This window comes from Odocoileus virginianus, chromosome 17, assembly GCF_023699985.2.
Source record: "Odocoileus virginianus isolate 20LAN1187 ecotype Illinois chromosome 17, Ovbor_1.2, whole genome shotgun sequence".
Classification (NCBI taxonomy): Eukaryota; Metazoa; Chordata; class Mammalia; order Artiodactyla; family Cervidae; genus Odocoileus; species Odocoileus virginianus.
The window spans coordinates 39,352,547-39,424,176 of NC_069690.1; the positions used below are offsets into that span (position 1 = coordinate 39,352,547).

Below are 71,630 nucleotides of genomic sequence, written 5' to 3' on the forward strand. Positions count from 1 at the left end.
ACTAAATAAATAATTAAAAAAAAATAAAGTTACTCTGCCCCCTGTTTTTCTTGTTCCGTGGTAGTTAGATGTAATGACTTTGTTAGATTCAAGTTTGGCATTTTGGCATGAATAATACTTCATAGGGAGTGTTACATATTTCTATCACTCCTAACGAAATGTCTTATAATGACCTTACTTGACCTTGGGTGTTTAAGCTCTTGAAGCGTCTGTATCCATGCGGAAGATTTCCCAACTGAAAAACAAGACAATGCTTCATTTTAAGCTGAGAGTTTTAACTCGGAACTCAGTGGATAGACTTCAGGAAGTTAGTAAGATCTCTAAAGTGATATGCAAGATTTTTTCCACATGTTCTTATGCTTACAGTTTTAAGGGGAGATTATAACTTCCATGAACTTTTCCAAGGAGTACATAAATAGAAAAAGTTAGGATCCAATGATGTAAAACTTTAAAAGCTCCTACTTTCTGTTGGCCTCTAGTTACCAATAAAATGTTTAGGATTTTCATGTTCTATAGTAACATACTATTAGACTTCGAAATGAGCCCTATTTATCATCTGCCTCATGCCCATCATTTTACAGACAGGAAACTAAAGAAGGGAAGTACCTCTGGTGAGAGCCCATGGCTAGTTAATAAGAGCAAGGACTGGCAGCAGTATTCCATTATATTCTTTTAGATTTCCTTATTCTTTATGGCTTATTATTTACAAGTGGCTAGCAGCAGCAGCAGCTATGTTTAAGTGTTACTATTCAGTTCAGTTCAGTCACTCTCTTGTGTCCAACTCTGCGACCCCGTGAACCGCAGCACGCCAGGCCTCCCTGTCCATCACCAACTCCCGGAGTTTACTCTAACTCAAGTTCATTGAGTCGGTGATGCCATCCAACCATCTCATCCTCTGTCGTCCCCTTCTCCTCCCACCTTCAATCTTTCCCAGCATCAGCTTCTTCTCCAGTGTATCAGTTCTTTGCATCAAGAGTCCAAAGTATTGGAGTTTCAGCTTCAGCATCAGTCCTTCCAATGAATATTCAGGATTGATTTCTTTTAGTATTGACTGGTTTGATCTCCTTGCGGTCCAAGGGCCTCTCAAGGGTCTTCCTCAACACCACAGTTCAAAAGCATCAATTCTTCGGCACTCAGCTTTCTTTATAGTCCAACTCTCACATCCATACACGACTACTGGAAAAACCATAGCTTTGACTAGACGGACTTTTGTCAGCAGGGTAATGTCTCTGCTTTTTAATATGCTATTACTAAGCCTTTTAATTTAATTCACTTATTTACTTATTTAAAATTTTTTAATTTATTTTTTTTTTGTAATTGCTTTACAATGTTGCATTGGTTTCTGCAGTACAACCACATAAACCGGTCATAATTATATATACACCCCTCCCTCTTGAGCGTCCCCCCTCCTCCCATCCCATCCCTCTAGGGTCATCACAGAGTGCCAGGCTGGGCTCCTGTAATCACCTAATTATTTCATTGAAAATTTACTTTATTGAAGCACTCTTTGTTATTGATTTGACTGTGTTGGGCCGTCCTTGCCACATGTGAGATACTTCGTCTATTTGCTGCAGCACTCAGGCCCTCTAGGTGCAGCTGTGGGCTCAGTAGTCTCGAGCTCGGGTTCAGTTGCCCTGCGGTATTTGGGACATGGCCCCATCACTTCATGGCAAATAGTTGAGGAAAGAATGGAAACAATGACAGATTTATTTTCCTGGGCTCCAAAATCACTGTGGACAGTGACTGGAATCACGAAGTTAAAAGATGCTCGCTCCTTGTAAGAAAAGCTGTGACAAACGTAGAAAACAGACTTAAGTGCCGAGACATCACTTTGCCAACAGAAGTCTGTACAGTCAAAGCTGATTTTTCCAGTGGTCATGGATGGATGTGAGAGTTGCACCATGAAGAAGGGTGAGAGCTGAAGAATTGAAGCTTTGGAACTGTGTGGCTGGAGAAGGAAATCCTGAAAGTTGACTTTAGAACTTCTCTGATTCTGAGACTAAGACACAGTCCCTGCCTTCAAGGATCCTTCAGCCTATGGATGTGGGTTTTGTTTTGTTTTTCACAAATTCAGTTCCTCTGCCAAATGGCACAACCTGTTCCGTGAGGGTCTGTTCTGGGTGCTTAGGAGCAGCTACTGATCTTTTTCTATTTGTACCTTGGACTCAGTTTTAGTTTTCAGGAAGAAAATTTAGCATTATCACCAGCAGAGAAAGCCTCATCTTCCTGTTTGTCAGGATTTTCCCCCTTTTATTGATGAAGTTATTATCATTGAAGTGACATGTTTGTCGTTAAGGACCTTAGTGTGAAGGCTGGGACAAATCAGTCAGCTTCTCCCAGGATGCTGGGAGTTGAATCTCATTTATCACCATCAATTGCAAAAAAGGAGGCCCATCTCTGCCCCTTTATTAGCTTCCTTTTCCAGCTGACATCAAACCTATCAGAGAAGGTAAATGATGTGTCAGCCAGATAACTTCTTTGAAGGAAGTGCTGGGACAATCTGGTTTAAACATGACTTTAGAAAGATCCTTCAGTCCTTTTGAACTCCCTTTGGCATGTCACCAGGCCTGTTGGGTGATTTTGTGTGTTTAAGGCTACAGTAGAAAAACAGATCCTCACTGGTGGGTGGGGAGTGATAGCACAAGACTAAAATGATTTCACTCTCTTTGTTTTCTCCTTATTATCATCTTAATCCAAAGAATAGGATAGATAATCAAATAAATCCCTTGTACAGTGGCTGTTCTCACTGATAATCCTTGAATTAAACCACACATTAGCTTTGGTGCCACTTAGGTATGATTTTCTTTTGCCATTTAAGGAGGCATTTTGAGTAACTGTGGTGTTGGTTTGCTGAGACATCATCTCATGCAATTTGCTGAAATCTTTTTTTTTTCAAATTGAGGTGTAGCTGACTTATAATATGTTATTAGTTTCAGGTGTACAACACAGTGATTGGATATTTTTATAGATTTTGCACCGCACGAAGTTATTACAACATTGACTATATTGCCTGTGCTCTACACTACATCTCCATGACTTGTTTATGACTGGTAGTTTGTGTCTCTTATTCCCTTTCAGATATTTTGCCCATTCTCTGATTCCCCACCCCTCTGGTAACCACTAGTTTGTTCTCTGTATCTATGAGTTTGTTTCTGTTTGTTATGCTTGTTTTTTAAGATTCTGCATAGAAGTGAAATATAGAGCATTTATCTTTCTCTAACTTCCCTCACTTTGCATAATATTCTCTGGGTCCATCCTTGCTGTGGCAAATAGCAATGTTTCATTTTTTATGGCTGAGTAATCCAACCAGTCCATCCTAAAGGAGATCAGTCCTGGGTGTTCATTGGAAGGACTGATGCTGAAGCTGAAGCTGAAGCTCCAATACTTTGGCCTCATGCGAAGAGTTGACTCATTGGAAAAGGCCCTGATGCTGGGAGGGATTGGGGGCAGGAGGAGAAGGGGACGACAGAGGATGAGATGGCTGGATGGCGTTACCGACTCGATGGACATGAGTTTGAGTAAACTCTGGGAGTTGGTGATGGACAGGGAGGCCTGGTGTGCTGCAATTCATGGGGTCGCAAAGAGTCGGACACGACTGAGTGACTGAACTGAACTGAACTGAACTGAACTGAATGTTCCATTGTATATTGGGTTGGCCAAAAAGTTTGTTTGAATTTTTCTGTACTATCTTTTGGAAAAACTCAAATGAACTTTTTGGCCAACCCAGTATATACTATATGGCACATCTTATCCACTCTCCTGTGGTGGGCACTTCAGTTTCTTCTATATCTTGGCTATTATAAATAATTCTACAATAAATATTAGGGTTCATATATCTTTTCAAATTAGTGTTTTCATTTTCTTTGGGTAAATACCCAGGAGAAGAATTGCTAGATCATATGGTGACTCAATTTTTAACTTTTTGGGGAAACTCCATACACTTTTACTAGTGGCTGAACCAATTCACATTTCCACAAACAGTGCGTGAGGATGCCCTTTTCTCTACATCCTCTCCAACACTTGTTATTTCTTGTCCTTTTCATAATAGCCATCTGAAAGGTCTGAGGTGATATTTCTCTGTGGTTTTGATTTGTGTTTCTTTGATGATTAGTGATGTTGAACATCTTTTCATGTATCCGTTGGTCATCTGTATTGTCTTCTTTGGAGAAATGTCTATTCAGGTTCTCTGCTCATTTAATTGGATTCTTTGTTTTCTGATATTGAGTGGCATGAGTTCTTTACCTATTTTGGATATTAACCCCTTATCAGACATATCATTTGCAAATATCTTCTCCCATTCAGTGAGTCGACTTTTTGTTTTGTTGATTGTTTCCTTCACTGTGCAAAAGCTTATAGTTTAATGTAGTCTCTTTCTATATTTCTGCTTTTGTTGCTCTTACCCAAGGAGACAGATCCAAAAAAATTACTTCTTAGACCAATGTTAAAGTGAGTACTGCATATGTTTTCTTCCAAGCGTTTTCAGGTCTTACATTTAAGTCTTTAGTACATTTTGAGTTTATTTTTGTATGGGGTGTGAGAAAATGTTCTAGTTTCATTGTTTTACATGTAACTGTCCAGTTTTCCCAATATCACTTATTGAAGAGATTTCCCCTCCCCCCAAGGCATATTCTTGGCTCCTTTGTTGTAGAATAACTAATCAGAAGTGCATGGGTTTATTTCTGGGTTCTCTATCCTGGATCTATGTGTCTGTTTTTGTGCCAGAACCATGCTGTTTTGTTAATTGTAGCTTTGTAGTAATAGTTTGAAGTCAAGGAGTATGATACCTCCTGCTTTGTTCTTTCTCAAGATTACTTTGGCTGTTTGGGGTCTTTTGTGTTTCCATACAAATTTTGGGATTATTTATTAGAATCTTGTTTGGGTAGCTTTTGCTTTTAGTTCAGTGTGGTTCATGTTGTAACAGAAGCAGTGTATGGAAGACTATGGGAGAGTCCTTAGACGCCAGGATTCTTCCCCATTTGGCGGTTGTCAGTGCCTGAAATTCAACCATTTATTGTGTTTGGTTCACCAAAATATTGTTTCTTATTAAAAAAAAACTTAATGTGTTGTTTGCTTTTTTATTCGCTCACCCACTCATTGAACAAATATTTATTGAATCTAAATGACCGGAGCACAAAAAGCAAGGGAGAAAGTAGAATGAGATGAGCTGGCAGTACTTACGGGTGCTGGGTTGTTCTGGGATTTCTCAACTCTGCTATTTTGATCTTCAGCATGAGCGTCATGGAAAATGACAGGAAAATTTTAATCAGGGAAGTGCCATGTAATGGTCATATTTGTGTTTTAAAAAGATAACCCCTTCCTTGTAGAGAATGAATGAGAACAAAAGTAAATTATGGGGATCAGCTGGTAGGTTATTACAATTGTGCAGAAGAGAGAAAATGATAGGTTATTATTTATTTTTTGTGGAAGAATGATTTAGAGAAATGTACAGAGATATTAGAACAGTAGCATAGCATTTATTAGTTTTCTACCCCGAAGAGGATATTGCAATAAAATTCAGATTATTACAGACTCTTATGGCTTCTATTGTATGTGTAGGCTGCATTCATCTATTCTATAGGATTATATAATAAACAATATTTATTATGCTATCTTAAACTCTACATGCTCAATAATATTCTAATCAGTATGCTTTTATTTTATTGTTTTTTAAGTTTGGTTTTATTTTTTTTTTCATTTGTTTTTATTAGTTGGAGGCTAATTACTTTACAATATTGTAGTGGTTTTTGTCATACATTGACATGAATCAGCCATGGAGTTACATGTATTGCCCATCCCGATCCCCCCTCCCACCTCCCTCTCCACCCAATCCCAGATAGGAAGTAGTCATACATCCAAAGAGCTGACGCATTGGAAAAGGCACTGATGCTGGAAAAGATTGAAGGCAAAAGGAGAAGAGGGTGACAGAGGATGAGATGGCTAGGTAGAATCACCGACTCAATGGATATGAACTTGAGCAAACTCTGGGAGATAGTGGAGGACAGGGAAGCCTGGAATGCTTCAGTCCATGGGGTCCAGAGTCGGACACGACTTAGCAACTTAACAGCAACAATCACAGTCATGTATTTTGGTGAAGTGTTTTTTGTTCAAGGCTCTTGTTTCATGGACAGATTACTATGATGGACTGAATGAAAAAATCAAAGCAGTGAAAGGAGAAAGACCTGCCTAAAGTTGTCCCGTGAGTCTGTGGTAGAGGTGCCGTGGAGCCCAACGCCCCACATAACCACTGGCTTCATACTTCAGCTGTGTGTTTACAGCCACTTCTTGTGCATTTATAATCTTTGCAGATTTACTTCTATGTAGCTCCTTTCTACATTTGTGGATGATGTTCTCATTACCTGTTTTCCTGCCTATTAATACGTTCCATGATTTGACTTTTGACAAAATTAAACTTATTCTTTCCCCTTCCTCTCCTTTTTTTTCTTTTGGTTACAGAGGATTGCTTTTTCTACGCTTCTAGTTTCAAAGATCTCTCCATGGCCTTTAAAAAGTCTTGATGATACTGTACCTCTTCTATATCTCTGTTACAGTGTGGATTAGTGGAAAAGGCTTTGGGCTTGGGGTTAAGTCTCTGCTCTACTATTAGGTTAAAAGCTCTGGGTGATCTTAACTTCTCTACTCCCAGCTTTTTCTTATCATTAAAATGGGACTAATAATTTCCCTTGTAATTAATAGGGCTGTTATAAGGAGTGAACGTATATGAGGTCTGTGATAGATGTATAAGGTATACACGTGAGCCTTGTAATCTGTAAACTGCAGTGTGCAGATGAGGGCAGAAGATGGTGATAATTGTAAAATCTTTTGTCTGGCCTGCAGCCTTGACCCCACAGATCTGGGAAGAGGGGTGAATAAAGTTGCCAGGTGGTACAAGAGCTAGATAAAAACTCCAATATGAAAGGTGTGGCTAAATCACTTTGATGTAGAGCAGAAGCTAACACAGCATTGTAAAGTGACTAGACTCTGATTTATACAAGGCATACTTCTGTCCCCAGGTGAATTAAAAGTTAAATGTCAGTTGCAAGAGTTTATATTTTATCAATAAAGTTCATGTAAAGGTCAGCCTAAGTTTATGCTGATGAATGTTCTGGTTACCAGCTTTAAGTTTAAATTCTGATTTTGCTATTTGCTGCCCAACCCCTTCAGACCTCAACATCCACAAATGTGAACTTAGATTAATACTCACCTCTGATTGATGAGGTTATTGTGGAAATTAAATTAGATAATCCATGCATATAAAAATGCTTAGTGGTCCTGTTTTGTTATATTTGCTCATTTGTTTTGTTTTTTAGATTCCACATATAAGTGGAAACACAGAGTATGAGTCCTTCTTTGACTTATCTCATTAAGTGGGATGCCTTCCAGGTCTATCCATGTTGTGGCAAATGGCAAGATTTCATTCTTTTTTATGGCTAAGTAATATTCCATGATATACCACATCTTCTTTAGCCATTCATCAGTTTGTGGGCACTAAGAGATGCAAATGACCAGTTATAAAATGAATAAATTGCATGGATGTACAGCACAAAGAATATAATCAATAACTTTGTATAGAGTATACTCTATAAAGTATTGAATTACTATGTTGTATACCTGAAACTAATACAATATTGTAAGTCAACTATTCTTAAATTTAAAAAAAAGAAAGAAAAGAAAAATATGGAGAGAGGAAAAAAGGCTCCATGGTTCTATTATTAAAGCACATTTGTAGCGCATGTGTGTGTATGTGTGTGTGTAATAACATACTCTATTTTGCACCACTCAACAACATAAAAACAAACATCCTGATTAAAAAGAAAGGAGAGGAACTGAAAGTTTTCCAAAGAAGACATACAGATGGCCAACAAACCCATGAAAAGATGCTCAGGTTTACTAATTATCAGGGAAATGTGAATCAAAATCACACTGAGACTATCACCTCCCCCCTGTTAGAATGGCAATTATCAAAAAGATAAGAAATAACAAGTGTTGAAGAGTATGTGGAGAAAGAGAAGCCTCATACATTGTGGGTGGGGATGTAAACTGATGCAGCCACTATAGAAAATTGAATGGAGATTCCTCAAAAAGCTAAGACTACTGCTGCCATGTCCTCAGTTGCTCAGCTGTGGCCGACTCTTTGAGACCCCATCGATTGTAGTTCTCCAGGATCCTCTGTCGATTGAATTTTCCAGGAAAGAATACTGGAGTGGGTCACCATTTCCTTCTCCAGGGGACAACTTCCATATGATCCAGCTATTCCACTTCTGGGTATTTCTCCAAAGAAAATGATAACACTGATTTGAAAAAGATATACAAACCCCAATATTCATTCATTACAGTATTGTTTACAACAGTCAAGATGTGGAAACAACTTGTGTCTATCAATGGATGGATTAATAAAAATGATATGATACACACACACTCACACACACAAACAGTAGAATACTGCTCAGCAGCATAAAAAAAGAATTCTTGACACATGTGACAAGATCGATGGACCTTGAGGGTATTATGCTAATTGAAATAAGTCAGGTGGAGAAAGACAAATATTGTATGATTTCACTTATTTGTGAAATCTAAAAAACAAAATGAACAAATGAAACGGAAACAAACTCATAGAGAATAGATTCATAGTTACTGGGAGAAAGCAAGTTGCAGGGAGGATGAAATGGGTGAAGAGAACCAGTTGCATGATGATGAATGGTAAATAGACTTGTGGTGCTAATCACTTTGTAGTGCATACAAACATCCAATTTAGTTATGACATTGTACACATGAAATTTATATAATATTATGTGTCAATTTTGCCTCCATAGAATATTAAACTACCACGTACCAATTTTATCCAAATTTTAGATGTGGTTTTGACAAGCATGAATTTGAAGCATAAAAGTAATAATTTCACAACTTGAAGGCAATTTGGAGACTATTGAAGATATTGATCACTATTTACCAAAATCCAATATTTCTTCAGCCATAGAAATGGAATTTTGGCGAAGCCCATGCCTATCCAACCATCCTAGTTTTCTTCAGTTCAGTTCAGTTATTCAGTCATGTCCGACTCTTTGCGACCCCATGAATCACAGCACTTCAGGCCTCCCTGTCCATCACCAATTCCCAGAGTTCACCCAAACTCACGTGCATCGAGTCTGTGATACCACCCAGCCATCTCATCCTCTGTCGCCCCCTTCTCCTCCTGCCCCCAATCCCTCCCAGCATCAGGGTCTTTTCCAATGAGTCAACTCTTCGCATCAGGTGGCCAAAGTATTGGAGTTTCAGCTTCAGCATCAGTCCTTCCAAGGAACACCCAGGACTGATCTCCTTTAGGATGGACTGGTTGGATCTCCTTGCAGTCCAAGGGACTCTCAAGAGTCTTCTCCAACACCACAGTTCAAAAGCATCAATTCTTTGGCGCTCAGCTTTCTTTATAGTCCAACTCTCACATCCACACATGACCAGTGGAAAAACCATAGCCTTGACCAGATGGACCTTTGTTGGCAAAGTAATGTCTCTGCTTTTTAATATGCTATCCAGGTTGGTCATGACTTTCCTTCCAAGGAGTAAGCGACTTTTAATTCCATGGCTGGTTTGTTTAAATTTAGCCCTGGCGGCATATCTAAGTTCTTTCCAGTGGAGTACAGTCAGAAGGATGGGCGCCAACTTACAGGCTGTGGCTTTGTTCCTTAGAGTGTGCCTCCTCCATGTTCTCTTTCTTCTTCCCACCAGCTGGAATCCAAGAGAACATCTGTGATTTATGCAGACTACATCAGTGCCTAGGGCTGGAGTTATGATACAGAAGGATAAACGTGGGTCCTTCAGTCAACAAATGTAGAGCAGATGTGTCTGCCAACCTGGAATGCTCACCTTGGACTATTACAAAGGGAACAATAAACTTCTGTGATTTTGTCTCTTAAAAAGAGAATACTCTATTTTGGTCAGGTAAAATGAGTCTAAATCACACTGTGTTCTGGCTTTGGATCCAGTTTGCTGGGATGTTATATTTTTTTAAATAGAATGCTCTAAATTTATGGACTTTACTTCAATATTCTGGTGCCTTTATTTTTGGCTGCACCTTGCACCATGCAGGATCTTAGTTCCCCAACCAGAGACCAAACCCGTGCTTCCTGCAGTGGAAGCACAAAATCTTAACCACTGGACCAGCAGGGAAGTCCCAGTCTGAGTGAATTTTAAAGTCCTTTTTTTTTTTTTTTTTTTTACATAGATTATATCCTAAATATAATTCCCGGTTTCTTTATTTGGTATATTTTATTCTTACTCCTACTGTGTTATCAGTTTAAAGTTATTTATACTTTAGGATGGATGTTATTTCCATTCTCATGTTTCCAGAGCATTCCATATGTTACAATGTGTTATAATAACTGGGGTTTAAAAGGTAGGGTGGAGCAGTGTGCCAGTCTTTGCTAGGGAGGCATTGCCTATGTCCTATTTCTTTGGAGCAGGTGAAAGTCATCCCCAAATGCCTCTTGTGATATCCCACTCCCATTCTTCCCTACCCTCTCTCTGTCTTCCTCATTTCTTGCATGAACTATGACTTTTTCTCTCCTGCTTTTTCTTTCATTTCTCTCCTAGAATTAGAGGAGAGATCAGGGGAGAGTGGTCAGGTTGGCCAGAGGGACAGAATCTTTCCAGTTAGTTGTCCTTTTTCTTTAATATTGAGATCATACCAAGTCGGGCTTCCCTGGAAGCTCAGCTGGTAAACAATCTGCCTGCAATGCGGGAGACCCCGGTTTGATTTCTGGGTTGGGAAGATCCGCTGGAGAAGGGATAGGCTACTGACTCCAACACTCTCCTGGTGGCTCAACTGGTAAAGAATCTGCTTTCAACGTGGGGACCTGGGTTCGATCCCTGGGTTGGGAAGATTCCCTGGAAAGGGGAAAGGCTACCCACTTCAGTACATGGGGTTGCAAAGAGTCAGACATGACTGAGCGACTTTCACTTTCTTTTCACAACAAGTCGATTAGGGAATAAATTCTTGCGAAGTGTATATTGCTTTAGAAAGGAAGAGTTGGTTTTGCATGATGGTTTAAAGTGCAGGATCTGGAATCATGCAGTCCTGGGTTTGAATCCCAGCTCTGATGCTAGCTATGCATGTGACCCTGCTAAATTTTGAATGATTCATGCCCCAGGCTCCTCATTTGTGAAGTGAGCAGTGTAGTAAAAGCACCTGGAGAACACTAAACACTTTGTCTCGCACATAGGAAGTACTCAGTAAATGTTACTTGTTATTATTGTTGCTATAAAAAGATGACCCATAGAAGGTTATGGAGCATGTTTACATCTTCAAATTATTAGTTAAGGTAGAAATCTAAATATATACTATCATTACATCAATTGTGTTCCCTGAGGCTCAAGTACAACAGGGAAACATGATTTCATGTTGAAATGATTTAAACATTCATGACTTTATATGCACCAATCTCCAGTTTTGGCTTTGGTGTTCTATGGAGATAATACATGAGACTCCCGTCTCCAGGTTTACCTTTGATTCAGTTGTTAGATAAGTGTAGCAGACAGTAATGCCCCTCTAAAGATGTCCATTAATACTTAGAAGCTGTGAACATGTATACTACATGGCAAAGTGGAGTTAAGGATGCAGACGGAATTAAGGATGCAGACAGAATTAAGGTTGCAAACAAGACGGCCTTAAAATAGGGAGGTTTTCTAGAATTATTCAGTTGGACTTGATGTAGTCTCATGTGTCTGTAGAAATGGGAGAGGGAGGTAGAAGAGTGAGTCAGAGAAGGGTTCAGAGTGATGAGATAGCTGACTTTGGAGATGGAAGGGGCGCACAAGTCAAGGAATGTGGGAAACTGGAAAAGGCAAGGGAACAGATTCTGCTCTGGGACTTCCAGGAAGGAAACTGGTCCTGCCAACACCTTTTTTTTAGCCCAGTGAGATCCATGTCAGACATCAGACTTCTGAAATAGAGAACTGTGAGACAAGTTTATGTTGTTTTGAGCCACTAGGTTTGTGCTAATTTGTTACAGAGGCAATAGAAAATTAATACAGCATGTGTGTATGTGTATATGACACTACAAACAGGTATTCTAGCAATTGATTTTGGCTGAAGATTAAATTAAGACCGATAGACTATTTTTCCAAGTCATTTATAAAACATATATATATATAATATGGATTTTAAAATTATTACCATGGTGGCAAAGATGATCGCAGTGACTGCTTCATAAACTCTACATTATTCAAATTATAGGCAAAATTTTAAATTTACTAATTAATTTATGTGCTATACCTCACAGAATTAGGATTTAAATCACATTAATTAATGAACATTTTACAAGTGAGTTTATTGAAAAGTATTAACTTGATAAAAATCAAGGTTTTTCTTGAAGATGTGAGGTATACCTGGGTACCATGATTAGGGTGGATGCAAATATTTTTTTCTTTACACCCAAGTCCATCTCCCTCCTGATCGCATTCTCTGTCCACAGTTTTATAATTCCTCTGTGGACTTTGCTCTCAGACAAACCTGAACTGTGGGTTTCTTGGTCACTAATTACTGTTTACTGCATAAGCTTCATATCATTAGTATGAAGAGAGGGTTCACTAACTGGGGCAGTGGACTTAATACCTGCATTCTACTCCCATTGAATATTCAGTTCTGTTTGGGTGTGCTCCAAATGATCTCTTGGATTATCTCACTCCGTGGCCACCAGACCATACATTTTTCTTCCTTCTTATTTTTTTCTGTTTCTCCCGATTTCTCCCCTGAAGTCACAAACAGCATCTTCTACTTTTACTGTCTGAACCTAATATTACACTTGATTTCTTTTCTGATAACTAATGCCCCCAAATTTGTAGCCTTCATTAAATGTGATTCTGGGGATGGATTTTTGATATCTTATCCTATCTCTCCTTTCCCTGTTAATCTCAGAATGGATCAGAACCAGAAAGCCCCCTAGAGCTTCAGCGGCCCCTGATTGCTGATGAAGCCACAGTCATCTGTTGGAAACATGAGTATCTTGTAGCCATTGTTTCAACCCTGTGTTTGTCATGAATATGAAAAGGATTAGAATGAGATTTAGTTTTGATATGTACTTCTCTAATAATTAGTGATGTTGAGCATCTTTTCATGTGCCTCTTGGCCATCTGTCTACTTTGGAGAAATGTCTATTTAGATCTTTAGATCTTTGTTTTTTTTTTTTTTTTCTTGATATTGGGTTGCATGAGCTGTTTGTATGTTTTGAGATTAATCCCTCATTCGTTGCAAATATTTTTCTCCTATTCTGAGGGTTGTCTTTTCATCTTGTTTATGGTTGTCTTTGCTGTGCAAAAGCTTTTAAGTTTAATTAGGTCCCATTTGTTTATTTTTGTTTCTATTTTCATTACTCTAGCAGGTGAGTCAAAAAAGATCTTGCAGCTTGGTGCTCTGTGGTCCCCTAGATGGGTGGGATGGAGGAAGGTGGAGGGGGGTCCAAGAGGGAGGAAATATATGTATAATACAAATAGCTGATTCACTTTATTGTACAGCCAAAACCAGAACAACATTGTAAAGCAACTATACCCCAATTAAAAAAAAAAGAAATGAGATTTTCCTGATATTTCTCCATTCAAGACCTCTTGGTTTATGTCTGGTGGGATTGAACCACTGCATGCCAATCTTCAAACAATAAACTTTACATGAACCCAGCAAACATAACTGCTGTGATTAGAATGAGATGAGATGAAGATGCTGTTTAGAAAGGCTGTCTGATTACCAAGGCAAAGCATTTCCATGGAGACACTCCTCTGAGCAGTCACAGTGGCCCATCTCTGTTCTTAAGCTGGTGGGTCCAGAAGCATCATTATTATTAGTGTACCAGAACCAGAGGGATGCTCAAGAGCTGATTCGTAGTAACCTAAGTGACAGTTGAATGAGCTAGAATGCAAATGTAATTAATTTACCATTGAAAGATGATCCATTCTACAGCCAGAAAATTCCCATCTACACCTCTTTATTGTATCTGAGTATTGGAGAAACCAAATTGTGGTATTGAGGTTGTTCAGCAAAATGGACCCAGATGAGAGATGTTGGGTTTTCATAATGAAGCCTCAGGAGCCCCCCCCCACCCCCGACTCTCCATGTGCTGTGATTGTGTTCAGTGTTGGTCTTTCATGGATTGGGCTGGTTGTGAACACCATTGATTTGCTTTTAGGGGTCCCCTTCTTCAGACCTCTATGACATACACACATTATTTCTTTAAACATTTATGCCTTTGATTGGGCCACAGATACTGTATTGTCAAACTTGAGTGATTAAGCTCAGGTCTTTTGGCGTATATTAATAAAAGACTTGAATTTATTCCAATTTTAACTTGAGTGATTATAACCATATGACACTGAGCATGTTGACTTCCGTAAGCCTTGGTTCACTTATCAGTAAGGTGAGAATGATAATAATGATAATAGTATTACAGGTTTGTTTTGAGATTGAGAGACAAAATTCATGTAAAGCTCTTAGCACAGTTATGCTAGGAAAATGGTCACCAGTCCTATCTGAACTGCTCTGTCATATCCATTTTCCACAACAGTAATCCTATTTACAGGGCTGGCTTCAAACTATTTTCCATCTTCCTCCTGGGCCATCTTCCTCCTATTGACTGCCAAAGACTGCGAAGTTTGACATATTAAGGAGAGGTCCTTTCCATCTGAGTTCCATAACATTCTGGAAAATAGAAGAGTTAGACCTATATGTGGCAATCATTCACTATGTGTGTGTAATACGTAAAAACAACTTAAATGTATGTAATGTTCATTAAAAATAATAAAAATTTCATCTTAAATCTAGAGCTTTCATTAGTTATCAGGATGGATTTCCATGTCTGTACCATTGTCAGATTGACTGAAATACTTCATTAGCTCAAATGTGGGTATTTTGCCCATTGAATGTACACTTCTCAAAGCAACGCAGTGAAGTCATACTCACAGTGTTACCAGGTACTAGGCATGCTTTCAGAGCTTTGCATGCATTAATTAGTTTCATCATCTCAACCCTATGACGTCGAAGCTATTAATAGGCAGTGGAGATAGAGAAGTTAGGTAAGTTGCCCAAGATCTCATGGTAGGTGGCAGGGCAGGGCTGGGAATCAGACCTAGCTAGTCTAACTTCAAGTATCTGTTCTTAATCGGCATGTGACTCTGCTTCTTAGTAGAGATGGCCAGTGATCTCTTCTGGCTTTTTCTGATGCTTTGGTAGGGGTCATGGGTTCTGAATTTTCATTCTAGTCTCTTTTTCTCGATCAAGTTACAGAGTCTTCCTGAATGCTGTAATTTTTATTTGCCTTCTACTGTGAGACTTTACTCTGCACCCACAAAGCTATGCTGAGGGATGGGGAGGGGTGGTCTCTTGGACTGTGGTGGTGAAGGAGGAAGGCATAGTTAGTTTTTTCAGATGGGTCAGTAGAAAATAAGTTGACAAACATTTATTCTCCACCGAGATGCAGAGAGAAGACCTTTCTATTGTTACACACAAGTTAGGGACAGGAGGTTCTCTATAACCAAATACATGGCTTTGGAGAAATTCAGTCCCAAGTGGGTCTTCTGGGCCTGGAGAGTTAAGTTGCTTCTCCAAGGGATACATGTGTCAAGTTAGTAGGTATAATCCTCTCCAGAGTAACTCACAAGCACTGCTAGGTCCACTGGGCCACCACGAGGAGGTATAATACCAGAGATCTTTGCTCCTGGCTTAGAATAAAGGCCTTCTTATTTTTTTCAGGGTACCAGTGGTATGTCCAAGTTGATTGTTAGCATTGTTCTAGACAGAGAGAGAGAGAGAAAAAGAGGAAGAAGTGGAAAGGAGAGAAGGAGGAGAAGACAGGTGGAGAGGAAGAGAAGGGGCAAGAGAAGAAGGAAGAGGTGGAGGAGCAGGAGGAGGAGGAGAATATGAAGAAGAGGACAGTGGGAGGGCCAAGAAAACACGTTCAGAAACTTGGCTATTGGTGACATCACCGTAATTAGAATATTTAGGAACATTGGCATATTACGTATTTTCTTATGTGCATGTAAATGGTGGTCTGTCTTAAATGCATCACCAAAGAAAGAACTGCATATGTAATGTTCAGCCTAAAATGATAATGCAATTAAATAAACCTTTTCAATGTTGTCAAATAAGGTTGTTCCCATTTGAACTGGGTGCGTGGGTTGTTCCCATGAAGCTTGTGAATCATGCGTGAACACACTGGCCAGGTATTTCTAGCCAGCCAAATAGCCAAAGGATTCGTTTCCTACAAAGTCATTTGATCACAGTGTCGAAACAATGTATCCCAGACTTGCTTGACTGATACTAACCCATGGCACTGTCTCATGGATGCTGGCTGCCTTAGCCTAGGAACTCTTCCTAGCATGGATGGCGTACCCCCTTTCTCTTCTGGGACACTTACCTTTTCTCCTGAATTGTAATCTCTTTCTCCCTTCCTCTCATTTGGAAAGGGCATTTGCTTTTAAAATACCATTTATTATCAAAACTTGAATTTAATTTTTTCTTTATTTTATTTTTGTTTTTTAAGCTGTTTATTTTGTATTCAGTTATAGCCGATTAACAATATTGTGATAGTTTTATGAGAACGGAGAAAGGACTTAGCCGTACATATACATGTATCCATTCTCCCCCAAACTCCCCTCCCATCCAGGCTGCCACATAACATGGACCAGAGTTTCATGTGCCAAACAGTAGGTCCTTGTTGATTATCCATTTTAAATATAGCAGTGTGTACATGTCCATCCCAAATTCCCTAACTACCCTTTCCCCTTATCGTTCCCCTGGGCAACCATAAGTTTGTTCTTTGAAAACTTCAATTTTAAATCAAAACAAACAGAATTAGAATAAACCTAGCTCAAGCAATGAGTAAGATATTTTCCTCCATTGTTTGAGAGATGGAAATTAAGGGAATTAATAATAATAACAACATACAATTATTAGCTTATAAAGAAATTAAAGAGCTTATTGTTAGCATCAAATTGCTTTTAAAAGAAACCAGAGAGAGGAGTTGGAGGACGTTTTTTCAAGTGTTGTTTCCTATGTACGTATGCAGAGGACTAGACACGATGAGTGACATCAGGAATTGTAAGGGAAATTGAAGATGTTAGATCAAGAAGACTCCTGGTGAGGATCCAGAGCACAGGGAAGTCAAATGATGCTCCTAACGATTAGACCTGAATAGCACTGTCTCGTGGCCCAGGGTGGTTTCCATCAGAACCAATTTCACCTCTGTCTACTACAGATGCGACAGAGAGTGAGGACAAGAGCGAGTACTGGATTCTCCTAACGACTGCATAGTGATGGGCCAGTCACCTTTCTCTCTGAGTTGTAGTTTCTCCATCTCTGATATGAAAAAGAAATTATTAGATGCCATAGAAATACTTTCCTAATTTTCAAAGGGATATGAGCACTCTCATGTTAATTGTAGCACTATTTTCAATAGCCAAGAGAAAGAAACAACCATCTCTGTTCATTGATGGATAAATGTGGATGAATGTAAAAAAAAAAATCACACACACAAACACTCACACTGAGCCTTAAAAAAGGAAATCCTTCAATATGTGGCAACATGCCTGAACATTACACTAAATGAAATAAGCCAAGCACAGAAGGATTACTAATGAATGATTCTATTTATATGAACCATTTAAAATAAAGTCATCGAAACAAAGGATAGAAGTTGCCAGAGGCTTGGATGAGGGGAAAGGGGGAAGTTACTAAGCAACAAGTATAAAATTTCAGCTATACAAGATAAATACGTTCTAGAAATCTACTGTACAGTATTGTGTCTAACAAAACTGTATTGTTCACTTAAAAAATCTGTTAAGAGGGTCGATCTCATGTTAAGTGTTCTTACCGCAGTAAAGTAAAATTTAAAATAAACACACTTAATCTATGAATTTTTGGACAAAGAGAACTATCAGTGTTAATGACATAAAGACTCCTGGAATGGTTTCTCACTAGAAGCAATGACAAGAAAGCTGGAGAAAGGTGCTTTGAATGGTTGAAAAATAATCTCTTGCTGCTGTGAATCGTTTCTATTCTTGGATACTAATTATATAAAGTATCAGGTGCCGTATTGACTTTCCTAAGGAAAGTACTTAAAATTCAGTCTTATTATTGTGTGCTGGCATTGAGTGAGTCACTTAACTTCTCTATCTGTTGGTTTCTTTATTTTTTTGTATTTTATTTTTTATTTTCTATACAAGATTGAAAGATTATTTTCCTATTGACAGTTATTACAAAATGCTGGTTTCTTTATCTTTTACATGGGAATATTAATAGTAAGTGCTTTATGGTAGTGTTTTGATGATTAAATTAGTTAATAACACTTATTAACAGATTTATTATTGATGAACCCCATTGTATAAAAAGGTGGATGGATATGTGGAGAAGGAGCTGTCTGCAAGTATGGTCATCTAGCAAGCTCATATCAGAACCTAAAAGAAAGCCCCTGCCAAAGGTATCACGTCATTCAGAACTTTAAACCAAAACGCACTTGTCAGATAGAAAGCAGAGGCTTTTAGTTCAGCGTACATGCTTCAGCTGAGGATATTTGTTTAAATTTGCATTTTTGGGTCCCACACCTGGAGATGCTAATTCAGGAGGTCTGGGATAGGGCCCCCAAATTTGAATTTTACAAGCTCTCCCGGGGATCTAGACGTAGATATTTTCTAGGTCAACTAGAGAATTCCTGGTGGAAAGTAATGCAAGAGGTTATCACTATCCCAGTTCTTGGGGAAATTATTTTAGGCTGCTTCTTCTAATTAGAAATTTCTGTTAGTAATGGCAGTGTTGATAATAATACCAACTAACATTTACTGAATACATGCTATTCATCAGCTACTCCTCTAAGCACTTTACATGCTCTAGTTCATTTAATGCTCAGAATGATCTGGTGGTATGTACTGCTAATACCCCCATTTCACAGATAGGGAAAGTGAGGTACAGGGTCAATAAACAGTCTGAGGTCTCCCAGTGAGGAATCAGAGGTGGGATTTGAACTCAGACTCCAGAGAACATGCTGTTTCCTGATTTATGATTGACTTTTGAGCTGTGCTAAAGTTAAACTTTAAAAATTTTTTATTTTGTTGAAGGATAGTTGGTTCAAAATGTTGTGTCAGTTTCAGGTGTGCAGCAAAGTGATTCATTTATGCATAGATATGGATTTATTTTTTTCAGATTATTTTTCCTTATAGGTTGTTACAAAATACTGACTGTAGCTCCCTGTGCTATACAGTAGGTCCTTGCTGGTTATTCTATATATAGTAGTATGTATCTATTAATTAAAAACTCCTAGTTTATTTCTCCTCCCTTCTCCTCCTTTGGTAGCCACAAGTTTTTTTTTTTTTTTTAATTGAATCCCTCCTTTTCCTCTCCTTTAGACCCTTATATACGGTACTCCTGGCCTACACCTAATAAAAAACCCTTTAACTCCCTCCTGTGGCTGTATAGGATATTAATTTAGCTTCTTGGGAAAAGTCCAGACCCGCTTATCACCTTTAAAAGGTTTGGCCACTCATATCCAAAGTCCAGTAGATAGTTTTGTCTTCCCTTATATAGAGAAACTCTTAAGAAATCCATTATTTGTTGAGTGGTCAAACCCCCTCTTCACCACGCAGTTTATAATAATTTACTTCGATCATGGAAGGCATGTGGGAGACTTTGCTCTGAGCAGAAGGAAGATGTCCTATTTCTGGGAAAAGTTGACAAGGGCATTGCTGTAGCAGCCCAAGGTTTCTCTGAATCCAGCAAGGCTCCTAAACTCTGAGTCTTGTTGGAATTAAACCTCAAAGCAGACCGTGCAGCTCTGATCTTTCCTTAGTTGGTTTCCCAGTTAGTGTTGATAGTGTGTACAGGGTTCACTGGGGACTATCTCTGAACCAGACACAGAGGAAGAAGGTATGGAAGGAAATGACATATGCCTAGATTTCAGTATAAGGAATAAAAACTCCCTTCTGCACAGCGTTTTACAGCTTACAAGATCCTTTCACCATCATTATCTCCTTTTAAAAAAATTTATGGCACATTTTATTGAATATCAATGTTGCCACTATTTGCATAAGACATAAGTCCCCATCACCATGGAGTATTTAGTGAGGTCAGAGAGGAGGGAGCTTCCCCTGGAATCTTATAAGATTTCAATTTTAATGAATTTTGGAAAAATCACTGATTATAAGGGTCATAGACCACTTGCATGGACTAAAGTTATGTTGATCACAAGATTGTTAAGGTGATTTTCATTAAAAGGTGATTTTCATCATTATCTCCATTAATCTTCCCAGCTGTGCAACAGACGGGGCCCAAGTTATTATGTCCTTTTTGTTCAAGGGCACACACACACACACACACACACACACACACACACACACAAGCTGATTTAAAACTCTGTCCTGGAGTTTCTGAGTCTAAACTGTATGCTCTTCTCATTTCCATCCTTAAGTCTGAGATAGAATGCAAGGAAGTGATGATCAGGGGTAATTTGAGCATTCAGAGTTAAAAGAGTTTATTGATAGAAAAGAGATCCCTCTGGGAGTTCTGCAATCCATTTGCTTAGTGTAATTTGCTACTTGTTTGGAGGAAGTGTAGGGCTAAACTGTGAGCTAAACAATGCTTTCATCTTTGATGTGGCCACAGCCATCAACTGATACCTGATACGTGGGCTAAGACTTCAAAAATGTTTTATTGAGTAGAACTGTGGGCATGATCACAGGAGATCTTATTTTATTCTTTTTATCCTTCAAAGCCAAACACTCAAAATTAAAACTTCAAAATCATGACTGGAGAACTAAATTCATGGAGAAAGAATTTTAACATGAGAAAAGAATGATAAATTAGTTCTAGGGCTTATATAAAAATAACACTTGTATAGTACTTATCAGCATACAGAGCAGCATCGCATAGAAACTTCATCTGATCACCACAACACACTGTGAAGTAGGCATGAATCTCATTTAACAAACAAGGAAATTAAATTTGATGGCGGCTTAAGATTTGCCAGGCTCATGGTTAGGAAGTGGCAAGTACAGGACTTCAGGACTTTTGACTTAACATTCTGTGTGTGGGTTGGAATTATTTACTGAAACCTCTGGAAAGGTAAAAAAAAATTTTGTACAGACTGATTTAAACACTCTGAGACCCTACTGTAAGAAGTTCTGATAATGGCTGGTACCTAAATGGTGCTTTCTCACATTGGGACTGCTTGCAAGCAGGAATTATTCTTGATTGCTTCTATGCAAAGTTGGTTGCTATTGAGTCCATTTTTCTATTCTGATAGATTGAAGTAGGCATCTAAGTTATTTTTTCATGGCACCTGTCACAGGGAGATAGAGGAGCAGGGTAATGTCTTGAGATTTCCAGCTACATGTCCTTTGTCAAACAATCAGAACTAAAGCCCATTCCCTAAAGAACAGAAAGAGAAATAGCAAACATTTAATGAAAGGATCCAAGATATTTCTTCAAAATGCTCTGGATTCACACCTCACAATGATTCCTGATTCTTGATGAAAATATTTGGAGAGCCTGATAATTTACAACGTTTTGGAGAATGTGTACATCTTTAAAAGTATTTTTGTGCTTGGCACTTCCCTGGCAGTCTGGTAGTGAAGACTCGGTGCTTCCAATGCAGAGGGGGTGGGTTCTATCCTTAGTCCAGGGACTAAGATATTGCATGCCGTGCAGACAGACAAAATACATACAACAAAATACATACACACAAACAAAAATAAAAATGAGGAAAAGCTCCAGTCTTCATCTAGAAGGGGTGCAGAGAGAACAAAGAAAGGGAGATAAAGGACTTGAATTTCCTCAAACCCATGAGTTGTAAAACTTAAGATTCAACAAGTCCAAAAAATCTTGAGCATAATAAATAAAATAAGTAAAAAATTAAAAAAAAAACCTGAGAGCAGGCAGAGTGTGTACGTGTGGATAAACAGTCATTGAGAAAACAGAGGTGAATAGGATTCAGACTCATGACTATTCAAGGAAACTAAGTATTAAAGACTTTTCTCTGTTTATGCCATCCCCACATAAGCTTCTTTCTATATACAAAGAAGGAGTTTAGAAGGGAAGATTTTAACTTTTCACCTTCATGTTCTGTGGCCAAAAACAACCCTCAAACTTGTCAGACTGGCTCTGGAGAGGAACGTAAGTAAACAAGGCCTGAATAAACACAAAAGAACCTGCCCATCACCTGTGGAGTCAGGTAATGTAGGTCACCTTGTCACACCTACATATCAGTGCCTGACCTTCACATACATGGGAAATGTGCTTCCAGAGAAATGTCATTTATTGTCATGTTGGTGGCAATGACTTAGAGCAGAATAAAAGATCTTATATCTAGCAATGGGGACCCATGTAGTAGCAAGAAACCAAGTACCTCAAGGGACTGGGGGTTCTGGCAGAAACAAGGATTGGCCTCTCTTTCATGAATGAGGGTCATTTTTATCACCTTGGGATGTCAGGCTTTGGCAGTTCTGGTGATGAAGCAAGGCTGCACGTGCTCGTGGGAAGAAATGACTTTCCCATCCTTGATCTCCTCAGTGATGGTGCATATTTTAACCAGAATTCTGGGCAGGATGCTGCAGGTACTGCGGGACTCATGTATTCCACAGGAGCCTAAGGATGACATGTGAACTGGGGCTGTGCATTCCATGGTCCTGGCCTTGCTGGATATGCAAGCAGAAGGCTGATGCCTAATGGCACATGGGTGACAGGGAAGCCTAGGAAAAAAACAGAATTTTGGTTGTGATTGAGGGAAGGCAATGGTGGCTATGGAGAAACATCGCAGTGGTTAATTTTTCAATATGTGTTGCTCAAAACAAGTACTTCCTAATACTTGTTTATGCATTTTGCACAAGCACCGGTGGAAGAAAAAGAATCAGACCAGATCCATGGGAAAGCAGCATCGTAGGTTTAGACACGTTAGATTATGTAAGCTGCCATTACAGCCAATGCCACGGTGTTGGATGAACAGGCCAGGCGTCCAAGACTGGGGTGGAGCCCAGGTCTGTCATTTGCCAGCTGGTGACCTCAGATAAGTCAGTTAACCCTCCTGAGCTTTAGTTTTTCATCTGTAGAATGGATAGAGCGGGAACTCAACAGTGAGAAGGGACAAGTCAGAGGGCTTACTATCAGAAGAAAGGAAGTTAATCTGCTATTTTTCCTAATAAGAGTGTTAGTCACAGTACTTTTGGTGACCGATCTCCATCTATGGAAGAGTTCTCAATGCTTCATCCAAGATCTCTGAAGTACCATCTGGGTGTCTATAAGTGACTAATCTTTAGAGAATTAGAGTTAGGAGGAGTTACAAGTGAGAACTCTTTAAGAAAGCATCATGTTTCTTTGATGGATGATTCAAGGTATTTTGGTATATTATAGCTCCTAAGAGTGATCACATACGTGAACATTGTGCTAATATAATGTGGACATGCCAGTGAAAAGATTGCTGTGAACAGAGTTCACTGATTGTTTTGGGGAAGGAAGTCTCCTTAGCAGTTATAAACTAAGTCTGCATTTGGGGCATTAGTTTGGACGGAGTTGATTCAAAGAGCTCATACTCCTTATCAGTTCTTTATGAGTTGATTAGCTTCTTATCATTAACAAAATTACAACTTCTATAAAAGATGCTGATACACACATGTGTACATGCTGCTCTTGGCCATCAAGGGCAAGTGACTGGACAAGGCTAGGAGTTTCATCCTGAGCATAATATTTCTCTTCAGGGAACATGGTTGTCCTATTTGATCTCATGACAGTCAGATTTTAATCTCAGTAGGGGAAAAAATCTGTAAATCACCAGGAATGTTCATCTTTGGGGAAACTATTTTTTCCACCTAGTAATTTTTAAGACTTTAAGAAGCTAGCCAGCCTGTAGGGAATCAATCTGGAGCACTGGCTCTTCAAAAACAGTGCAGTTCAGCTCACCCCTCAAATTTGGCCTAGGTTACGATTGTAGGCCTCCAAATGGCACAGCTCAAGAGAGAGTGGATGGACTGTTTCAGCTGAAGCTCCCCATCACTGACAAGAAGACCAAGGTGACTGTTCCCCGTTGCTGGTGGCAGCACACACATGTGTGTGTTTGAAACTTTTTCTTGCAAAAACTGCTTTTATTTTACGTACTTGCAATCTGAGCTCTCCAGAAGGCTTTGGTATGTGGCAATCTCACACTCCAGTCGGGACTTGACATCTAGCAGAATCTCGTATTCTCGGTTCTGTCTTTCCAGGGCCACCCGGACCTCTGCCAGCTGAGCTTCTAGGTTATCGATCAGATACTGGATCTGGGCCAGCAAGGCTGCGTAGCGGGCTTCCGTTTCTGTCAGGGCACATTCCTGGGAATCTCTCTATCATAGAGGAGGACAGGAGAATTTCTAATGATGACTCCTTTAAACCCAAGTCATTTGTGATCAGCATCATTTTAAACAGTACTTTTTTTTTTTTTATGACAGGTACTAATGACTCTCCAAGCTCTCTTATTACTTCCTAACCAAACAAATCTAAAAATAAAATTATCAACTATGTTAAAGCTCACTTTTCTTTGTCTTTTTTCTTTGGGCATCTCTTTAAATAATTATCTTCCTCTTCCTTAATCACCTGACAATCTCCTGCCACATTCTCCTACCTAAAACAGAAAAAGATTCCAACATATTTTAGGTGTTAAAAACGCATTACCATGGCACCTCGTTTTATGAGGATTTGTACCTTAAAAAGGAGAAAAAGGAAGTGAGCAGCAGTTAGCCGTAGACAATTCCTTCACTGGAGCAATTCCTTTGCATGTAAAATATGAGAGTTGAACCTTTGGTAATTAAAGTTCTTCCCTGATCTATCATTCTGTATGACTATATATAATGGGATTTTAGTTTTCAATAACATATGACTTGCATGATGATTCCAATTTTTACAGATGAGAAAACCAAGGCTCAGGAATTTAAGTGAGTTGACTAGCTGGTGACAAAACCAGCTTTGGGGCAAGGTCTTCCTAATACCTTTCATACCAAAGCATTTAAATAATTTCCTACTTCAGAGAGGTTGTAGAATGAGGAAAAGTGGTTCCAGTTTTGGAACCTGCATTCTGGCTCAGACTTGAATTTCTTTTGTGACTTTTGACAAGTTACTTAATGCCTCAGGAGCTCATATCTCCATCTACAAAATGAGTGAGATGAAACTTATCTTGGATTTGACTTGGTAAAGCCACCTTAGCTCTCTGAGCCTCATCTGTAAAATTGGCTTAATAATTATGCCACTTCCTTCATAAGATTATTTTAATAAATTTGAAAGTTTGTAAGAGTGTTTTGCATATAATAAAATGCTCTTACAGAGTTTCCCAAAGTGTACTCCAGGGATTATCATTGCTGTGAGATGCTCTTTAAAAGGAAAAGGAGTCCATGATCAAATGAGTTCTAAAATGCTTAATACTATACATCCCTTTCTTGTTGATTCATGGTGAACATCAGCTTACTGAAGGCCTGTAAGAAGGTATCCTGTTTTACCTTTGTTTAATCCAGGATTTCTCTGGCTTATTTGATCACAAAATCTTTTTTTTTTTTTTTACCGCAGACCCTTTAGGAAACAGAGGAACTATTGTTCTAAGGGACACACTTTGGTAAACACAGCACCACACAGATGTCAGGGACTATTGCCATCACTGCTGTGCTAGGTTTGGTCAATGTTTCGGGTACCATTCGGTGCTGGGCCTGCAGTTCAATCTCCAGAGCATTCATGGTGCGTCTCAGTTCAATGATCTCCTTCTGGTAGCACTGCTGTTGCTGAGTGCTGGTCACCACCTGCTGGTTCAGCTCCTCCATCTGAAACACAGTCAAAGGCCATCAAAGGATATCATGAAGGGAAAACTTGACTGTGTTTCAAGGGCCCCTGGAAATAGGGTCAACTTTTTGTTTTTGAATTTTCTACCCTCCCTACCTGTGTGTTGAACCACTCTTCCACATCTTTGCGGTTTGTCTCCATGATGGACTCATATTGACATCTCATTTCTTGTAGAACCTGGTTTAGGTCAACAGAAGGGGCACTGGTCACTTCAATGTTGAGTCTGTCCCCAAGCTGGCTCTGTAAGGAACTGATTTCCTATGGAAAGAAAAGAATGTGAAGTCACTTGATGAATAGATGCCCCTCTTGTGTTCTTGTTTCAGTCTAACAGTGATAATTTAGCTTAATTTCATCTGAAAGAAAGTCCACAATAAAGGAATACATGATTTACAGGTGCTATTGTATGGCAAAAACCTCTACAAAATTGTAATTAGCCTCCAATTAAAATAAATAAATTAAAAAAAAACATGTTATGACAAGGCTATTTCAAATATGACTGTGTGTTCAAGTATGTGCAATGTTACAAGGAATTAACTAGCAAGATCAGGATTTAAAAGAATTTAGATAATTTCCATGGGTACTGGGTGAAGTGACATAGAGGTAGAATTTATAATGAGAGATCATAGTCTTTATGATGCCAATATGTCCTTATGCCAATATTGGCTTACACCAATTGTGGCAGAATTTGGTGCAGAGATGCCTATAAAAATATGGGAAACCTGTGAGCACAGGAAAATTGGGTTGTTTCCTTTTCCTGGAAAAATTGGAGAGGACAGTGGAGGCTTCAGATATTGTGTTATAGGCAACAGATTAGAAACACATTGAATCAATGGAAGTAGTAGTAGGTATAATCAAGGTAGAACAGAGTAGTGGCTAGTGGGGACAACTTTTGTCAAATTCAACTCAAAAAAATTGATGCTATTTTTAGAGGCTTAGTTTGTAATAACTCTCTTGGTTTTTCTCTAACCTGTTCATGGTCGTTTTTGAGGCAAAGGAGCTCCTCTTTCAGAGACTGGACTTGTGCCTCCAGGTCAGCCTTGCCCAGCGTCAGTGCATTCAGGATCTGCTGTAGGCCATTGGCATCTGCCTCCACTAGCTGGCGTAGGGACACCTCAGCTTCATACCTATAAAAATGAGACATGAAAAGATAGGCATTAAAATGTAGATGGTATAAATCAAGCCAAGCAGAACTTTCTTCTACATTTTTCACTAGGCTTCTCATTTCTTATGTTTCTATCAGAGGTTTTATTCTCTTTAGAGGTGGAATCATTTGAAAACATTGCTACTTAATTATGCAATCCGTGGGTTCCCAAATTATACAGTTATGCAATTATGCAATCCATGGGGTCGCAAAGAGTTGCAAACAGTTGGACATGACTGAGCGACTGAACCCAACTGAACTAAACTTAATTATGATTCCTTAGTTGGCCAGTTATGCTCCCTTGTTATTTAATATGAATGAGCTTATCGTCCTTCTCCTTCCACTAGAAGCAGTGTAGTGTAAGTGCAAAGAGCAAAATTAAGATTTAGTAAGCTTGGGTCCAAGTTTTCATTTTGCCTTGTTCTAGTTGCATGCCTTGGACCCTGTTAAACTTCAGTTTTCTCACCTTAAATAGGGTAGTAATACATTAGCTTTATCTATCTTATTGACTATTGTGCAGGTAATCAGGTGTGTTCATGTTATAAACTGCAGATACTGGATGCATGTGAGTGGTTGTGAATCTAAATCATTTATATTGAGTTTGGAGGTCTTCTTTGGGCTCGTGCTGACATGGTAAGGGCAGGAGAGTCAGTAGACTTGGTGATATCTTATTGGGACTGTGCAGCATCAGACGCAGGGTGAACTCTGTCATGAATGACAGAGTTGGGTGGGCTTACTTGGCTCTCAAGTCATCAGCAGTCAGTTTGGTGTTGTCAATTTGTGAAACCAGTCTGGAATTCTCAGCCTTGGTACACAAGATCTAGAATTAAGAAGTTGCACACACAAATGAGACAAACACCAAGATATCCTCCTTTAAAAGCCTCCAAGGGGCTTTATGTGTGTTTCAGTTAACAGGGGGAGGCTAGTTAGGCTTTTCATAGCTATCCTTAGTATGCTGGGGAACTTTGGGAAGTCAGAGTTTTTTGTTATTTTCCTGAAAGATCAGCAAAAAATTACTTCAACAAAAACTTCTGTAGATGTTTTACTGCTAAAATATAAAGTTCATCCTACATTTTCATAACATACCATGGTCCACTAGAATGTTCATGCTATGAGGGTGAGACATTTAGTTCACCAATATGTTCCCAGAGCCTAGAATAATGTCTGGTACATTGTTGCTGGTGCCAAATAAATATTTTTTTAAAAAAAGTAACAGAAAAAAAAAAAAAACCATGATGTGTAGCAGCAGCATATCATTCAGAATGGGAAATTTAGGCTTGGCATGGGAAGAAACTAGACAATATGGAGATGAAGAAATGAGCATAAAAGGAGAAAAGAGTGACAATGATTGAAAAAAATGGATGAAAGTTAAATCGTTTAGGAACTTGTTTAAACAAAATTCATTTTCTCAGATCCCTGTTTTCTAATTTTTGTTAAGTAAATGGCAGCAGATATTAATATATTTTGGTCATGTGTTATCTGGTTCTAATAGCAGAGTGTAACTCTGGAAAATGAAAAGCTGTAAAACTAAATATTGCCTCAACAACTTCAGTCAAGAAATTTCCTTATTCTACAAAATATTTTTTAGTATAAAATGAACTAAAATATGAAAGTTTAGCAAATGACTATTGCTTTGAGAACATCAACTCACAATGTGATTATACAAGTTCCTAAGATTCTTACCTTTTGCTGGAGCGCCTCAATGATTGCATAGTAGGATAGGAAGTCAGGACATATGACCGGGAGTTCCTTGTTACATTCTTCCTGGATTTTACACTCCAGGGCGGCGTTCTCTCGTTCCAGCATTCGTACCTTTTCCAGGTAGTTAGCAAGGCGATCGTTCAAGATTTTCATGGTCTCTTTCTCATTACTGTTGATGCCACCATCACACCAGCCACAGTCATCCAGAAAGGGCCAGGTGTTGAAGTTGCTGATTAAGCAGAGAGGTGTGAGAGAAAAGCAAGGAGTGGGTTTGTAGTCCTGGGACTGGAGATTTCTCAGAACATGGCCGGCTGGTTGACAGCTATTGGCTTTAAGACCACTGTGCTGGCAGCTGGTGTTAGGAAGGATGGTTGTTAAATTTGTAATCCCAGAACAGCTTTGGCATGGTGTTGCGGAAGACATAGTCACTGTACTGCCCTTGGTACCCAGAATGTGTGCCCAGCTTCGGTTGATTTCAAAGTTTATGGTCTCCGGGATTCAAAGCTCAAGGCAACCACGACTGAGTCTAAATTCCAAGCCTCTTGACTTTTTCCTCTTTGAAGTACTTATATAGCCTTTGCTCTAGGTGGTGTCACAGTAGGCAGGAAGTTTTCCTTTCTAATGTTTATATATCAAATCCCACAGGAACATCTCATTAGTCTCCTTTTTACTTGCCTGAGAAGAGCTACTTGTCTCATAAAAATGTGTACTTAGGCAGTTACTAAGTTATTACCCATCACAACTACTACTTATCATTGGATTCAGAGCTTCACCTTATGTCTTCAAAAGGATCTGTCGTTATGGTTCTAACAGCATCCATTATTAAGCAAGTGTGAGTATGTTAAGTTCATTAAGTCCTTGTTGACCTCTTCCCATGGCATTAAGCTTGGTCAGGAATGAGTCCATCCTTCTTTTCCTTTCTTCTCTAAAAAGGGGAAACTATTGATATCTAATAATTATTGGTGAACTTAGAAATCAGTATTTTATTTTGGTATGTCCAACAGAATTTCCCATTTTCATTGTTCAGACATGTTGGTCTTAAGACTCTAAGTAATTGCTGGATTTCTGTTTTAGATTTCCAGGTTGGGTTTGATTGCTAATAAGAAATTCCTTGGAAAACAAGTTGGTTACCTTTTGAGTTTCCAAAACTCACACTTTTATTTTTTTTTCCATTTATTTTTATTAGTTGGAGGCTAATTACTTTACAACATTGCAGTGGTTTTTGCAATATATTGAAATGAATTAGCTATGGATTTACATGTATTCCCCATCCCGGTCCCCCCTCCCACCTCCCTCTCCACCCGATCCCTCTGGGTCTTCCCAGTGCACCAGGCCTGAGCACTTGTCTCATGCATCCAACCTGGTGATCTGTTTCACCCTAGATAATATACATGTTTCGATGCTGTTCTCTTGAAACATCCCACCCTCGCCTTCTCCCACAGAGTCCACAAGTCTGTTCTATACATCTGAGTCTCTTTTTCTGTTTTGCATATAGGGTTATTGTTACCATCTTTCTAAATTCCATATATATGTGTTAGTATACTGTAATGGTCTTTATCTTTCTGGCTTACTTCGCTCTGTATCATGGGTTCCAGTTTCATCCATCTCACTAGAACTGATTCAAATGAATTCTTTTTAATGGCTGAGTAATATTCCATGGTGTATATGTACCACAGCTTCCTCATCCATTCGTCTGCTGATGGGCATCTAGGTTGCTTCCATGTCCTGGCTATTATAAACAGTGCTGCGATGAACATTGGGGTGCACGAGTCTCTTTCAGATCTGGTTTCCTCGGTGTGTATGCCCAGAAGTGGGATTGCTGGGTCATATGGCAGTTCTATTTCCAGCTTTTTAAGAAATCCCCACACTGTTTTCCATAGTGGCTGTACTAATTTGCATTCCCACCAACAGTGTAAGAGGGTTCCCTTTTCTCCACACCCTCTCCAGCATTTATTGCTTGTAGACTTTTGGATAGCAGCCATCCTGACTGGCGTGTAATGGTACCTCATTGTGGTTTTGATTTGCATTTCTCTGATAATGAGTGATGTTGAGCATCTTTTCATGTGTTTTTTTGCCATCTGTATGTCTTCCTTGGAGAAATGTCTGTTTAGTTCTTTGGCCCATTTTTTGATTGGGTCATTTATTTTTCTGGAGTTGAGCTGGAGGAGTTGCTTGTATATTTTTGAGATTAATCCTTTGTCTGTTGCTTCGTTTGCTATTATTTTCTCCCAATCTGAGGGCTGTCTTTTCACCTTGCTTATAGTTTCCTTTGTTGTGCAAAAGCTTTCAAGTTTCATTAGGTCCCATTTGTTTATTTTTGCTTTTGTTTCTAAAATTCTGGGATGTGGGTCATAGAGGATCCTGCTGTGATTTATGTCGGAGAGTGTTTTGCCTATGTTCTCCTCTAGGAGTTTTATAGTTTCTGGTCTTACATTTGGATCTTTAATCCATTTTGAGCTTATTTTTGCATATGGTGTTAGAAAGTGTTCTAGTTTCATTCTTTTACAGGTGGTTGACCAGTTTTCCCAGCACCACTTGTTAAAGAGGTTGTCTTTTTTCCATTGTATATCCTTGCCTCCTTTGTCAAAGATAAGGTGACCATAGGTTCGTGGATTTATCTCTGGGCTTTCTATTCTGTTCCATTGATCTATATTTCTGTCTTTGTGCCAGTACCATACTGTCTTGATGACTGTGGCTTTGTAGTATAGTCTGAAGTCAGGCAGGTTGATTCCTCCAGTTCCATTCTTCTTTCTCAAGGTTACTTTGGCTATTCGAGGTTTTTTTGCATTTCCACACAAATTGTGAAATTATTTGTTCTAGTTCTGTGAAAAATACCATTGGTAGTTTGATAGGGATTGCATTGAATCTATAGATTACTTTGGGTAGTATAGGCATTTTGACAATATTGATTCTTCCAATCCATGAACACGGTATATTTCTCCATCTGTTTGTGTCCTCTTTGATTTCTTTCATCAGTGTTTTATAGTTTTCTATGTATAGGTCTTTTGTTTCTTTAGGTAGATATACTCCTAAGTATTTTATTCTTTTTGTTGCAATGGTGAATGGTATCATTTCCTTAATTTCTCTTTCTGTTTTCTCATTGTTAGTGTATAGGAATGCAAGAGATTTCTGTGTGTTAATTTTATATCCTGCAACTTTACTGTATTTGTTGATTAGCTCTAGTAATTTTCTGGTAGAGTCTTTAGGGTTTTCTATGTAGAGGATCATGTCATCTGCAAACAGAGAGAGTTTCACTTCTTCTTTTCCTATCTGCATTCCTTTTACTTCTTTTTCTGCCCTGATTGCTGTGGCCAACACTTCCAAAACTATGTTGAATAGTAGTGGTGAGAGTGGGCACCCTTGTCTTGTTCCTAATTTCAGGGGAAATGCTTTCAATTTTTCACCATTGAGGGTGATGCTTGCTGTGGGTTTGTCATATATAGCTTTTATTATGTTGAGGTATGTTCCTTCTATTCCTGCTTTCTGGAGAGTTTTAATCATAAATGGATGTTGAATTTTGTCAAAGGCTTTTTCTGCATCTATTGAGATAATCATATGGTTTTTATCTTTCAATTTGTTAATGTGGTGTATTACATTGATTGATTTGCGGATATTAAAGAATCCTTGCATTCCTTGGATAAAGCCCACTTGGTCACGGTGTATGATTTTTTTAAGATGTTGTTGGATCCTGTTTGCTAGAATTTTGTTAAGGATTTTTGCATCTATGTTCATCAGTGATATTGGCCTGTAGTTTTCTTTTTTTGTGGCATCTTTGTCTGGTTTTGGAATTAGGGTGGTGGTGGCCTCATAGAATGAGTTTGGAAGTTTACCTTCTTCTGCAATTTTCTGGAAGAGTTTGGTAAGATAGGTGTTAGCTCTTCTCTAAATTTTTGGTAGAATTCAGCTGTGAAGCCATCTGGTCCTGGGCTTTTGTTTGCTGGAAGATTTCTGATTACAGTTTCGATTTCCTTGCTTGTGATGGGTTTGTTAAGATCTTCTATTTCTTCCTGGTTCAGTTTTGGAAAGTTATACTTCTCTAAGAACTTGTCCATTTCATCTAAGTTGTCCATTTTATTGGCATAGAGCTGCTGGTAGTAGTCTCTTATGATCCTTTGTATTTCAGTGTTGTCTGTTGTGATCTCTCCATTTTCGTTTCTAATTTTGTTAATTTGGTTCTTCTCCCTTTGTTTCTTAATGAGTCTTGCTAATGGTTTGTCAATTTTGTTTATTTTTTCAAAAAACCAGCTTTTAGCTTTGTTGATTTTTGCTATGGTCTCTTTAGTTTGTTTTGCACTTATTTCTGCCCTAATTTTTAAGATTTCTTTCCTTGTACTAATCCTGGGGTTCTTCATTTCTTCCTTCTCTAGTTGCTTTAGGTGTAGAGTTAGGTTATTTATTTGACTTTGTTCTTGTTTCTTGAGGTAGGCCTGTAATGCTATGAATCTTCCCCTTAGCACTGCTTTTACAGTGTTCCATAGGTTTTGGGTTGTTGTGTTTTCATTTTCATTCATTTCTATGCATATTTTGATTTCTTTTTTGATTTCTTCTATGATTTGTTGGTTATTCAGAAGCGTGTTGTTTAGCCTCCATATGTTTGAATTTTTAATAATTTTTTTCCTGTAATTGAGATCTAATCTTACTGCACTGTGGTCAGAAAAGATGACTGGAATGATTTCAATCTTTTTGAATTTACCAAGACTAGATTTATGGCCCAGGATGTGATCTATTCTGGAGAAGGTTCCGTGTGCACTTGAGAAAAAGGTTAAGTTGATTGTTTTGGGGTGAAACGTCCTATAGATGTCAATTAGGTCTAGCTGGTCCATTGTGTCCTTTAAAGTTTGTTCAAAACTCACACTTTTAGTACTCAGTGTTTGTTGTATTATATTAGCTAAAAATTTGCCATCATGTTGGTTTATGTTTGCTGTTTAAACATGATCTGCTGCAAGATAAGTATGCTCCTTTTCAGGAATACTTAGCATTATTCTTAAGAAATACTTTACTAGGATTTTGCTCTTGATCCTTTCTGGAAGACCTAGGAGAGAATAATCTACTTACCTATTCCAGTTTCTAGAGGCTATCTGTACTCCTTGACTTGCTGGCCCTTCCATCCTCAAACAGCAATAGCCAGTCACGTTTTTCTCATATCGCATCACTCTAACGCTGACTCTTCTGCTCCCATCTTCCACATTTAAGGAAGAACCCTTGTGAATACATTGCACTGATGTAATCTAGGATAATCTTCCTATTTTAAGGTCAGCTGATTAGTAATCTTTCTTCTCTTTTATCACGTAGCCTAACGTATTTGAAGTTTCTGGGATTAAGACATGAACATCTTTAGGGGCTCATTATTCTGCCTAACACACAATGGAAGGGAAAGAATGCAATTTACAGTAGTAGCATAAAATGTAAAATATGGAAGAATAAATTTAGACAGGTATAAGATGATGCTTTTGAAGTGCTGCACTCTTTATACCAGCAAATTTGGAAAACTCATCAGTGGCCACAGAACTGGAAAGGGTCAGTTTTCATTTTAATCCCCAAGAAAAGCAATGCCAAAGAATGTTCAAATTACAGTACAATTGCACTCATTTCACACGCCAGCAAGATTATGCTCAAAATCCTTCAAGCTAGGTTTCAGCAGTACATGAACCGAGAACTTCCACATGTACAAGCTGGATTTAGAAAAGGCAGAGGAGAAGCACATTCGGTGTTAGAAGAGCTGTGTGGGCTTCTGAGAGGCGGGTCAGAAGAGCGGAGGCTGTGTCCCACAGACACTAGCATCATGAATACATTTGATTGGGAGATCAATTATGATGCACTCTTTAAATTTTCCCACATAACCCCCTTGACACAGCAGCACCTGAAGAAGGTCTATGCCCGTTTTGCTCTCTGTATGCTTGTGGTGGCTGCAGGGACTTATGTCCATGTGGTCACCTATTTCATTCAGGCTGGCCTGCTCTCTGCCTTGGGCTCTCTGGGGTGATGATTTGGCTGATGGCAACACCTCACAGCCATGAAACTAAGCAAAAAAGACTGGGACTTCTGGCTGGATTTGCTTTCCTTACAGAAGTTGGCCTGGGCCCTGCTCTGGGCTTGTGCGTTGCCATCAACCCCAGCATCCTTTCCACTTCCTTCATGGGCACAGCAATGATCTTCACTTGCTTCACATTGAGTACACTCTATGCCAGGCACTGTAGCCACATCTTTCTAGGAAGTATCTTGATGTCAGCCATGAGCCTGAATCTTTTCTTTGGATCTATTTGGCTTTTCCAGGCAAACCTCTAAGTGGGGCTGGTGGTCATGTGTGGCTTTGTCCTTTTTGATACTCAACTCATTACTGAAAAGGCTGAAAATGGAGATAAAGATTAAATCTGGCATTGTGTTGACCTCTTCTTAGATTTCCTCTCTTCAGAAAGCTCATGATGATCCTGGCTATGAATGGGAAGAATAAGAAAAAGAAGTGAAGCAGCCATCCAGCCTTCCCCAATTTGACTTCCTTTCCCTCTGCCCTCATTTCCTCTTTGCACACATTATAGTTGGCGTGTTCTGTGATAATGAAAAGCATCAGGAAAAAAAAAAAAAAAGAAAAGACAGAGGAACCAAAGATCAAATTGTCAATATATGCTGGATCATAGATAAAGCAAGGGAATTCCAAAAAAAAAAAAAAAATCTACTTCTGCTTCATTGACTATGCTAAAGCCTTTGACTGTGTGGATTACAACAAACTGTGGAAAATTCTTAATGAGATGAGAATACTAGACAACATGACCGACATGCTGAGAAACCTATATGTAGGATAAAAAGCAGCATTTAGAACTGGACATGGAACAACAAACTGGTTCAAAATTGGGAAAGGAGTACATCAAGGCTGTATATTTTCACCTTGCTTATCTATCTTACATGCAGACTACATCATGCAAAATGCTGGACTGGATGAAGCACAAGTTGGAATCAAGATTGCCGGGAGAAACATTAACAACCTGAGATATGCAGATGACACCACTTTAATGGCAGAAATTGAAGAGGAACTAAAGAGCCTCTTGGTGAAGGTGAAAGAGGAGAGTGAAAAAGCTGGCTTAAAACTCAACAATCAAAAAACGAAGATCTGGCATCTGGTCCCATCACTTCATGGCAAATAGAAGGGGAAAATGTAAACAGTATTAGATTTCATTTTCTTGGGCTCCAAAATCAGTGCTGATGGTGACTGCTGCCATGAAATTAAAAGATGCTTGCTCCTTGGAAGAATAGCTATGACAAACCTGTACAGTGTATTAAAAAGCAGAGACATCACTTTGATCACTTTGCCAACAAAGGTCTGGATAGTCAAAGCTATGATTTTTCCCATAGTCATGTTTGAATGGGGAGTTGGACCATAAAGAAGGCTGAGTGCTGAAGAATTGATGCTTTTGAACTGTGCTGCTGGAGAAGACTCTTGAGAGTCCCTTGGACAGTGAGGAGATCAAACCAGTCCATCCTAAAGGAGATCAACCCTTAATATTCATTAGAAGGGCTGGTGCTGAAGCTGAAGCACCAATACTTTGGCCACCTGGTGTAAAGAGGTGACTCATCAGAAAATACCTTAATACTAGGAAAGCTTGAGGGCAAGAGAAGGGAGGTTGAGATGGTTGGATGGCATCACAGACTCAATGGACATGAGTCTGAGCAAACTCAGGGAGACTGTGCAGGACAGGGCAGCCTGCATGCTGCAGTTCATGGGGTTGCAGAGTCAGACACAACTTAGTGACTGCACAACAACAACAAAGATTTTCAATTGATACCACATAAATACAAGGACTCATAAGTGATTACTATGAACAAGTACACACCAATAAAATGGACAACTTAGAAGGAATGGATATGCTCTAAGAAATGTACAATCTTCCAATACTTAATCAGGAAGAAAGAGAAAATATGAACAGATGATTACCAATAATGAAACTGAATCAATAACACAAAAAACTCACAACAAACAAAAGTCCAGGACAAGATGACTTCGTGGGTGAGTTTTACTATTCTCCTTTTCAAACTTTTCAAAAAATTTGCATAGAAAAGAATGCTTCTGAATTCATTCTACAAGGCCAGCATCACTATGATACAAAAACTAGATGAGATACCACAAGAAAAGGAAAAAGAAAGGACAATATCACTGATGAACACAGATGTAAAAACTCTCAATGAAATATTAGCAAACTGAATTCAACAATACATGAAAAGGATGATATACTACAATCAAATCGGATCTATCTCAGGCATGCAATGGTTCAATATTTATAGGTTAATCAATGTGACACACCACATTAAGAAATTGAAGAATAAAAACTATATGATCACCCCAATAGACAGAGAAAAAGGTTTTGAAAGAATTCATCATCCATTTATTTAAAAACTCTCAACAAAGTGGGTATAGAGGAAACATACCTCAGCAAAAAAAACAGATGATATGTGACAAGCCCACAGTTAACATTATACTTAATGATGAACATTGAAAGTATCTCTTTTAAGATCAGGAATAAGATAAAAGCCCATTCTCACTACTTTTATTCAACATAGTATTGGAAGTCTTAGTTACAATAATTGGAAAAGGAAAAGAAGGAAAAGGAATCCAAATTGGAAAGGAAGAAGTAAAACTGTCACTGTTTGCAGCTGACATGTTTATATATATATATATATATATATATATATAATATAAAATATATATATTATATAATATAATATATATATAATACATATAATACATATATATTATACATACATATACATATATGTATGTATGTATGTATGTATGTATAATATCCTAAAGATGCATCCCAAAGCTATTAGAACTAATGAATGAATTCAGTAAAGTTGCAGATGCAAAATTAATATACAGACATCTGTAGCATTTTTATATACTAATAGCAAACTATCAGAAGGTGAAATTAGGAAAACAATCCTGTTGAAATTACATCAGAAATAATAGAATACCTGGGAATAAATCAGAAAGTGAAAGAACTGTACTCTGAAAACTATAAAACATTGATGAAAGAGCTGAAGACTATGCAAACAAATGGAAATATATACTGTGCTCATGGATTGGAAGACATAAAATAATTAAATTAACTGTACTACCCAAGACAAAGTAGAGGTTTGATGCAATCGCTATATAAATGCCAAAGAAATTTTTCATAGAGCTGAGCAAGTAGTCGTAAATTTTGTATGGAACCACAAAAGACCCCAAATCCTGAATGAAACCTTGAGAAAGAAGAACAAAGCAGTATCACATTCCCTGATTTTAAACCATACTACAAAGCTACAGCAATCAAAACAGTATGTGAAAGTGAAAGTTGCTCAGTCGTGTCCAACTCTTTGTGACCCCATGGACTGTATAGTCCATGGACTTCTCCAGGTCAGAGTACTGGAGTGGGTAGCCCCTTCCTTCTCCAGGAAAGCAGTATAGTACTGAGTTCTCTATTTTGTCCCATGATGTATGTGTCTTTTTTTTTTTTTAAACAGTATAGTACTGGCATAAAAGCAGACATACAGATTTATGGGACAAAATAGAAAGTTCAGAAATAAACCCACATAGATATGGTCAATTAAGAATATAAGAATGAGGAAAAGAATTTCTTCAATTAGTGGTGTTGGGATAACTGGATAGAGCTATGTAAAAGAATGAAAAGAGACCATTTTTTCACACCATATACAAAAATCAACTCAAAATGGATTGAAGACTTAAATGTAAGACTGCAAATCATAAGATTTCTAGAAGAAAATATAGGTAGTATTCTCTCTTTGAAATTGGTCTTATCGATATTTTTTTGTATGTATCTCCTCAGGCAAGGGAAACAAAAGCAAAAATAAGCAAATGAGAACACATCAAACTAAAACCTTTTGTGCAGCAAAGTAAACCATCAGCAAACTGTAAAGGCTGCCTAATGAGTTGGAGAAAAAATTAACAAAAGATATATTTTTAAGAGGTTAATATTCAAAATATAAAAATACTCAGACAAATTGACATTAAAAAACCCAATTAAAAATGGGCAAAGAACCTGAATTGATATTTTTCCAAAGAAGACATACAGATGGTTGACAGACACATGAAAAAAATATTCAACAAAACTAATCATCAGGGAAATGCAAACCAAAATCATAATCAGATACCACCTTGCACCTATCAGAATGCCTATCATCAGAAAGACAACAAATAACGAGTTTTGGGGAGGATATGGAGAAAAAGGATGTGGACAAACAATAAACTGGTTCACCTATTATGGAAAACAGTAGGGAAGTTCCTAAAAAAGATTAAAAATAGAATGCCCTGTGATCCAGAAATTTCATTTCTGCATATTTACCTGAAAGAAACAAAAACAGTAACTCAAAAAGATATAGGCACCCACATTTTCAGTGCAGCATTATTTACAATAACCAAGATAATGGAAGCAACCTAAATGTCCATTGTTAGATGAATGGATAAACAAGATGCAATATTACTCTGCCATAAAAAATGAAATCTTGTCATTTGCAATGACAATTACAATGGATGTAATTCAGAAGGCATTATGCCCAGTGAAATGTCTGAGAAAGACAAATACCATATAATCTCACTTTTATGGTGAGTATAAAAAACAAAGTGAAAAATGAAAATAAAATTACAGATTCAGAGAACAAATAAACTTCCCTTAGTTTATTTTGAGTATTTTCATTACTTTTTTGTTATTGTTAAATCAAGAGGATGCTATATAAAACATCTAGCATAAAATTGTAGGTCTCAAACTTGATTTTTCTTTCAACCTGCATTAACTATTATTATTATTACTGTTAAGTGCTTTATTTCTGGGTTTCTATAAAGGTAGAAATAGAAAATTGAGGAGAAGAACTTCTCTCTAGCTTTCTACTATGTTTTTTTTAAACTCTTAAATTTTGAAACAGTAATAGAGTCACAAGGATTTGTAAAGAAAGTACAAGAGATCCCATACACTCTGGTTTTCTGCAATGGTTATATCTTATTCAACTGTAGTACAGTTGCAAAATCAGGAAGCTGACATTGATATAATGTTTGTGTTTCCCACTATATAATTTTTTTTCACACATGTAGATTCAGGTAACTACCACCCCAATTAAGATATGCAACAATTCAACCAACAAAAATCTCCTTCATGCTACACCTATTTGTTCTCCATCTCTATAATTTTGTCATTTCAAGAATGTCATGTAAATAGAATCATACAGTATCTGACCCTTCAAGATAACCTTTTTTTCACTCAACATAATGACCTTAAGATTCTGAGAACATTTTGGTTGTTTGCAGTTGTTACCTATTATCAATAAAGCTTCTATGAACAATTGTGTATTTTGTTTTGTTTTCAATCCCATTACTTACAATTTACCTATACCATTGTATTTGAAGTGAACTTCTTGTTGAAAGCATAGAATTGTGTCATGCTTTTTCTAATCCATTCTGCCAATCTCTGTCCTTTAATTGATGTATTTAGACCTTTTCTATTTGTTGTAATTATTGATATGGTAGGCTTAAGTCCACACTTCATTTTTTGTTTTCTGTTTGGTCTCTCTGGGTGTTTTCATTTTTCTTTTTCCTGCCTTCCTTGAACATGTTTTAGAATTCCACTTTGATTTACCTATAATGGTTTTAAGTGTATTTCTTTGTATAGCTTTTAAAGTAATGCTCTAGGTATTGCATTATATATGCATATCATCGTCTACTGGACTTGACATTTTGTCAGTTCAAGTGAAGTTTTGAAACCTTACCTCCCTTTACTTCCCTTTATTCTCCTCTTCTTGGAGCTTTTTTTTTTTTTTCCTGTTTGTACCAACTGGTGTTACTGGGTTCTTGGTTTCTCCAGCTCACAATTCCAGGGTACATGAGGCAAAACGAAATGCCAGGGAATTCACCACTTTTTTGTTCCCTGAATAGCAAGGAATTTAGACGGTTTGGCTTCTTCCAACTTTTCAGAGTCTGCTTTTGTTTTATATATGACTTCCAGGGTTTTTAGCCATACTTAGGAAGAGAAATCGGAGAAGGCAGTGGCAACCCACTCCAGTACTCTTGGCTGGAAAATCCCATGGACGGAGGAGCCGGTAAGCTGCAGTCCATGGAGTCGCTAAGAGTCGGACACGACTGAGTGGCTTCAATTTCATGCGTTGGAAAGGAAATGGCAACCCACTCCAGTGTTCTTGCCTGGAGAATCCCAGGGATGGGGGAGCCTGGTGGGCTGCTTTCTATGGGGTCGCATAGAGTTGGACACAACTGAAGTGATTTAGCAGCAGCAGCAGCAGCAGGAAGAGAAATGGGGAAATACATGTCTACTTTCTTTCTGGAAGTTCTCTACTTTTCCATTTAAATATGTGAAAATATTCATTCTTATACTCTACATGTCCAATAACAGACCAATGTACCTTAAGGTATTTTATGAAACCACAAAATAATGATCATGAAAGAATCTTATATTTTTATTAGGAAAGAAAATGCTTAGATAACATAGTGAAAAAATAGGTTAAAACTATATGCATATGCAACTATGATTACTACCATTATAGGAAAGAAAACTGGAAGCTCCCAAAATACAAACAATGGATATTTGGGGTATGGAATTATGAGTGATTTTTCCCTTTCCTGTGCCAAATTGAAAAAAAGGGAATCTAGTATTTTTATAATTAATATTTTCAAGTGTTTCTTCTCAGAATGATATATACACCTATCTTCTATGTTATATGACATTTTACATGAATTAGCTAATCTATTTGTATTCAAGGAGTTAAAAAATATCTTCCTTCTGGGTTTAGGCAAAATCAAACTACTGGCATGGGTTTAGACAATTACGTTGGCATCAAATGGTTATTATATTAACAGTAATGAGCTACAAGGCTGTATTTACCACACTAAAGGATGAAAACATTTTATTGGGGAGCAGCAAGAAAGCTTTTCAGACTCCTAGAATATCACAAATAAGCAAGCAGGAGAGGAAATGACAAAATAGAGATACTTTGTGCATGCTTAGAGGACAATTTTAGAATACAAAAGCCTTCTTGACTTGAATTTCAAGTTTGGCTGTCCCTGGTCGAAGCACCGTCTCCTTTCAAGGATTCTGCTGGCTTCCCTTCCTCCATCTTCAGGGACAGCTGTTTTCCACTGTGCAAATTATGTATGCCGAGCGTGGCTCACAAGTGTTGTTTGATGTGCTTGTTGCAGAACATGGGTTACAGGGAAGCCTGTGAAAAATCCATTTTTAACTAATCTCAACAGGGAGAAGCTGGATAAAATGTCAACTCAGAAAAAAATCATGCCAAAATTTGCCCTTCAAATTATATTTTGAAGAACACTATTTGCAGAATAACATTTGAATGAAGGCTGTTTTATCCCTGGACCCAGAATTGTCACTTCATGTTCACTGTAGCAGAGACAGCTGCATAAACTTCTGCATATTTTCTTTAGCTGGCAAATGCCATCTTATGTGTTACTGAATTTTGTTTTTTTCTTCTTTCAGTTTTATTGAGATATACTTGACATACAGCACTGTATAAATTTAAGGTGTACAGCATAATGATTTGATTTATATATGACATAAAATGATTACCACAATAAGTTTATTGAGCATCCATCAGCTCATACAGATACAAAGTAAAAGAAAAGGAAAAATATTTTTTCCTTGTGATGAGAACTTTTAGGATTTTCTCTCTTAACAGCGTTCATGTTAATATATCACATACAGCAGTGTTATTAATTCCATTGCTTTCTAATGCCTATTTAGGTCCCATTAGCCAAAAGTTATGTATATTTTGTCATTTGTCTAGTAGTTGAATCATTCAGTACCCTGGAATATTTCTTCTGAGTTTCCTTTAAGGGAAGTCAGGAGCAAAGCGGAACTCCCAGCTTGAAATGTTACATAATATATTTTTTCTGCCTTTGAAATTTAGAACATTTTGAACATTTCTATTGTCATGTGACTAGCCTTGCTGCTTTTCATCACTCTTTAAGAATATCCTTTAACACCTTTAAGGAGGTTTGAACATGGCCAGGTCTTTGGGAAACAGGATGGTCCTTCAAGAGCCTCTCTGTGACTCTGGGGGATTTTAAGAGTGATTGTGTGGAACTTGCCTGCCGTCCTCGCTGTCCAGCAGCCCCTGGTACGTGTTGATCTCATACTCCAGCCGGGCCTTGGTGTCCAGCAGCACCTGGTACTCCTCATTCTGCCGCTCCAGGTCGCAGCGGATCTCGGCCAGCTGGTTCTCCACGTTATCGATCAGACACTGTATCTCGGCCAGCTCCGAGCTGTACTGGGCCTCGGTCTCCGCCACGGTGCATTCCAGAGATTCTGTCTGCAGAAGGAAAGAGAGTGTAAATAAGGTGGTTGTAGAACAACCTCTGGGGCCAGACTGCCCGTTTTCCAACCCTGCTCTACTCTTATCTTTCCAGCTATGTGACTTTGGAAAATTACTTAGCTTCTCTGAGCCTCAGTTTCTTTTCTTTTTTTTCAGTTTGGGCATTATTTATTTAGTATAAATACATTTTAAAAGCCCCAAATCTCCTACTAGTTTACCACCCTGGAAACACCATGGTGTCAAAAGTTCTGTTAAGATCGAAGATTAACACCTGCTAGAGCTATCAGTCTGAACTCAGTTTTATTGTATAAAAAATGAAGAATGCAAAGTACCAATCTCATAGGCTGGTTGGAGGGTTAAATGAGTAAATATACATAAAGTGTCTAAAATAGTGCCTGGAAAATTTTAAAGGTCGTAAGAGTTATCATTACCACTATGACCTCTGTGACCTATAACATACTAGTGTAGCCTAAGGAGGATCAAAAGCATTTGAGAGAAAATGTTGTAATGGGCTCCTGGCTCCTGGTGTGGTTAAGAGAAAAGATTCTGAGATTGAACCACTTGGATTCAGCTTCCACTTTTGCCTCTTAAAACTTGCATGAACCCCTGTTACTTAATATGAGCCTCAGTTTTCCTCACCTGTATAATGGGGTCAGTGGAGGGATTTACCCCATAAAGTAACTGTGAGAATTAAATTAGCATTGTGCCTCTCATAAGATGAATGCTCAGCTATTATTCACTTATATATTCTCTATAGGACCTAATGTGGCTCACACAGTAATGGAAATGCCTAGCGTAATCTTGAATACATGGTATTCTTGCTGCTTGGGTGAAGTGTGGTATAGAGAAGGGTCCAGCTGAGGTGTGGATCATGGGAAAGTTTAGGATAGTTATAGAATGTAAAGTCTGAGTATCTTCATTTTAAATGTGATGGTGAGCTTGGAAAATTGGCCCAAATCAAAAAAAAGTTAGTGGGAGAAAATATTTGTGAACCATGAAAACAGCATCTCCAAAATTTGCAAGCAACAATTTAAAAAAAAAACAAAACAGCCAAATCAAAAAAATGGGCAGAGGACCAAAACAGACATTTCTTCAAAGGAGAGCCTTTGGTTTGTAAGTTCTCTCATTCTTCTCCTTCCTGTTCCCCGTCTCTCTTTGTCTCTGGAGGATGCTGCAGGATCATGCCCAAGCCAAGAAAGAAAGGTCAGGACATCCTAGTGGTTCATTACAAACTGTTGACCTATCACTTCTGCTTCTAGCTGGGTAAATAGCATTCTTTAAAAAGGGAAGGAAATTCAGACCTTCTGCTGCATGAACTGTGGGTTTGCCCTTTGGGTTACAGAATAGGGGATAGTAAGTATCTTAAGCATGATTCTTCAGTGACAAAACAGAGTGGTCTTTCCCTTACACACCAGGCTCTGCTGTGCTTGAAGCTCAATTTCCAGAGAGTTGGCTGTGCGCTTCAGTTCCAAGATCTCCGTCTGGCAACCTTGCAGCTGCTCTGAGCTGGATAGCTGCTGCTGATTCAGTTCCTCTGTCTGAAATACAGGCATGATTAGAATATGCAAATTAGGAAGAAGTCTGGATGCCTGTCATTTTATTGCTCCAAGTGCCAACCTGAACAGCGAACCATTCTTCCACGTCTCTGCGGTTGTTGGCCAGCACAGTTTCATACTGACAACGCATCTCATCCAAGACCCTGTTGAGATCCGTGGTGGGGGCAGTGTTTAGTTCCACACTGAGTCGGTCACCCAGCTGTCCACGAAGCACGTTGACCTCCTGAGTTGGAAATGGAGTAAAGAATGTCCGACTGGTGGGGAAAAAATTCAACGTGACATACCAACAGCACCCCATTTCTGTTTTTTGCAGTAGTGAGTAGAAGTGTGAGATTTAGATTCAGATTGCCTAGCTTGAGTCTCCTTTCATCACTCAGTTTTCTCATCTGTGAAATAGGTATGATTTTACCTTTATAAGAGAGTTATTGTGAGATAATGAGAGTTCATATTCATAGAAAACACTTAAACAAGTCCTAAGTGCTTCATAAGGTCTCAATGTTAGTTACTATTATCATAAACAAGTGTTCAAAGGGAAGATATGCTCTGTAACATCATTCAGCTTTTCATTTTTCAGCTTCATAAATATAGGATAATGATATAATTCACAGCTGACGATTTCAAAAAGTTTATAAATGCAGAATATTAAAAAAATTAGCCTAAATATTGCATGAGTCTTTTCTCCTTTATGAAACAACCTTCACACTCTGCAATTATCAGCTTGATTTTCATACTTAATGGGTTAGAGATAAGAGTGGAATAAAACATCCAGGAAAGCTATTTGTGGAGCTACCTCCTCCCCCAAAATAATGGCAGGTGAAGTTCCTCCATTTGGCACTGGCCAGTGGCCATTTCATGTTTACATTCAGAGAGACACCAGAATGATCAGGCTGAATAGTAACAGTGCCTAGAGTGATTTTCTTCCACATCAATCAACATCTACTCAAGTTCTAGGTATATACACAACATGAGCTTAACTTTGTCACTTTGAGAGCCCTTCAGTGATTTTACCATTTTCCTCACCTCTTCATGGTTTTTCTTAAGGCAAAGGAGATCATCCTTCAGAGACTCCACATGGGCCTCCAGATCAGATCTGCACACAGTCAGCTCACCCAGAATCCCACGCAGGCCACTAATGTCAGTCTCTACCAGCTGGCGAAGAGAGAGTTCAGACTCGTACCTTTTACAGCAAAAGAGATACAGCCAATGCTTACTCTGCTGGACGCTGTGAAAAGTGCTGAGGTATACAGATGACAGACGCATGACATCAAGGACCCACATGCCATACTTTCTTCTACACCCCAAATCATGAAAAATTCAAGCTTTGTGAGCATTCTTAGCTTGAAAAAATATTACGAAGGGGATACTTGTGATGTGTACATGTAGGTATGTGAGAGAAGAAGAGAAAGAGCCTATCATCTATTAAGCTCAAATTCAGATCTGGTCTTACTCGAGCTTGTACTTGCTGCTAAGTTCACAATATAAACAGCTCATACAACTCAATATCAGAGAAACAAAAAGTCCAGTCAAAAAAATGGGCAGACCTAAACGGACATTTTTCCAAATAAGAGATACAAATGGCTAATAAACACACGAAAAGATGCTCTACATCTCTCATTATTGGAGACATGTAAATCAAAACTACAGTGAGGTACCACTTCACACCAATCAGAATGGCCATCATAAAAAAAACTACAAACAATAAATGCTGGAGAGGATGTAGAGAAAAGGGAACCTATTGCACTGTTGGTGGTATGGCTGCTATGGAGAACAGTATGGAGATTTCTTAACAAAGTGAAATAAAACTACCATATGACCCAGCAATCCCACTACTGGGTATATACCCTGAGAAAACCACAACTCAAAAAGACACATGCACTCCAGTGTTCATGGCAGCACAATTTACTGTAACTAGGACATGGAAGCAACCTAGATTTCCATTGACAGATGAATGGATAAAGAAGTTGTGATGATACATACAATGGAATATTACCCAGCCATAAAAAGGAAAAAAATTTGAGTCAGTTGTAGTGAGATGGATAAACAAATAGCCTGTTATACAGAGGGAATCATTAATAAGTCAGAAAGAGAAAAACAAATATTGTACATTAATGTGTATATATATATATATATATATATATATATATATATATATATGGAATCTAAAAAAATAGTACTGATGAACCTATTTACAGAGAAGAAATGGAGATGCAGATGTAGAGAATGGTCTGGCGGACACAGCAAGGGGAAGGAAAGGGTAGGACAAACTGAGAAAGTAACATTGACATATATACACTATCTGGGGTAAAATAAATAGCTAATGGGAAGCTGTATAACACAGGGAGCCCAGCCTTGTGCTCTGTGGTGACCTAAAGGGGTGGAATTGTGGAGGGAGAGGCTCAAGAGAAAGTGGATATATATATGCTGCTGCTAAGTCGCTTCAGTCGTGTCCGACTCTGTGCGGCCCCATTGGCCCCCCCATCCCTGGGATTCTCCATATAATTATGATTGGTTCATGTTGATATATGGCAGAGACTACCACAACATTGTAAAGCAATTTCCTCCAAGAAAAAAAGTTCAAATGAAACTTACTTTGACCTAAAGTCATCAGCAGCCAGTTTGCAGTTGTCAAGCTGTACGGCAAGTCTACAATTCTCCGCCTTCGTACACAAGATCTGGGAAGTAAGTTACTCTGTCATGAACGGTTCTTTGAGAGAAACCCACATATCTACTCATTTAATAACCATGCCAGTGTTTATCTTTTAAAAGTCTTTATAAGAAAATATAAAATATCTTCCAGCATGCTTTTATTGACATCATTTCATGAAGGCCAATTTATAAACAAAAATAGAGAAATAAAAAGGTTTATTTTTTTAATGACCTAAAACATTTTGCAGTGTTCCTTGGCCACTGAATTTATGTAGATTTCTCTCTAGGAGTTTATATTATGATGACATCCCCACCCATGATAATAAAAATTTATCAGTAAGAAAAGGACATGATTACTAGGTAAAATTATATGATTAAAAATATGACATTTCCATATCTATGTTAAATATTGTACATGTACAGTGTTACACACAGAAATAATTCTAGATATAGCAGTGCTTTTCCTCATTCTGTAGCTGATAAAGGTAAATTTAGAGGTAAGGGAGTTTATTATGGTCACTTAGTGGCAGCATAGAGGCTAGCGCTGATGTTTACTGACTCCCCCCGACCCTCTTTTTTTTTTGGCCATGCCACATGGCATGCGGGGTCTTAGTCCCCCACCCGGGATGGAACCTGAGCCCTCTGCAGTGGAAGAACAGTGTCTTAACCATCGGACCACCAGTCACCCTGTTTGCTGACTTTTGGTCCTCTACCCTTTCCTCTGCATCACATTACCTCTGGAAAGTCCCTCCCCTTTCCCTGGTTCCCCTCCATAGAACAGACTCTTATAATATGAACATAAAGCACATCAGAGGCTGGGAAGGTGGAACTTTAGGGCCATGAGATACTAGACCTTTTGTTGGAGATCTTCAATGGTGTCGAAGTAACACTGATAATCAGGGCACTCCAACGGGACATCCTCTTCACACTGTTCTCGGATCCTGCTTTCCAACTCGGCATTCAACTCCTCCAGCCCGCGCACCTTCTCCAGATAGCTGGCGAGCCGGCCGTTCAGGAACTGCATTGTCTCCTTCTCGTTGCTGTTGAACACACCATCCTCACACCAGGCACAGTTCCCCAGCAAGCACGGGATATTACAACTCCCAGCAAAGCAGGACGGCGGGAGGCACCCAGCTGGCAAGCGAGACCCGGATAGAAAGCTGGGGGTCTGGCAGCTGGATGTAGCACAGTCGCTGGGGAGACTAGTGGTTTCAACGGAACAGGTTGAAGTAAGCGCACAATCAGAAGCCCTGGCACTCGATTCAGAAGAGCAGCCCGTGGGGGAACAGTCAGAAGCCATACTATCAGAAGTGAAGGACAAAGACTAGCTGCAAAACTCCAGTGGCCCGCCTCCAAAACTCTCATTCCCTCCCGAGACTTTTATATATACTCCAATTCAGATGGGTATTTACAGACTACACAGGATGTTTTCCGGTGCCAGTTTTCATATGAACATTCATTAGTGTTGTTTATTTGCTGAAGAAGAGTTTTATGCTTCGTAAAAGAGGCATAACTTCAGGTTACTAAATAAGGACGCCATCTCCCTGTGCCAATAGGATAAAGCACTGGCTTCAGAAAATCTTCATAGGAAGCATTGTCCTTTAGACAGAATAAGGAAAGAAAGAGAAAATTTGGCAATCAGTAATTGTAGATACAACTGATTACACATAAGGGATATAATATTCCTCAGATTTTGATCCTGTGCATTGAAAACTGCTCATGTCTTCTTTTGAAATTAATATTACAACTCACTGAAATGCCATTTGTTTGTACCACCACCATAAAAGTGTTCTGTGTGATTAGCAATCTTCAATGTTTTTTGTGGTCTTGCAGTGCTCACATGGTGGAGGAGTGAGTGTGTACTGAATTCAAAGTGTGTGTGTGTGAGAACCATACATGCCCGTGTGCAAACTGAAAAGTCACTTTACATAACTGATGGGCATCACTTTTGCCCTACATGCCAAAATAGAAATTGGTTATTAAAACATGGAGTTGTGATCTTTGATTTCCTGAAACTTGCCTTCTCCACTTTTCCTATGCCTCAATTTTATATCAGAAATACTGATTTTTATCTGTATCTCTAATAAGAATGAAATACAAATTCTGTTATAATTTTTTAGTCTTAGGAAGCTAAACCTTTGTTAACTACACTTCAGTATAGAAGGAAGAAAGTTACAAAAGGCATTTCTTCTGGGACATGGAAGCTGTTTTCTCTTATTTACTTATTTATTTAATTTTGAAGGCCTCAATTTCGTGAAAATTAAAAGTGCTGGAACTTGGAAATAAAATTCTATTGTATGGGTTCCAGCAATTCCATTGGATGAAATCCCTGGGGCAGTACTGAATGGATAGGAATCTGATATGTAAGTTTTCTGGGTTCTTTCTTAAGTTTTACCTCCAATTTTCAGTTTTCTTGCCTTTGATCGTGGTATTTATTTCATTTAAAAAGTGTTCAGAGCAAATTGTCTGCAGAATGTTCAAGATCTTTATGGGGTGGGCATAGCCCATTACTCTGACAAAGTTAAAATTTTCATGATTCAGAATAATCAATTTTTTTCTAACTCTGAGCACTTCTTCATTAAGTAGCTGATAATGGAAAAACAACCAATCAACCAAAACCAAACCTGGAGACTTTAGATAGAGGATTAACACAGTCTCTTAGGATTTATTATTCACTGAGCAAAGTTGGTTTTGATTTTAGTAATTCTCCTTATATTTCAACACTATGCTAAAAGTTCTTAACTGTATAGAAATTAGACATCCTTTTCCTCTTTGATACCCTCTTTTTAATGTAGGTTTTCTCCTCATTTTAAAAAATATATTCTATTGATCTTTGTTAATTCAGCAGTTTGACTATGATATATCTAGATGGTGTGTGTGTGTGTGTGTGTTTAGGTTGTATTTATCCTCCTTGAGATTCTTGAACTTGTGAGTTACTGAAATATATCACTAAATTTGGGAAATTTTCAGCTTCCTCTCTCCCATTCACTCGCCTATCATTCTGGAACTCCAATTTCATGCATATTGGACTACTTGATACTGGCCCAGAAGATTTAGTTGGCATTTTCTATTCTGATATTAATGGCAACTATTGACTTTTTTTATTACAATCTTTAGTTCTAGAATTTTTATTTGCTTCTTTTTTAATTTAAATAAATTTAATTTATTAATTTATCAAATAGAATTTAAAGTTTTTACTTTTTCTGGTGAGATTCCTCATCTTGTCCATTCTTTTCCTTTTACCTCTTGTTCATCCTTCCCTTTAAATCCATGAAAATATTGATAGTATCTGTTTTAAGATATTGTCTGCTAATTCTAACATCTATATATCTATGGATCTATTTCTATTGGCAGCTTCTTTTCTTGTTTATATATGAGATTTTCTTGCTTCTTCACATGTCTGGAAATTTTAAATTATATGCTGTCCATTTTAGATAATACATTTTAGGATATTTCAATTATGTTGCAGAATTTTGTGTGTCGGGCTTTTTTCTGACAAGAAGTCAAATCTCTGGAAGATCCTCTTGCTCCTCTCAGGCTAGGCTTTAGATTTTTTCAGGGCAGGTATAATTTCATGTGCTTTCTTCCCAAGGTTGTGATCCTTACTCTTTTGGTGTGTTCTTCTGGAATATCATTAGAATCCCCAAGGTACACAAAGAGCTTTGGCCCTCTGGATAGGCTGGGAATTCAAAGTCCATTGGTACAGAATGACTTCTGGTATTTCCAGTCAGCTCTTTATCCCTTAGAAGCCACTCTATGCCAACCTCATAGAATTTCATTCAGTGCGCATGCAAAACAGCCTTCTGTTGATATCATCTTTTACATAGACTTCCTCGCCTTCCCTCCTATATCTGCTTCCTTCTAGAACACAATTACAAATTCCAGTTGCCTAACCTTCATTTCCTTCCCTGGTGGCTCAGATGATAAAGAATCCACTGGCAATGCCGGAGACCTGGGTTTGATCCCAGAGTTGGGAAGATACCCTGGAGGAGGGCATGGCACCCCACTCCAGTATTCTTGCCTGGAGAATCCCCATGGACAGGGGAGCCTGGTGGGAAGTCCATGGGGTCACCAAGAGTCGGAGACGACTGAGCGACTAAGCACAGCACAGCAGAAACTTCATTTAGATATGTCACTTGTGTTTTGACATTTCTAGAGCAGAACACAGTATTCCTTTTTAAATTGGTGACCTTACACTACTGCCTAGTATCTCTCGACATCTTTTCCATACTCTTTTGATCTCCAGCTTCAGTCAATTTGTCTTTGGCTGTGTCTTTTCTCCTTTTTATCACTTAAATCTTAATTTCTTAATTGTTCTCAAATTTTCCATACCACAGCACTTCTCTAATGCACATTTTTGACTCACATTTTTTTTTTAATTGAGGTATAGTTAGTTTACAATGTTGTGTTAATTTCAAGTTTATGGCAGTTATACATACATATATGTGTGTGTGCTAAGTTGATTCAGTTGTGTTCGTTTCTTTGTGACCCCAGGGATTGTAGACTGTCAGGCTCCCTGTCCATGAGATTCTCCAGGCAGAATACTGGAGTGGATTGCCATGCCCTTCTCCAGGGGATCTTTCTGACCAAGGGATTGAACCTGTGTCTGTTATGTCTCCTGCATGAGCAGGCAAGTGCTTTACCACTAGCACCACCTGGGAAGCCCCTGCATATAAACACATTCTTTTTTAAATTCTTTTCCATTACAGCTTATTACAAGATTTTGAGTATAGATCCCTGTGCTATACAGCATAATTCATTTATTTTTTTATTATAATACAATGCTAGCATTCAATAAATAATTGTTAACTGTATGAGGGATTGAGTGGATATTGTATATATATCTGCCTTACTTTCCAGACAATCAGTTCATTTTTAGCAGGGATGGTAAAACACAGGGTACATAATAAGTACTTAATATATTTATTGAATGAATAATATTGTTATATATTTTTTGCACAAATAGATCTGTTATCTGGATTAGTTGATATATTAGGTCATATTTGGTCTTTGGATCATATTTGGTGTTTCCCAATCTACCTTAAACCATTTTGGAGGAAGGACAAGTCAGGGAAATTATGCTGATATCCTGGACTATTTTAGATGCAATGCCATTTAGTTTTCCTAAAACAACAAGAACAACAAAAGAAGAACTATTTGTCTGTACTGCCACCCTTCTCAGTTTTGCAGATGTTCTCAGTTTCTTAAAATGTTGACCTTTGGAGTTAAGAAATACATTTGATGTGTTAACAAAAATAAATGGAAGTAATTATAGACACTTGTGTTATGCTAGAGACGTAAACTTTATTAGAATAATCATGAAGAAGCTCCTCAATTTCCAGAAAGACACCATTCAAGACTGGAAAGAGAATTCCCAAAGCACCAAAGAAACATACAATTTAACTTGAAGGAACAGAACAACGTTGGGAAGCCTATAGGCATCTACCTATTCCAATTGTCCTTATTCACTGATGTCCACTACATGGCCATCAAAGTCTCTTGTTTTTTTTTTGTGAGGGTTGTCAGTGATAATGCCATCCTTGTTCCAACTTAGAAAGCGGAGCCACAATTAGTTGCAGGTACTGAGACAGGTGAGCACTAAAGCTTCTGGGTTGACTCTTTCTGTGTCAGGCACTGGGTGAGGCAGCCATCAGTCAGCAGCAGCTTGGGATGCAGGGCTCACAGCTGGGCTGAGTGTAGGTGGTGAGGTTGATGGTTTCCAGGCCTGGGGTGGGCTGGGAAGAGCTGAGCAGGAAGCAGGTGGGCACACAGGGCTGAGGAATGTGGCAAGGTGGGGGGCAGTTGTCACAGCAGGTTGGCTCCAGTTGCCAGACTGTGTGTGGGCAGGTGCTGGGCAGGCAGACTCCACACCTGCAGAATTTGTCAGAGGAGCAGATGGTGGTGGCGGGGCTGGTGGGGACGCTGCAGCACAGGGGAGCACAGCAAGCCATGGTGTTGGGAAGCTGTGTTTTTTATTGATTTGGCTTAAAGAAGATGAGTCTCCTGAAGTGCGAATGTCTCCTTTTGCTCTGGGGCTCTTATATACCCTCTCCAGTGGGTGTTGGTCCAACCAGAAGGCTTCTTTCCTGGTTCTTGTTTATGTTACTGTACCCATTATCCTTTGACTGGTTTGACATTTAGATGCTTGTAAAGAGTCTTTATTTTCCTAATTAACCTTTGTTTGAGTTCACTGCTAAATCTGAACTGATTACTCTTGCTGTTTGTCACTGGAACACAAGCTTTATGAGGTATCACCAGTGGCTTCTGCTATTATAATTCCAGCACCAGCCCTGATGGAGAATATGCATGACAGTACAACTGTAGGATGTAGGTCTTTTCTCTCGTGCTGGTCAGTTTTTATTTTCTTTACATTTATCTGTTATCAATTGGTTTGATGAACTATTCTTTTTTAAGGAGAACTTATTTTTAGTAACTCTCTTTTAGCTTTGGGGACTTTAGTAAATTAAATGACTTTTAATTGATATGTAATATACATGTAACATTGTATTAGTAGTATTGTAGTGTTGGGAATTTTGAAGATCTAACTTACATTAATATGGAGACACACACTATTATCCCATTTTTATTGTAAACTATTGCATATTCATTAAAAAATTCAGACTATATAGAAATGTATAAAGAAATTATCCACAACACCTTATCATCAAGAGAAATTCTCTATCAGTGTTTATATATATCCTTCTAGTCATTTTTCTATATACTTATTTATCATTTTATGACACTACTGGAATCACATTGTATATACCATTCTATAACTTGCATTTTCACTTAAATATATATATTTTCATGATCTTATATTCTTAAGTGTATTTGATAATGTTATTTTAAGTATTTCCTAATGTTCGTCATGTAATTGTACTTCTAAGTTGCTGAGAAACCTCATATATTAATCATTTAAACTGTTTGCAACTTTTCTTCTAAGATAATTGTGGCAATAGTAACAACTGTGTACATAAATCTTTATGTACGTGTCTGATCATTTTGTTAGGTAGTTAGAATAGGGAAAAGGAGTCCAAAACGGCGGTGGCTAAAAGACAGGAAGGGAAAAGCCTGTGAAAATAGAACAGAGGAAGGTCAAAGGAAGGTCTGAGGACCGGAGTGAGGACTTAAGGTAAACAGGGCTCCTGCCTAAGCCCAATTTGCATAGGACAGGCCCAGGGGGAAGAAAAAAACACACGCTCTCTCTCTCTCCCTCCCGCGCGATGGGCCGCTCTTCTGTTTGCGTCTTTGGATTGACGTCCCCTCACGCCTCGAAGATGGATTTTCCCGCTATTATCTAAATAAAATAGAGCTGTAACACTGAGTTGTAACACTGATTTATTTAAGAGCTATAACACGGTCCGTTCAAGACCTGAGAGCTATAACATGGTCTGTCCAAGACCTGAGAGCTGTGACCCACCGAGGGGGCTTTAATGTCCATCACTCCAAATTTTTGTTGTGACGAGACAAAGAACCGAGGAGCATACACTCACCTGGCAATTTCAGAAAGAGGACTAATTATTATATAGAATTGTTGGAGCAAATGTTAATTAATGATATTTTAAGACCTTTGATATTCATTGTCATATTGCTCTCCAGAATCATTTTAGTTAGCTATTTTTTCCTGTTTACATGTTCCCAACTGCTATTTGAAAATTCCTGTGTCTGTATACTTTGATGATGAATATTTTATTTTAAAAGTGTTTGTCAGTTTGTCAGGCAAAAATGAAATTTCATTGTTATAGTATTTGCACTTCTTTCATAACTGTTAGGTTAAAACATTCTTTCATATACACATTGGCCATGTATATTTCTATCGAAAACTGGCTTATTTTGTTTCTTTCTCTACTGAGTGTGGGAAAGTTGAATTTTTAACTTATATCTAAATACTAAGTAGAAGAATAATTTCACTACCAATATTGCTACCAATGGAAAGTGAAGTTAAAGACCTATGTTAATCTATCCACAATCGATTTTGTTCATTGTTTTTTTTCCCTCCAAAGTAGTACATTTTCTCCCCAAGTGAAATGTAGCTGTGGTAAGCGAGACCCGGATTCTAGCTCCAGTAGGCCATTTAGACTTCAAGCATAGTCCAGCATAGAGTGAGCACAGTGCAGACTCCTGTCCAGGGCCATCCTGACAACTCAAGCCATTTCCTCTCAACTTGGATTCACTCATCCTTCAAGCCATGGTTCTCCTCTCTTCCTTTAAGTCTGCCTGTATCTCAGTGCACAATGGTGGGAAAGTCCGTGTGGTTTTTTTCCTGGAGAGGGTGTGGATTCAAGAAGACCCTATTAAGAGTTAGAATAGCTCTTTACTGGTCACTGTACTGCTGGCTACCTTTCTTGCTATGGCAAGCAATTAACTTTTTGGAAGCTCATCTTTCTCCTCTGTAAAATAAGGATAATTATATCTACATTCTTCCACTCTGAAGATTATTGTGAGGCTCGAATGAGATAAAAATGGGTTAATATCCATAGATGAGGTGTAATGCAAAGGTAAATTATTGTCATTATCCAAGCAAGTTACAGATCAAACTCAGGGGAAAAGGAAGGCAGAGAAAGTAAGTTAAAGAGCAACCTTACAGGAAACAGCAAAATTTACCTAAAAGTTCACACCTACACTTAGAGAAAATGGCTGGCACAGAAATGAATACATTTCAAATTTTAAAAAGTTCTCTGTGGCTCTGCTTGAAATAAAGGGTTTACGATCTTTACTGATGTCCCTTGATTTCCCCCAGATGAATCTTTGAGTGAATACCTGCCGAATTGCTCACCCTTTTACTCAGGACAGATTAATATTTTTTCCAGTGTTTGAAATATAATTCAGTAGATATTTATTGAGCTGTTACTATATACCAGGAACTGTGATTACAGAACAGTGAACAAAATAAACATCATCTCTGCTTTCATGAAACTTTGGGTCTGGAGGAAGGTTTGTCATATGTATATGTCTCATGTCATAATGTATTATTATAAGTTACTGTTGTTACAATTTATGATGGGAAAAGAAAAGACTGGGTTCCAAGGATAAAAAAATAAGCTGAAGGAAATTCTTTTGACATTTTAAAGAAAAGTGTTATAAAGGAGTTTTCAGACTCTTGCAGTTAGAATTTCATGGCAGAAAAATATCAGTCTCTTACTTAGAATGCATATTATTTTGAATCAACCTTGTGAGGATAAAGGAATTGTTACTGTTCTGTGTGGAATAGTATGTTTCTAGAATGAGAAGGAACGGCACCCCATTCCTGGGGTGGACAATCCCATGGATGGAGGAGCCTGGTAGGCTGCAGTCCATGGGGTCGCTAAGAGTCGGACAAGACTGAGCGACTTCACTTTCACTTTTCACTTTCATGCATTGGAGAAGGCAATGGCAACCCACTCCAGTGTTCTTGCCTGGAGAATCCCAGGGACGGTGGGCTGCCATCTATGGGGCTGGACAGAGTCGAACACGACTGAAGTGACTTAGCAGCAGCAGCAGAACTAGAAGTAAAACTTAGCATTACAGATTAGAAAGAGTCATAAAATACGAAGTTTATGAATAAACTCATATCTTTTATTGAAAGGACTTGTACTTCATTAAAATTTATTTTCCCTGCAATTGTCCAAGAGACCTGGGAATAACTCTCCTTTGTTTTTAAATTAGGGTCATGAGTCCTAGAGAGGCAAAATGATTTGCCTTAGGTAGCCTGGTGACCGACTTGTTAAGAACTAAATAGAGGACCTACTGGGACTGAGTTACCTTTTATGTGGTTTTAAATGTAAGTTTAAAGTATGTGTCAGGGATATTAAACATTTTATTTTTAGAAAGAAAAGGTACCCTTTTCCTTCAAGCAAGTGCAGGAAAAATATGGTGATCCTTGATGAATTTCAACAGTTTGAAAACCTACACACACACACACATACATGCACATCCACACACGAACTTGTCCAGTTTTTCTTTTTTGAAGTATAGTTGGTTCACAATGTTTTGTCAATCTCTGCTGTATAGCAAAGTGACTCAGTTATACACAGACATTCTTTTTTAATGTTGTTTTATATTATGGTTTATCATAGGATACTGAACATAGTTCCCTGTGCTATATACAGTGGGAACTTTTTGCTCATCATCCTACAAAAAAATCCCACACTCCCAGTCCTTCCCTCCCCATTCCCCTTCTCCTTGGCGGCCACAAGTCTGTTCTGTATGTCTGTGAGTCTAGAACTTGTCCAGTTTTAATTACACCTTTTTATAGTCAGTAGGGGTATATGTGACAGTAAAGATACAAAGATTGATCATAAGAAGTAATAAAAATAAGAAGTAAAATATGATTGTTAGTCTCTTGCTTCAAATCTCAAAGTCTCTTGCTTCTAGGGCTCAGCCTGAACCTCTCTGCTGGGGGCCCACTTGAGGGTCTTTGCATTTCTTCTTTCTCGTTGGCCTCAGCCTCTCCCGTCTTCAATGCATCCATGAGTTAGTAAGCTCCTGTTCTGCTCTTCACCTCTTCCACCTCATCATCTCTTTTCTTTTTTTATTCTGCCTCATCATCTTTCAATGCTTAGCTTGGATAGCTGGAAGCCTTTTCATAACTGCCCCTCAGCCTGACACTGAATCACCAAACAAATCTGGGTCTTAGTTACTCTGTCTGTGTGCTTGCCTGCCATACTGCTCATGGCTCCATCACAGCAGAAATTCCATGGCATTATAATTACATTCATACAACATACATAGAACACATATACTGTGATTGTAATAACTTGTCTGTCTCCTTCACCAGATTTGAGAGAAACTTGAGAGCACTTTAGATAAACATTTCTTTTATCTTTATACTGTTAGTGTGGATTTGAAGCCTGGCACAAACAGACTTGTGGACTCTGGGAGAAGGCGAGGGTGGGATCTTTCAAGAGAACAGCATCGAAACATGTATATTATCTAGGGTGAAACAGATCACCAGCCCAGGTTGGATGCATGAGACAAGTGCTTGGGCCTGGTGCACTGGGAAGACCCAGAGGGATCGGGTGGAGAGGGAGGTGGGAGGGGGGACCAGGATGGGGAATACATGTAAATCCATGGCTAATTCATTTCAATGTATGACAAAAACCACTGCAATGATGTAAAGTAATTAGCCTCCAACTAGTAAAAATAAATGGGAAAAAAAAAAGCAAAAAAAAAGAAGCCTGGCACAGGGGAGGCTTGCAAGAAATGTTGGCCAAGTGAATGAGTAAATGGACTAAATCTTTTGTTAACTGTATCCTAGATTGTGTTCCATCTACGCCATGGCTTCTAAGTTCTGTTCATTCAAAGTCGAGCTTCTAATAAACCTGTGGGATCCTCTGAGAAATTCTTCTCTGGAGAGAGTGACAGTGACAATGAGGACATTTAAAAACATTTATTTAAAGGCATTTGCTTCTCCTCTTGCTCATTTTCTTTTTCACATGTATGGTTTTGGTTCTAGCTCAATGCTTTATCAGAGTTTGATGTGCACCTTAATGTATATATTATATGTATAGATATTTTATATAAATAGTTAATATATACTTATACACTATCTATTCTAAAATATATTTATATATATGTAATCTAAGGCTGGGAAAATTATCTGTGTAAGATTAAAAAAAGTAGGTTGGTAAAACAAAGTAAAATTAAGTAGTAGATTAAACCATGTTTAATCAGATTTTAGCTCTAGCCCTCAGACAATCACCTGGAAAAGATTGGTGTTCTGTTCATTACTGGGATAGTATTGTGGCAGGTAGAAGGATATTCCTATTGCCCTACTATTAGAAATGACCACTGTAAGTTCTCTCCAAGGGAAAATGAAGTCAAATGGTAGGCCCACTAAATGACCCAGCTCTTAGAATTGAATACCTGCCACTTTTAATCTATAAGCCAATATATCCTTGTCCATTACAGTTGATTGGATGATTTTGTTAAAGATTTTTATACTTTTATTTCTTTTTCATATTTTAAGTTAATGTCATAACTGTTTATTAAGTTTCTGGCTCTGTTAGCACTGGGGGCTCTGTGGTGTGATAGAAAGAATAGGGCTTTAAAGTCAAATAGATATACAAGGAGCTGAATCTTGGTATTTTTTAATAACTTTGTGACTTTGAGAATGTTGAATCACTCTTAAAGCTTCATTTTTCTTTTTATGCTGTTTTAAGGGTTACATGAATTAATACATGTGATCTACCTGGTAAAGTGTAGGTAAGTAAATGTCTCACCCCCAAATTGTATTTGTCTGAGGAAGAGAAAAGAGGGTGAATATAAAGATAAGCAATTTAAAGTTAGCAAGCCATGTTAGTAAGCTAGTTTTAGTCATTCCTCTGAGATTCTTTTTTTTTTTAAATTATCTTTCCTTTATTTTGTTTAAATGAAAGAAATATACCAAAAGCTGTAACATAAATGAAAAACACATCTTGCCACAGAAACAAAGTTTATTGGAAAACCATCAAAAGTTATTTTTCCTCTATGAAAATGCCCAATACAAGAAATGGAACCCAAGAAGGCAACATGACCAAGAAAATACAGTCTGAGGTCTTATAGATTGTACTACTATTTTGATAATAGATGACCTCTATCTATCCAAATGAACCAAAGCATTACTCAGCCAAATAAGCATATTTTTTAAAGTTTTCTTTCCATGAAAATGAAAGTTAGGTTTTCCATATCTATGCCATCTGATCTACATCATTATCTGATAAACTACCAAGGCAAGTAAATATCAAATAGATAGCTTCTGTGTTATCGCCAGGCACTGGGTGAGGCAGCCATCGGTCAGCAGCAGCTCGGGATGCAGGGCTCACAGCTGGGCTGAGTGTAGGTGGTGAGGTTGATGGTTTCCAGGCCTGGGGTGGGCTGGGAAGAGCTGAGCAGGAAGCAGGTGGGCACACAGGGCTGAGGAATGTGGCAAGGTGGGGGGCAGTTGTCACAGCAGGTTGGCTCCAGTTGCCAGACTGTGTGTGGGCAGGTGCTGGGCAGGCAGACTCCACACCTGCAGAATTTGTCAGAGGAGCAGATGGTGGTGGCGGGGCCGGTGGGGACGCTGCAGCACAAGGGAGCACAGCAAGCCATGGTGTTGGGAAGCTGGTTTGCTTTTGGTTTCTAGGAAAGAAAGATGAGGTTTCTAGGATGAAATGTCTCTTCTCACTTTGGGACTCTTATATACTCCTCTCGTTGAGTGTTGGTCCAATCAGAAGACTTCCTCTTATTTACATTTATGCCACTCTTTTCCACTAAGATTCTCTAATCAGTTTGGTATTTACTTGTCCATTAAGAATTCCTGAGCTTATTCGGGTAATCATGTTTTTGACTCATTGACTTGTCATTAGATGATCACTTTTATCTTTACAGTGTTCTGGAATGCCAAATCTTGCAGAAATTATGGATAATGAATCCAAGTGACAATTCAGCTATAGTTTCAGAGGCTAAATTCTTCTCTTCATTCCCCCCCCATAATTTTAAATAATATGCTTAACATTATATGATTTTTAATGAATAATTTCAGAATATGCAACTTGATTAACTGCATCAAGACATAGCTCCTTACAGATGAATGTTGCATGTGACTATATGCATATATACATCACAGATATATTTGCCTTATTTATTGATGATATAATTCAGTTTCTATTGAGCAAGCAAGGTGACAGCCAGAATAGACTAAGATGAAACCCTTTTCATTATTTTTAATAAATCTATAGTGAGTTTCCAAAGATTGTGTTGCTCTATGGAATTTGTAAAAAAACAGTTTATATTCTCAAAGTTGTACCAGTGTTGTAGTGAGTCAAAGTGTGAATCCACTGGAAAAGATTCACCCAGGGCTTTTTTTTATTATTGTTAAATATACCATTATAAGAAAATCACCTCAGTCTTCATTCATTTTCACAGGAATTATATACTTTAAAATGAGATGCAGGAAAGAAGAAATTATAAGATTCACAACATCACAGTGGGTTCTTGAAGGGAATTTGATCCAATGTGATTTAGCACCATGGCATTCATAGAAATCATTTTTTTTTCACTGACTTACTTCCTACTTTGTATGTTTATTTGCTTTCATATCTTAGGGCTTCAATTAGATTGTAAATTCCTTTGAGGAATACCTTACACACATTCTTTGCCTCAATTCACCTTGATTTGCCTTACTGTAAGTTGGCAGATAAGGAAGTTGAACCAAGTAATCTCCCATGTGTAGTATACTATGATTCTAACATTTCTGCATACATCCCCCATGATCAGCACAAAATTATTCAGAAAGTAGAATCTAAATTATATAATTCGTTAAATAGCAAATGTACAGAATCTATTGTCTAAATTATAGATTTGTTGAATAAACACAATATACAGAATCTGTTGTCTCTGAGGAGACGTTAGGGAAGACCAACCTAGTCTGCCTAAAAGAGAAGGAAGTTGGCTAAAATAAAATCAGTGGAAAATACTAAATGTCATTGGTTAGTAAACCTCATATATTTTGAGAAGACGAACTTGTTTGTGAAGTTGGTTTGATTTTGACTTAAATATTGATGTTTATCATAAAACACATCAAATAGAAATGAAGGTTGGGGACTCCTAGGTACTTTATAACAATATTTTTTCTTTTGTCCTTCCTCTATTTGCTACTTCTCAAATCCTACTTGTCCCTCTAATTCCAGCTTGAATATCCTTCATAAGGAAACTTTAGGTGGTTCTTCTAGATGTTTTCCTTCTTGTCTCTGCTCTCACATTTTATTCTACTATGTATTGTAGTTTTTCATCTGTATTTGTCTTCCTTACTCCAAAGTTAACTCTTGAAAAGTGGGAATTGTGTCTTTGTCTCAACAGCAGCACTTAGGACAATGCCTGGAACACAGGCATTTAATAAATGTTTACTGAATTGCATTAAATAACAGATTAGAATGAAAAATTGCATGTATTTATTTTTAGAATGGCCTCTAATAATAATATAAAATACTACACAATGAGTGACATTTCATTTGTGAAGGGCTTTACAGTTGTCTGTTTTGATTTACATTCAAAAACTGTTCTGTTTTACATTCAAAGCTTCACCTAAACAAAACAATGAAAAAAAAAAGTGGCTCAGCTCAGTGTTTGGGGTCTCTTCTGCAAGTTTGTTGATCTCTAATTGCCCATTTCTTAGCCTCTTTAGGGATGTAAGTGAGTTACTTACAGAGGCAGGGAAAATATTAAAATTAAAAATAGATACTGACCTTGGAATTTAAAGTGATTCTAAGCTTAGAGTTTAATATAATATATTTTATTATCTAGGCAATTTTGTTCACATATTTACATATCCCTGTGCGACCTCTTTTTGACTATGAGATTTATGTTGATGTCATCAGAAAGTGTAATTCTGCTGGACATATTTATGGGTTCATGATGCATACACGTGTCAAGAGTCAGGTAATTATGGCATTAGACATTGAGACAGCCCATGGTTTGGGAAAGAGTGGTGTTTATTTAAAGCAAGGAGGTCCATGACAGCATTTTTTCCACTTTTTATTTGAAATCATTGTTCAAAATGTAGAACACTTCTGCAAAACTGAAGGCACAGAATCAGAACATTTTTTCTAGAGCTTCTTATTAAAGGCCATTTGCTGAGCAGCTTTTAACGATAATTGCAGTCCCTTAGGACAATGCGGGCAAGCTCACTGAGATGTCTTTGGCTACTAGGATTTTGCTCCACCCTCACAGGGCTGGACGCAGGTTGTGACAGAGATTCCGCTCAGGTTTGGAGTCGGGTGGCAGCTGTTGAGCAGCCAGCAGGTTGGCACGTAGGAGTCGGGTACGCAGGAGTCAGGCACAAGGCAGGGTGGGTGGCAGGTGTCACAGCAGGTGGGCTGAAGGAGCATGATCTCGTGTGGGCAGGTGCTGGGCAGGCAGGCTCCGCCTCGACAGCATACGTCTGAGGAGCAGATGGTGGTGGTGGGGCCGGTGGGGACGCTGCAGCATCCCTGGAGACGAGACTCACGGCAAGACATTCAAAGGATCAGGTAGACGTTTGTTGCAAATGAAGGTGTTCTGTAAAGTTGTTTTTGGTGAGTCTTTTATAGCTATCCAGCTCAGGGAACGTGGCTCCCGTCTATCAGAATGCTTCCTGTTGTTGTTTGTATAATCCCCCACAAATAACTAATTTATTTATCTGCCACAGGAGGAGCACTCCTTCAGTGTTATTTGCTTGTTGCTACATTTGAACTTGCTTCCTATTGTAGTTTCAAAATGCTGTTGATATAGGTTCTCTATGTACTTAACCACGGCAAATACATCAGTATTTACTCCGACTTTCCTCTTTTTTACCAACCAGAATCTGTTCTTATAAATGATCACTACTGGGTGTGAAGAGTTAGAAATTGATGTCCCTCAGAAGTAAGAGATGATCCCTCTCAAAAGATATGTCCTGGGCTTCCCAGGTGCTGCTAGTGGTAAAGAACCCGCCTGCCAATGCAGGCAACATAAAGAGATGCAGGTTCAACCTCTACGCTGGGAAGATCCCCTGGAGGAGGGCACAGCAACCCACTCCAGTACTCTTGCCTGTAGAATCCCCGGGCCAGATGAGCCTGGCAGGCTACAGTCCTGGGTTGAAAAGATCGGACGTGACTGAGTGACTCAGGATGCAGCACACAGCAGGGATATATTTGGGAAGTCAAAATCCGTGGGATTTTTTTTTTTCCCCCAGCAGATTCACCTTGCTATATTTTCATGGATTTGAGAAAATAAACAAATATCAAATATATGTAACATGATCTTGATTAGAAAGTTCAGAGCCTGCTAGATGATTTTCTGTTGTTTCACTGCATTATCTATATATGAAATTATGCATGAGCATAAATAAACTCTCAGTTTTAGAAAGGATGTCATTTTTTTAGCCAGAAGTCAGAACATATTAAAATATAGGTTCTTGAGACTATTTGTGTCCTGAAAAATAAATCTGGCTTTCTTTGCAAAGCAGCATGAAAAGTTCTTATTTTATTTTATTTTTTTAAGGAAAACCAAACTGCGAACCTGTTCATTCCATTTTCCAAAACCACTGCCTAAGCTGATAATCACTGTCTATCAGACAGGAACCTTTAAAAGTTCCCTTCCATTTTACTTCAGTTACAGTGTTAACAAGTCATAGCTAAAGCTAGTATGTAACTAGAGTAAAGGAGACAGATCAGCAAATCCATTTGTTATAAGTCAAGTAGTTATTGATTCTCTAACATATTCTGAAGAGACTGGTAGAGACTTAAAAAAAAAAAATAGAAGACATGGTGCCTGCCCTCAAGGAGTATGTGGGCTGATAGAAAAGGCTAGAAATTCGTTTGCAAATGGTTCAAACAACATAATTTAGTACGTGACAGTGAAATGAAAGAGATTCAGAGATACTTTTGAATCATGACTAGCACTTACATGCTGTGAGACCTAGATTAAATTATTAGACGTTTTGGGCTTTAGTTTTCTCAACTACAAATTTGGGGAAAATATAATCACCTGTTACAGTCTTATTATTAGTATTAGTATTAAAGACCAAGTGAGAATTAATCAGGCAAATCATTCATCACTGTGCTTATTAGATAAGTCTAATAAATAGCAGTTTCTCCTCCAGGGACTGTGAGAACTCCCGCAAGACAAAATGTGATGAAAAAGGGTTGAAATGACCAGAAGTCTTCATGGAGGATTTGGAATAAGTTGTTTTGATGAGAAACACTTAGAAAAGAGGTAAGTGCTTTTGGGGCAAGGAAAACAGTGAGTTCTGTGATGCTGTTCTACCCCTACTCTCTGCAAGGTCCCAGCAGAACTGGTCAATCCATCCTTTTTACCTCTACTGTATCCTATATCCACCCAAAAAACTTTGTTACATTTTTTTGTACACATGCTGATTCTCTTTACTAGGATGTAATCTCCTTCAAAGCAGGAACTATGTCTCATTTTTCCTGGTTTCTCTATTACCTAGCATAGAACCTGAATCACCAGATGGAATATGGTGCCTGGAGCACATGGAATAAATATTTAAGGAAGTTTGGAAAATAATCATAACCAGCATTTATGAAGGCTTCTGTATTAAGTGTGGTCAGGAAAACAAGTAAACAAGAACATCCTCACGCAGTAGGTATTTCAACAGAGAGAATTTGAAGATAGGGCACTGGTTTACATAGGTATGGGAGGACTGAGAAAGAAAAAAAAAAACACCACAGGTAATGAACACAAGAAGCTGCTATCAGCTAGAGAGCAGGGATTGAAGAGAAGACATTGAGGATGTGTGGACCTAGGAGCTTGGAAGCGTGGTCCTGCAGGGCTGGGCTCAGGCCCCAGGTGTTGCCCAGCTGGTGCCCTTAACTCAGAAGCTCAAAGGAGGGGTTCTGTGGGGCCAGGGCTTGAACCTCTGTGAAAAGGAGGTGGGGTGTGTGTGTGTGTGTGTGTGTGTGTGTGTCACTCCCTTGCTGATTCTGGTGTTTCTGAGGAAGTTAAATGATAGTTTTTTTTTTGTTTTTTTTTTTTTTGAAGAGTGAAAAGAAGCTAGAAAGGAGAACCCGCTGCTGCCGCCAAATGTAGGACTATTGCTGGGGCAACAAGACCTTTCTTTTCTCCTCTCATCTTGCAGTCTCCTTCTAGCTCCCTCTATCGGTGGAGTCTAGTACAAAACCAATACTGAGGGGTTTCCCTCCTAGCTGAGTCGGTAGAGTCTCCCTGCAGTGCAGGAGACTGGGGTTCGAGTTCTGGGTCAGGAGGGTCCCCTGGAGAAGGAAATGGCAACCCACTCCATTCTCCAGGCAAGTATTCCCATGGGCAGAGGAGCCTGGCAGGCTAAAGTGTTTGGGGTCGTAAGAGTCAGACACGACTGAAGGACTAAACACACAGCACACAGTAGAAACCAGCCAAAGGAGAAACCTTCCTCATTCCAGCATCAGAGAGTATTATTAATATAAGGTATACTTAGAGGTTGCCAGTCAGCACACAGTCTTCTAAGGTCTGGATGTGTTTTAATAAACTTAATCTTCACGACAGTTTTAGGAAGTATATACTTTTTTTTAAAACTTAGCTTTTTATTTTCAAATAATTTTAGATTTGCAGAAAGGTTGCAAAGAAAGTACTGCATTCCTATATATCTCTCACTCAACTTCCCTTTAATGATAACATCTTATGATACCATTGTGCATTTGTCAAAATTAAGGTACATTACTATTAATCAAACTTCAGACATTGTTCACATGTTACTAGTTTTCCCACTAATGTCCTTTGTCCCTGAATCTAGTCGGAGACACCACATTACATTTAGTCATCTTGTCTCCTTGGTTTTCCCTGGTCTGTGATAATTTCTCAGTCTTTTCTGGTTTTTCATGATCTGGGTAGTTTTGTGGTGAACTTGTCAGATATTTTTCAGGGCACCTACTGGTTTTAATCTTAACATTTGAGAAACCAGAGGCATAGGGAAATGAAATGGCATGGCCAAGAGCACAGAACTAGTAAGTGACAGAGTCTGCGCTGTGCTCAGTCGTGTCCGACTCTTTGGGACCCCATGGTCTGCAGCCCACCAGGCTCCTCTGTCCACTGGGCTTCTCCAGGCAAGAATACTGGAGTGGGTTGCCATGCCCTCCTCCAGGGGATCTTCCCAACCCAGGGATCAAACCCAGGTCTCCTGCATTGCAGTGGATTCTTTACCATCTGAGCCACCAGGGAAGCCCAAGAGGTACCATTTAGAGCAAGACAGTCTGGTTTCAGAGACCTCTCTCTCGACCACTGAATAGGGAGCATTGCTCTGGATAGAGTACAGGATTCATGTTGCCCAAGACAAGTAGCAACTAGTATTCGATGAAAATGGTTGTACCAGATTATTGAGGGTCTTAGAGTCACACTGCAGAACTTAGACTTGACTCATTAAAAAACAAAAATCTTGAGTCATCTAAGAGTTATGAGTAACTCAATTTAGCCAGTATTTATAGAGAAATAGAAATCTATTCTGACAAAATTATAGTTTGTGTGGAGGAAGAAGCATGCGATACTTGACTCAAGGTCAACGAGGAGACTGGCTGTGATCTTAAGTGTGGTGATCAGAGTCTAAATTAGGCTAGAGTCCATCCATAAAGATAGAAAGAAAGACCTGGAGGCCAGATCTTTGAAAGAAAATGAAATGATTTGATTTTCTATTCTATTCTCAAGGGTAAACGATCTTTAAGGGTAGTTTGTTTTATCTTAAACTAAGTCACTGAAACTCACCAGAAAATTGAAAATCCATCTGAGTTGCCAAACATTCTACATTTTAATTCAAGATTAATGAACCAGTCAGTATTTTTCGTGTGCTGATGTTGCTCATCAGTATTTAAAGTCTGACTTAAAAAAACATGATTTATTTTCATCTTAGAAACATAAACAGTTTTTCCTAGACTCATTTGTATACTCATTTTGTCTTAAGCTATAACAACCACAGAGATAACTGTTGCCATATACAACCAAATAGACAATCTACAAGCATGTGTTGTCAAGTAGAGCATGTATTGTCAAGTAGCATATACTTTCTCCTGGACAAAGAAAGCTGTATGCAATTGTATTTCTCTTGGGCATGTTGTTGTCTGCAGAGGAGGCAGATGCTTTGGTATAGTGGGAAGAGGAAGGACTCTGAATTCAGATAGCTCCTCTGTCACTATTTATGTAGCTTTTGCAAGTAATTTCTCCATCTCAGTTTTCTCACCTATATAGTGGGGAGAATAATGGTAGCTACCTGTTAGGTTTTTTTGTTAGGGATAAATGGGATAAGGCACATACAGCACACATTAGAGTGTGCAGGATATACTTACCAAACATTAGCTATTATGACTGAAAGAGGTAAAAGTAATACAGTAAGATAGGGTTGATTAGCAGCATGGAGTATTTGTTACTTAAAATGTTTCTAGATAATCTAGAATCAAGGAATGTTCAAGCTGAAAGTGATTTTAGAGAGGACTTGGTCAACCAACCCATTTTACTGATGGAGGACCTGAGACCCAAAGGGTTCAAGTGACTTGATCAGGGTTACAGAAGCAGCTTGAGACAGAGCCAGAACTGGAACACAAATCACCTGCTTTACATTTGAGGCTTTTTAGCTCGCCAAGGGCCCTTTAATGCTTAAAGGCCCACAGTGGTAATAAAAGGACTCAGAGTTATTTTTGATATTAAAAATAAAACCTAAATATTTATCCCTTATAAGCATGTATGAAAACATCAATCTTCTTTGTTTGTGACTGAAAAAGAGGTGGGTTGGCATAGTGCCAGTGGTTATCTTGTAATAAAGCCTAAAATTCAGAACATATTACAAAGCAACAGTAATCAAAACAGTATGGTACTGGTAGAAAAACAGGCACAGAGGTCAACAGAATAGAATAGAGAGCCCAGAAATAAATCCACACATTTATGGTCAATTAATCTACAACAAAGGAGGCAAGAATACACAGTGGAGAAAAGACAGTCTCTTCAGTAAATGGTGCAAAGAAAGCTGGACAGGTAATATTATTAATAGAACATTCTCCAACACTATATTTAAAAAAATAAACTCAAAATGGATTAGATACCTAAATGAAAGACCAGAAAACATAAAACTTCTGGCAAAGATCTGAAGAAATGGGAACCCTCCCTTGTTCAATGTTGGTGGGAATGTAAATTGATGCAGCCACTCAGGAAAACAATATGAAGGTTCCCCCCAAAACTAAAAACAGAACTACCATATAACCCACCAATTCTACTCCTGGATATATATCCAAAGAAAATGAAAACATTAATTTGAAAAAAAATGCACCACAATGTTCATAGGAGCGTTATTTACAATAGCCAAGATATGGAAGAAGCTTAGTGTCCATCAACAGATGAATGGATAAAGAAGATATGGTATATATGGAAACAATGAAATACTACTCAACTATAAAAAAGAATGAAATCTTGCCATTTGCAACAACAGATGGACTTGGAGTGTAATATACTTAGTGACGTAAGTCAGAGAATGTCAAATACTGTTTAATATCACTTACATGTGGAATCTAAAAAATAAACTGGTGGATATAACAAAAAAAGAAACAGATTCACAGATAACGAGAATAAGCTAGTGGTCACCAATGAGAGGGAAGTGGAAAGGAAAAAAATAGGGCAGGAGACTGAGGTACAAACTACTCTGTATAAAATAAATAAGCTTATTGTTGTTCAGTTGCTAAGTTGAGTTTGACTCTTTGGGACCCCGTGGACACAGCACACCAGGCTTCCCTGTCCTTCACTATCTCCCAGAGTTTGCTCAGATTCATGTCCATTAGGTCAGTGATGATATCTAACCATCTCATCCTCTGCCACCTCTTTCTCCTTTAGCTCTCCATCTTACCCAGCATCAGGGTCTTTTCTAATGAGTCTGCTCTTCATATAAGGTGGCCAAAGTTTTGTAAATTCATTGCCCATCCTTATAATGATATTCAATGTTGATTTTCTTTAGGGTTGACTGGTTTGATCTCCTTTCAGTCCAAGGGACTCTCAAGAGTCTTCTCCAGCACCATCATTTGAAAGCATCAGTTCTTCAGCACTCAGCCTTTTTTATGTTCAACGCTCAAATCTGTACATGACTATTGGAAAAACCACAGCTTTGACGATGCAAGTCTTTGTCAGCAAAGTGATGTCTTTGTTTTTTAATATGCTGTCTGGTTTTCTCACAATTTTCTTTCCAAAAAGCAAGTGTCTTTTAATTTCATGGCTATAGTTACTATCAGAGTGGTTTTGGAGCCCAAGAAAATAAAATCTGTCACTGCTGACACTTTTTCCCCTTCTATTTGACCTGAAGTGATGGGACTGGATGCCATGATCTTAGAGTGTTGAGTTTTAAGCCAGTTTTTTTCACTCTTCTCTTTTACCCTCAACAAGAGGCTCTTTAGCTCCTCTTCACTTTCTGTCATTAGAGTGGTATCATCTGCCTATCTGAGGTTGTTGATATTTCTCCAGGCAACTGATTGCAGCTTGTAATTCATCCAATCTGGCATTTCACATGATGTACTCTGTATAGAAGTTAAATAAACAGGGTGACAATATACAGCCTTGTTGTACTCCTTTCCCAATTTTAAACCAGTCAGTTGTTCCATGTAAGTTTCTAATGTTGCTTCTTGACTCACATATAGGTTTCTTAGGAAATAGGTAAGGTGGTCTGGTATTCCTGTCTCTTTAAGAATATCCCACAGTTTGTTGTGATCCACATAGTCAAAGGCTTTTATGTAGTCAGTGAAGCAAAAGTAGATGTTTTTCTGGAATTCTCTTGCTTTCTCTATGATCCAAAAAATATTGGCAATTTGATCTCTGGTTCTTCTGCCTTTTTAAAACCAAACTTGTACATCTGGAAGTTCTTGGTTCAAATACTACTGAAGCTTAGCTTGAAGAATTTTGAGCATAACCTTACTAGCATGCGAAATGAGCCTAATTGTATGACAGTTTGAACATTCATTGGCATTGCTGTTTTTTGGGATTGGGATGAAAACTGATCTTTTCCAGTCCCGTGGCCACTGCTGAGTTTTCCAAATTTGTTGACATATTGAGTGCAGCATTTAAACAGCATCATCTTTTACGATTTGAAATAGCTCAGCTGCAGTTTCATTACCTCCACTAGCTTTGTTTGCAGTAATGCTTCCTAAGGCCCACTTGACTTCACACTCCAGGATGTCTGGCTCTAGCTGAGTGACCACATGTTTGTGGTTATCTGGGTCATTAAGAACTTTTTTGTATAGTTCTGTGTACCAAGTATTATGTATAAAATAAATAAGGTACAAGACTATATTGTACAGCACAGGAAATATAGCCAATATTTTATCATAACTGTAAGTGAAGTGTAACTTATAAAAATTGTGAGTCACTATGTTGCACACTTAAAACTCATATAATATTGCAAAACAAGTTTTTAAAGAGGGTGGGAATCCTAAAAAATAACCTGTTGAATTTTTCACTTCTCAGCTCATCACAAAGAAGCAGTGTCTAATTTTTCAATGATTCCACCATGAGAGCTCTCATTCTGCTGGGGTAAATCTTGGGCAGTATGATGAGCCGCTGTTCTAGTTTAGGTAGGCATTTCACTTTCCCTAAGAAGAAACATATGAACAAATAATCACAAAACCGTATTTGCTAGGCAAGAATGAAGTTTATTATTGAATAGTCAAAATGGTTCATTTCCAAAGGACAGTGATATAATCTAAAAGACAGAAAGAAGGTCTCCAACTCTATCCGCAAGAAGAAAGAATCAAGAAGTTGGGCAAATGCATGAAAATACTGCCCAGGCTATTGGGGTTGGTTTTGTTTGATGAAGGTAGTAGTGAGTGTTGAAGGCCAGATGATGCATTTAGACTTGAGCAACACATCACTGAACCTGAGCAAAGATGTGGCCGCTTAACAGCAGGGCTCGCAGGGATTTTCACAGCCAGGCTGGACGAAGGTGGTCAGGTTGATCCCGCTCAGTCCGGGAGTGGGGTGTGAAGAGTTGAGCAGCCAGCAGGTTGGCACGTAGGTGTCAGGCACACAGCAG

At 38.4% G+C, this 71,630-nt stretch overlaps 5 protein-coding genes and 1 pseudogene across 5 annotated transcripts in view; 1 reads left to right on the forward strand and 5 right to left on the reverse strand.

The window, feature by feature from the left end:
* Window positions 1-22,392: 22,392 nt before the first annotated feature.
* KRT39 (keratin 39) lies at window positions 22,393-29,172 on the reverse strand. Its single transcript, XM_070478424.1, has 7 exons — window positions 28,635-29,172; window positions 27,689-27,771; window positions 26,778-26,934; window positions 25,907-26,068; window positions 25,666-25,791; window positions 24,110-24,330; window positions 22,393-22,710 (listed from the first exon to the last, which is right to left on the reverse strand). The coding sequence occupies exons 1-7, from the start codon at window positions 29,073-29,075 to the stop codon at window positions 22,449-22,451; spliced, it is 1,452 nt and encodes a 483-aa protein (XP_070334525.1). The 5' UTR covers window positions 29,076-29,172; the 3' UTR covers window positions 22,393-22,448.
* Window positions 29,173-34,355: 5,183 nt separating this feature from the next.
* Window positions 34,356-35,241, forward strand: LOC110141022 (bax inhibitor 1 pseudogene; annotated as a pseudogene).
* Window positions 35,242-41,116: 5,875 nt separating this feature from the next.
* KRT40 (keratin 40) lies at window positions 41,117-48,506 on the reverse strand. Its single transcript, XM_020899744.2, has 7 exons — window positions 48,024-48,506; window positions 47,114-47,196; window positions 45,545-45,701; window positions 44,586-44,747; window positions 44,381-44,506; window positions 42,745-42,965; window positions 41,117-41,858 (listed from the first exon to the last, which is right to left on the reverse strand). The coding sequence occupies exons 1-7, from the start codon at window positions 48,468-48,470 to the stop codon at window positions 41,759-41,761; spliced, it is 1,296 nt and encodes a 431-aa protein (XP_020755403.2). The 5' UTR covers window positions 48,471-48,506; the 3' UTR covers window positions 41,117-41,758.
* Window positions 48,507-52,449: 3,943 nt separating this feature from the next.
* On the reverse strand, window positions 52,450-53,168 carry LOC110141038 (keratin-associated protein 3-3). Its single transcript, XM_020899761.2, has one exon. It carries the CDS (start codon window positions 53,119-53,121, stop codon window positions 52,825-52,827), a length of 297 nt encoding a protein of 98 aa, XP_020755420.1. The 5' UTR covers window positions 53,122-53,168; the 3' UTR covers window positions 52,450-52,824.
* A 6,397-nt stretch (window positions 53,169-59,565) lies between these two features.
* Window positions 59,566-60,267, reverse strand: LOC110141039 (keratin-associated protein 3-3-like). Its single transcript, XM_020899762.2, has one exon. It carries the CDS (start codon window positions 60,218-60,220, stop codon window positions 59,924-59,926), a length of 297 nt encoding a protein of 98 aa, XP_020755421.1. The 5' UTR covers window positions 60,221-60,267; the 3' UTR covers window positions 59,566-59,923.
* A 10,962-nt stretch (window positions 60,268-71,229) lies between these two features.
* Window positions 71,230-71,630, reverse strand: part of KRTAP3-1 (keratin associated protein 3-1) — a 602-nt gene continuing 201 nt past the window's right edge. The window contains exon 1 of the mRNA XM_020899760.2: window positions 71,230-71,630. This exon is cut by the window's right edge and continues 201 nt beyond it. Within this exon, the coding sequence (XP_020755419.2) occupies window positions 71,495-71,630 (136 nt within the window). The 3' untranslated portion in view covers window positions 71,230-71,494.

What these genes read in the sequence shown, in the direction of transcription:
- KRT39 (XM_070478424.1), bottom strand. Translation starts at nt 29,075, where the DNA reads ATGTCTTCCGCAACACCATGCCAAAGCTGTTCTGGGATTACAAATTTA. An exon ending in TCAAAAACGACCATGAACAG is followed by an intron (nt 26,069 to 26,777) that starts GTTAGAGAAAAA and finishes TTCTTTCCATAG; the next exon opens with GAAATCAGTTCCTTACAGAG. An exon ending in AAGAGTGGTTCAACACACAG is followed by an intron (nt 25,792 to 25,906) that starts GTAGGGAGGGTA and finishes ACTGTGTTTCAG; the next exon opens with ATGGAGGAGCTGAACCAGCA.
- KRT40 (XM_020899744.2), bottom strand. Translation starts at nt 48,470, where the DNA reads ATGGCTTCTGACTGTTCCCCCACGGGCTGCTCTTCTGAATCGAGTGCC. An exon ending in TTGAAGATCTCCAACAAAAG is followed by an intron (nt 47,197 to 48,023) that starts GTCTAGTATCTC and finishes CTTACTTCCCAG; the next exon opens with ATCTTGTGTACGAAGGCGGA. An exon ending in AAGAATGGTTCGCTGTTCAG is followed by an intron (nt 44,507 to 44,585) that starts GTTGGCACTTGG and finishes CCTGTATTTCAG; the next exon opens with ACAGAGGAACTGAATCAGCA.
- LOC110141038 (XM_020899761.2), bottom strand. Translation starts at nt 53,121, where the DNA reads ATGGCTTGCTGTGCTCCCCTGTGCTGCAGCGTCCCCACCAGCCCCGCC.
- LOC110141039 (XM_020899762.2), bottom strand. Translation starts at nt 60,220, where the DNA reads ATGGCTTGCTGTGCTCCCTTGTGCTGCAGCGTCCCCACCGGCCCCGCC.